Genomic DNA, 63910 nt, shown 5'->3' on the forward strand with positions numbered 1-63910 from the left:
CAGGTGCCACTTCTCTGGTTACGCCAAAGAAGGAATTAGTTTCTTCTTATACTCTAGGTAATTTTGAAATGTTGCGAATGAGCAATAATAGTAAGATTGAGGTATTTGGTATCGACATAGTTTGCTTGAAAAGTAAGAATGGTTGGAGGTTGGTTCTTAACAATGTCAAGCATGCTCCAGATGTTCGTCTGAATTTAATTTTTGTAGGAAAGCTTGATGACGAGAGTTATGATCAAACCGTTGGTGGTGGCCAGTGGAAACTTGTTAGAGGTTCAATGATTGTGGCTCGAGGTAACAAGATATCTGACTTGTGCTTATTTCAGGGCTCCATTTGCCGTGACTCAGTAAATTTGTTGGAGAATGATACTTTATCAGAGTTATGGCATAGAAGGCTGAGTCATATGAGCGAGAAAGGGATTGATAATTTGGCTAAGAAGAATTTTCTTTCTGGAGTGAAACAAGCAAAAGTAAAGAGATGTGTTCATTACTTAGCCAGGAAATAGAAAAAGAGTTTCTTTTCAGAGTCATTCGCCTTCAAGAAAGCTTGATTTGCTGGAGTTGGCACATTATGATTTGTATGGTCCTTTTAAAGTAAGTTCTTGTGGTGCGCTTTACATTGTGACTTTTATTGATGATCATTCTCGCAAACTCTGAGTATTTCCTTTGAAGTCCAAGGATTAAGTACTTGGTGTGTTCAAGACTTTTCAGGCCTTGGTTTAGAGACATACAGGGAAGAAACTAAAATGCATCCGCTCAGACAATAGTGGTGAATACATTGGTCCTTTTGATAATTATTGCAGACAGCAAGGTATTCAACATCAGAAAACTCCTCCAAAGACTCCTCAGTTAAATGGTTTAGTAGAGAGGATGAACAGAACTATAGTTGAGAGGGTTAGATGTTTGCTTTCAGATGCTAAGTTGCTAGATTCATTTTGGGCAGAGCACTTAATATTGCTGCTTATGTTATCAATTTATCTCTTACTGTTGCTTTGGATGGTGATGTCCCTGACAAAGTTTGGTTTGCTAAGGATATCTCTTATGCTCATTTGAGAGTCTTTGGGTAAGGCTTTTGTGCATGTTCCTAAGGATGAGAGGTCAAAGTTGAGAAGATTGATTCTCAGAGCAGTGAGAGCTTAGTTGATGTTGATCAGTTCCTGTGACTATAACACCTAAAGAAAATCTTCAAAATAATGAAGCTAATGGTCATGTTTAGAATGATGAGCATGATGTTGTTGATGCTTCAGTAGAATATGATGTGGTTGGCCAGCAACCAGATGCTATTGATGCTCTAGAGAGTTTGCTCAGAAGATCTACTAGAGAGAAAGTACCTTCATCTCATTATTCTCCCAATGAGTTTGTACTCTTGACTGATAGGGGAGAACCTGATAGTTTTGATGAGGCCACGGACAAGGCGGTTTGATGCTAAGCAAGATAAGATTAAATCCTTGCATGATAACCATACATTTGATCTGGTTAAGCTTCCTGAAGACAGAAAAGCTTTGAAAAATAGGAAGGTATTCAAGGTAAAACATGAATTAACCCAGTTCCACGATACAAGGCTAGATTGGTTGTCAAGGGATTTAATTAGAAGAAGGGAGTTGATTTTGATGAAATATTTTCTCCAGCCGTGAAGATGTCATCCATTCAAATTATTCTAGGCTTGGCTGCAAGTCTAGATTTAGAGGTTGAGCAAATGAATGTTAAAACTACTTTTCTCCATGCATGGTGACTTAGATGAAGAAATTTATATGCAGCCGCCATAAGTTTTGAAGTCAAGGGTAAAGAGAATTATGTTTGCAAATTGAAAAAGAGCTTGTATGGTTTGAAACAAGCTCCCAAGCAGTGGTACAAGAAGCTTGGTTCTTTTATGAGTCAACAGGGCCTTAAGAAGACTTCTTCAGATCATTGTGTTTTTATTAAAAAAATTCTCTGATGGTACTTTATCATTTTATTACTTTATGTTGATGACATGCTCGTTGTTGGGCATAATACTTGCAGAATTTAGAAGTTGAAGCAAGAGTTGAATAAGTCTTTTACTATGAAAGACTTAGGACCAACAAGGCAGATTCTAGGCATGCAGATTGCTCATGACAGAAAGGCAAAAATTTGTGGTTATCACAAGAGAAGTACATTTAGAAAGTACTTCGCAGGTTCACCTTTCAATACGCACTCCAAATTGAGCACGAAGCAGTGTCCTTCTAGTGATGATGAGAAGGAAGGTATGGATAAAGTTCCTTATGCTTTAGCCGTTGGCAGTCTGATGTATGCGATCATTTGTACAAGATCAGATATTGCTCATGCTGTTGGTATTGTTAGCCGTTTTCTTTCTAATCCAGGAAGAGAGTATTGGAATGCTGTGAAGTGGGTTATGAGATATCTTTGTGGCATTTCTAGTCTGAGTTTGTGTTTTAGGACAGGAAATCCTATTCTTTGTAGCTACACTAATTCAGATATGGTTGGTGATGTTGATACTCGCAAGTCTACTTCAAGTTACTTGGTTACCTTCGTAGGGGGAGCTGTGTCTTGGCAATCTATGGTACAAAACTGTATTGCTCTTTTTACTACAGAAGCTGAGCTTATTGTTGTTGTTTAGGCTTGTAAAGAGTTGTTCTGGATGAAGAGATTTATGGAGGAACTTGGCTTTGCTTAAAAGAGGTATGTGCTTTATTGTGACAATCAAAGTGCTATTCATCTTGGCAAGAACTCTACATTTCATGGTAGGTCGAAACATATTGATGTGAGATGTCATTGGATTAGAGATGTGTTGGATTCTAAGTTGCTTGAAATTGAGAAGATTTACATCGATGATAATGGTTCGGATATGTTGACCAACTTAGGTCTTATTTTCAGAACACAAGAGTTATTTTACAGCAGCCATATAGAGAGAAAAAGTGAGAGAGAAAGGTGATTTTCACACTAGTGAAAATCAGCTACAGCAGTCCGCTTTAAATTGCCTTTCCTAATTCATTTTTTTAGTGAATTATGCCTGTCTGGGCTTTTATTAATTAATCAAAAAATTCAAATGGTTTAAAAAGCCCAACCCAAATCGGGTCAGGCCCAGAAAAATAAAACAAAAAGGCAGAAATTAAAAAACATCAAAAGGAAATAAAATTTGCCTAACTTTCCTAATTGAAACCCTAAAAGGTCGAGTTCTTCTCATTGTCTTCCGCTTCTAGTCTGAGTTTGTGTTTTAGGATAGGAAAGCCTATTCTTTGTAGCTACACTAATTCAGATATGGTTGGTGATATTGATACTCGCAAGTCTACTTCAAGTTACTTGGTTACCTTTGTAGGGGGAGCTGTGTCTTAGCGATCTATGTTACAAAACTGTATTGCTCTTTTTACTACAGAAGCTGAGCTTATTGCTGTCGTTTAAGCTTGTAAAGAGTTGCTCTGGATGAAGAGATTTATGGAGGAACTTGGCTTTGCTTAAAAGAGGTATGTGCTTTATTGTGACAATCAAAGTGCTATTCATCTTGGCAAGAGCTCTACATTTCATGGTAGGTCGAAACATATTGATGTGAGATATCATTGGATTAGAGATGTGTTGGATTCTAAGTTGCTTGAAATTGAGAAGATTTACATCGATGATAATGGTTCGGATATGTTGACCAGCTTAGGTCTTATTTTCAGAACACAAGAGTTATTTTACAACAGCCATATAGAGAGAAAAAGTGAGAGAGAAAGGTGATTTTCACACTAGTGAAAATCAGCTACAGCAATCCGCTTTAAATTGCCTTTCCTAATTCATTTTTTTTAGTGAATTATGCCCGTCTGGGCTTTTATTAATTAATCAAAAAATTCAAATGGTTCAAAAAGCCCAACCCAAACCGGGTCAGGCCCAGAAAAATAAAACAAAAAGGCAGAAATTAAAAAACAGCAAAAGGAAATAAAATTTGCCTAACTTTCCTAATTGAAACCCTAAAAAGTCGGGTTCTTCTCATTGTCTTCCGCCATGGTTCTCTTCGACCTTCACCTCTGGTGGTGTGAAAATGATGTTATGAGATTCTAATTCACTCCTCCATGTGTGTATATGTTCTTTCTCATCCCATCAAGTTCAGGTAAAGATTCCATCTTGTTAACTCTGTTCATTTTTTCTTGTTTCTGACTCGATTGAACCTTTTTAACCTTGTTCTTTTTCTGTATGCACCACTTTTGTGTTCGAGCTGTGTTGAACTTTGTAGCTCGATCTGTGCTTAGTGGACCGCTGTTTGATGCAGCTGGTGGTTCCTCTGTAAGTTCTTCTTCTTCCTTGACTTTTGTTCCATTTCTGCTACTAGTGCCTTTGATTTGAATCGCCTTCTCTTTGTAATTTGGACTCGCATAGATTTGATATTTGTCTATTTGAATGAGCATCAAACGATACTAATACCACAAATAAAACATCTATCCACTCTATTTGGTCCAAAGTACTACTGAGAATTTGATTATCCTTGTTCCCTCTGTGATGTTCCTGCTGTTTGTTGCCAATTATTATGTTTGAGAACAAGTAGGATCCTTTTTCATACCCAATGTTGTTTTTGTGCTGTTGTTGCCTCCTGAGAACTCTTTGTAACATTTTGATCCTACAATTGCTAGTTGTTGTATGTTCTGAATTCTGTAGTTTAGGAACCTGCAGAAAAATAAACGAAGTTAGTAAAAAATACCACCCAGCTCTCCTCCATATGGATTTGAACTTGATGATAGTCTTCCTCTCCTTGTCCTTTCTCCAGCTTCCCAACCTTTTCTCCTTTATTTTCCCCATTAATTTGTAGTCCTTATCCTCAAGTAAGGAATCTGAGTCTTATCACTATTGAGGATCTTTCTACACATTGATGTTAACTCCTGAAAATTATGACACTGAAAAGATACACTATCCAAAGCCTGGTTAGCCAATGCATCAGCTAGTTTATTTCCTTCTCTCAAGATATTGTTGAAGGAGACAGTCATATCACTTTTTAACTCCATAATCTCTTCAATCCAGTTAACTATTCCCCATGGTGGTTTCCAACCTTTCTCCAGAATCTTATAAATCATTTCAGAGTCAGTTTGCACTATGATGTGATCCATTCTTGCAGTTTTACAATATCTTCGAGCTTCTAAAATTGCCATTACCTCAGCATCTGTATTTGTAGTAATGCCTATGGCTACAGCTTTGGCATATACTAAATTCCCAGATGTATTCCTCAAACAAAACCCATAAGCACTCTAATTCGTTAATTGTTGGATCATGCTGAAATTTGAACTGAGGGTTTTCAACATCTGTTTCTTGGATTTCAATTGTGGAGATTGGATTTTGTGGTATAGCTCCAGTTTTCGAGCACGAACAGTAGCTCATTTTTAGGGGTGATTTCTTTCCTTTTTGCACTTATTTTGGTGCTATCTTTTATGTTTTGTTGCTTCGTATTTAGCATTGATATTGTATCCATTTGGAGAACATTATTGTAAATCTTGTTGATTATTAGTGGAGCTTTTCTGGGCCGGAGGTCCCGTGGATGTTTCCTCTTCACCTTGAAGGGGTTTTACCACATAAATTTGGTGTCTCTTGGATTTGAATTATTTTTGCTTGCTTTGCTATTTTATTGTTGGTATAGTTGCTGCCCAAATTTCTATTTGTGCTAGTGTTCATTGTCTTCTCTTGATTCAAATAGTGTGGGAAGTTTTGATTTGGGTATTTCTTTCGCTGTTACCTCGTCGTTGCAATTTGGTATTTGCTTGTTTCTTCCCAACAACTCCATCTTCAATCTCAGGGATTTTCTCCAATAACTTGAAAACCATAAACACCGATCATGGATCAATTCCTCATCAATTCACCAGAAAAAGTTGCATAACGTTGATTATACAAGAGAAAAGTACATGTTCAGCAGACAAATGCAACATTCACAATAATGTCAATCCAATTTTGTATCTTTTCTTTCAATGAAACTCTATAATTTGAAGTAACTTATAACACAACCTTGTAGAGGAGAATTACCTGTTCAGAATTGCCACAAATCTTGTCTCAAAGTGAAATGTTAAAAAGCTGATCATTTTAAAAAAAACAATGCTGAGAGTTGAAGTGTCTAACTAGAGTAGAAAAGCTTTGAAGTGTCTAACTAGAGTATAAAAGCTTTTCTTTTCAGTATCCTGTCAAGAGCATCCTTACACTCAGCAAGCATGTCTGCATGTATGTATATATAAGATAAGCATATTATATAAAAGTGAGTTATCTAAAGCTTACCTTCATCATTGCAGCTGTTGTTCCCTGTCTAGCCATGGTTCATGGTGTTCATTACCAGAAGGTAAATACTTTACCTATTCTTAACGCTTGATGAACTTAAGGAGTGGTCTCTCTATTTAATATTGAAAATGTCATATGTCGCTCATATTTCCATTAAGCCAGCAGCAGTATGATTTCTAATTTACTTTTCTAGGTCAGCGGGGTAATAAGAATTGTGATCAATATAACTTAGCTACAAACACTTATCATACATCAATAGCTATATCAAAGTGTAACCACTGTTGTCGGTTTAAAACTGAGCACGAAAGAGTGTGCTACTTCATTCTTTTCTCTCTTGAGTTTCTTCCATATCTGGTCATTGTCAAACACAACTTGAAGCTTCAATAAGTTCGTTCTATTAGATCACAAAGTTGACCAATCATACAACACCTTTTCTGATCTACAGCTTGCAAAAGGTTTATACTCTTGTCTCTATACACTAACAATTTATGGAATTCAATCATTCAATGTGTTTTAAGAATCAAGATTTTTTTTCTATTTATTCCTTCCAGAACTTACTGCTATGAGATTTTTATCAGCGCATCCATCTAGATTTTGCTTCATATAAATTCTTCATAAAGAATCTAGTAAAAGGAACTTTGTACAGAAAATCCTATCTAGTTTGAGTTCTTAACTTCATGATGTCCATTGTCGTGCCAGTTCATCCTAAATTTGGGATCTTCGTCTTTGCGCAATAAACTTCCAACTTACTGAAGGCCCGAGAAGCTTTATTTGTCAATCCATTGCTAGATTCAATAGGCGAGACTCTATCAATTTGTATTCGAGCAGTAAAAATTTGGAGTGTCTTGTAAAAGGCTTTTACAAGAAATGGAGTCGAGCCGCTAGCGAAAAACATTTTTCATAAAAGAAACTGGTAAGCCCTTATAGCGAACAGTAGCACCTGTGAAGCACACTGCATCACCAACCAATAATAGCTCTGAGGATGGTCCTCGAACTGTTTATCATCTTCATCGAATCACCATTGTCAGCCAAAGGAAAAGTTTGTTCTTCATAAAAATCTAGAGGCTTTTGCAAATGGAATCACACCAAGATTTATCTGTTTGTGAATCAGGGCTAAGATCACATGGTTTCAAGGTTTGAACGGTTCTCTGGAAATATGAAGATCAGTTTAGGCTATGGCGAAATATTGAAGACGGCACAGACGTGTAAAGACTAATTAATGGAGGAAACAGTACAAAAATAAAGTATTATTAATATCACTAATTAATTAGAAGTGAAATTCCCTTTTAGCCCTTCGATGATCGATCAACTAATTTAAAGTTACCGGTCAATGGCCGGAAGTTAAGATAAGAGGATGAAAATGTCAATTGTTTAACGTTGGGGGAGGTCTTTGATTTTTAAAGTAAAGTTGGAGGACAAATGATTTTTATCCTTAATTGATAGCTAGGTAGAATTTTAAATGGATTTTCCTAATTATTTTATTTTATTTTATTTTTATCTTGATTATTTTTCCATAGGATAGAGCCCTGGAATATTCCATGTAGAAAGGATTCTCCTTATTAATGGACAGAATTTTAAATGAATTCTCTTACTAATCGCACTTATCTTTTTTATTGTCCATAAAAGCTTCTTTAATCAATACATATAGTTTATATGGATTTTCCTAATAATTGCAATTTTATTTATCTTTTATCTTGATTATTTTTCTATTTTAGATGTTTGGATAGGATAGAGCCCTGGAATAATCCATGTAAGAAGGATTCTCCTTATTAATGGACAGAATTTTAAATGGATTGTCTTAGAGCCTGTTTGGATGGGCTTATGCAGCTTATAAGCTAAAAAAAATAAGTTGGGGTAGTCTAACTCATTTTTTTTGGCTTATAAGCTGTTTTCAGCTTATAAGCTGCTTTAAATAAGCTAAGTCAAATGGGCCCAATTATTTTTTTGGGTTATTTTAAGCACAAAATGACTTTAAGCTGGCCAGCCAAACACTCAAAAAAGCTGAAAACAGCTTATAAGCAACTTATAAGCCAATCCAAACGGGCTCTTACTAATTGCACTTGTATTTTTTATTCTCCTTAAAAGCCTCTTTAATTAATAGGTATAATATTAAATGGATTTTCCTAATGAATGCAATTTTATTTATTTATTTACTTGAATTTTTTTCCATATTAGCTGTTTGGAGAGGATAGAGCCTTGGAATGTTCCATGTAATAAGGAAAATAAATCTTTTCGTATATAAAAGGAAATTATATTTGTGACAAATATGGGAGTCTCTTTTTTTTTTTTTTTTTTGTGTGTGTGTTTATTCAGATTGGTCAAAGTTATTGCTAAGTCAGCAAATAACTTTTAATCTTATAAGAACCAAAAGGGAAAAAATTTGAAGAGACAACCGTAAAATAGTCTTCATATTGAAATTTTAATTATATGATTTTGGAAAATGATGTAAAGATGTACTGATTTTCCTTTTTTGCTGGATGTTCTTCTCTATATAAACACAGAAATAAATACCAACAAACTAGAAAAGAAAAGAGATAAAGATAAACAAAGAAAAGAAAAGTGAACTATGAAGCAAGAAATAGTTGTTCTCATTGTTGGAGCTGGCCCTGCTGGCATAGCTACTTCTGCTTGTTTAAATCTCAAAAATATTTCGAATATAATTTTAGAAAAAGATGACTCTTTTGCTTCTTTATGGAGAAAAAGGTCTTATGATAGGTTGAAACTTCACTTAGCAACTCAATTTTGTGAACTTCCTTACATGTCATTTCCTCCAAATTTACCTACTTTTGTGTCCAAAAATGATTTTCTTGAATACTTAGATACTTATGTTTCCCATTTTAATGTTAATCCCTTATATCAACGTGCAGTTAAGTCTGCCTATTTTGATAATGTTGATGGTAAATGGCATGTTAAGGCGATGAACGTTGAGAAAAATGTCGCTGAGTATTATGTTGCTAGGATTCTTGTTGTTGCAACTGGAGAAAATAGTGAAGGTTTTGTTCCAATAATTGAAGGATTAGATGATTTTGGTGGAATGATTATGCATTCTAGTGACTATGGAAATGGAAAGAGTTTTGAGGAGAAAGAAGTTTTAGTTGTCGGTTGTGGAAATTCAGGCATGGAAATTGCCTATGATTTGTCTAACTGGGGTGCTCGGACCTCCATTATTGTTCATAAACCTGTAAGTTCTTTTTTACTATTAATTTTCTCTTGTCGGTCTTTTTTATTTGTTACTTTAATCTTTCAATTTTAATTATATAAAAAGTTCATTACAATGATTATCATGTTTCGTTTTTTTTTTTTTTTTTTTTTATATATAGGTACACGTTCTCACGAAGAAAATGGTCCACATAGGACTGCTTTTATTGAAATATATTCCTTGTGATACAGTGGATAAAATGATGATAATGTTAAGCAAATTGACATATGGAGATCTCTCTGTCTTTGGGATAAATAGCCCTAATAAGGGTCCTTTTTATCTTAAGAATGCTAGTGGTAGATCTCCTGTTATTGATGTTGGAACAGTGGATAAAATCAAAGAAGGAAAAATCAAGGTACAGGAAATAAAAAAAATTCACTCCAATCATTAATATAATTATCCCCCCCCCCCCCACAAATATAGTTTTTATTTCATGTTTTTTTTTTTTTTGGTTATCAGGTTTTACCTTCGATCAAGAAAATAAAGAAAAGTTATGTTGAATTTACTGATGGTAAGAGGAAAAGATTTGATGCCTTGATTTTTGCGACTGGGTACAAAAGCACAGTTATGAAATGGCTCAAGGTATTTGGTTAATAGGAGACAATTTTTTTATACAAAGTTCAAATTTAAAATGTAACTATCCGACCCTTAATTCGAAGGTATGTTCTTTGCAAATTTAAACGTTTTATGAAATGATTTGTGTAGGATGATGGTGTGCTATTCAATGAAAATGGGATGCCAAAAAAAAGAAGTCCTTATCACTGGAAAGGAGAGAAGGGTATTTATTGTGTAGGATTTGCAAGTGCTGGATTATTTGGAATTTCATCTGATGCCAAGAATATTGCTGAAGATATCGATAGGATTTTGATGCACGTCGGTGGTGAGATGGATCTCAGCCAAGAATACTGCTGAAGATATCGATAGGATTTTGATGCACATTTGATGTGTGTCGTGGGGAGATGAATGAGACCCCTCCATCTTTTAATTAAATATTTTAGGTTCGAGTTTTGAGTATGGAGCACTTTCAATTTTAATGGATCATACGAGGCGCGAATCCAATTAGTCGGGTCGATAGTTTTCGAATATCGGATGTATTTGGGAAAATCTATATTAATATTACTATGTTTTCCGTCTCTCTTTGCATAATATAAATTCTTCTTGCAGTTGTAGCAAATTCATAGAGCACAATTCAGTATTCGCATCTTTCATTTGCGAAACTATACTAGAGCGGTTAACTTGTTATAGCTTTTCGGTCTTTTCTCCATCCCAATTTCTTTACTCTCGAGTTGTTTGGTTAGTGGAATAAGCGATTATAATTTTGGAATTTTATTATATAATACAATAATACATTTGCCTTTTGCTAAAAAAGAATTTTAAAGTTTTTTATGAAAAGATAATGTTAAATTTGGATATAAAATTAGCTTCGATAATGGTGTGAACCTATTCAGTTAACAACTAATTTTTCTATATGAACTTCATAAATTGTGTTGCAGCAGCAGTACAAAGTCGCACTCACCTTCTACTTACTAAATCAGATTTGATCTAGTAATAATTGTGTCTTGTCCAACAATCAACATGAGACAAAATTGAGCGGATGTGCAGTCACAGTCTCAAAAAGGAAACATGGAGACTCATACTGTGCTGGGATTTCGTATCTTATGTTTTTCCGTGAAGAAATACCAATTGAAGTGGCGGGGATGTCGAGAAGAATCAGCTGTGTTCTCTGCCCTAGCTGATAAATAAATCAATTCGTACTGACGTGGTAAATTGGTCATATATAGTGGTCTGAACAACAGCATAGTAGAGAAATTCTTGCAAAAGTAGAGCTAGGAGAAACAATCTAAGTAAACTATAAAAACATAAAACATTACGTATATCATATAACATACTATTAATTCTTGCTTCCATTATCTAATAACTATTCATGTGCTGCCTCTAAGTTCTTCCTTTATCATGATATAGACCTGTATATGTATACGATTTTACAATGTCAAAGCTGGAGATTTACAATGCCATTCAGATATAAAGCACCTAAACTCATAAGATTGTCAATGCTCCTATGTGGAAGCCTCAATGTTGGTTTTCCATGTTTCCTTTTGTTTGCAAAGTAATCATTTTATCGCAAAAAATAGGCAATCCAGCGAGTATTACAAATTCTTGCTTGCAAAATGCCAGTTTCTCTTTCATTTTGTGGTAAGTGCTAGTATTTGTTTCTTCTCCTTTCCTGTTTGTTGTCAAACTGTTGTCGACGTCTTCTCTAACTCATTTGTAAGAGCATGTTTATTGGTGTGTAATAGCATCTTGATGAATTACATATTGAAGAAGAAGAATACAAGAAGAGAAGATTGTATGAGAAAGATAGAGAACTTGTATATTCAAGCTTGTATTGAAATGATGTACAATGCTCATTATATAGAAGGTAGTCAGTTGTTAACCTTCATGATTGACTAATCACTAATATAGCAATACGTGTGATTAACTTAACCTGATCAGTTATGATTACTAACTTATGGACTCAGCTAACTAACTTGTACAGCTGGAAGGGATTAACTGCCCTTCATATACATTTGCTGGTCAGGTGTATATCACCTGTATATCTGTATCATGTAACTCATCTTTGGCTGTTACCTTTCCTAGCCTTTTCGGCTTATACATAATGCTCCTTAATCAACAATTATGAATTTTAACAACATACCAATTTACATTAACATAACAGCAAAAGAGCTCTTTTGAAATTAAAGTAATATAGAACTTGGATTGAGCATACGTGAGGTACATAGTTTTACGATTGAAATTCACATTAAATCAGAGAAACCAAAAAGGAAGATCATAGAGAAGAAAGCTTTTGTTTTAAACTACGAATTGGTAATATATATACAAACGTTATTTTCAAAAGAACTTAAGTGTTGCGAAAATTGAATAGACGAGGAATCACACTCTTGAATTAGTGTTAGAGACATATGCAAGGATGGTGAAGAATTGAAGAATATAGTTGTTGAAGGAGAATAACAACTTTTTGTATTTCCAATAGCTGAAACTAGGAAATATAGAAACTGATCTAAACAGTTAGATGTCAAGTCCAATGGCGGAGCCAAGATTCTCACTAAGAGAGTTCAATATATAAAAAACTAAAAACACCAAGAAGTCAAAGGGGGTTCAACATCTACTATATTGTAACACCCCGTACCGTTAGAGTTCTAGTGAAAAAACTGAAGGATTGAACGTTTTGCGAAAATAGTTGATAAGCCTACTTCGGGCAGCCATAACTCCTTGATTAGTTGGGAATTTGGGAAAGTACCCTTAATGAAAGTTGTAGTACTTAGAAATACCTTTCTAACGATACAAGGACCAGGCCAATCAGAGATCGGATCAAAGAGATATGATCGTCTCAATATGGTTAATAGTAAGACACTTAAAATTCTATAGAATCGGCTAAGTTTTCGATACGTCTGCCTTCCAGTCAAATTTAGTGAAGATCTGTTGGGAATTTGAGAACACTTAAAACATGAAAGTTGTGGCCCTTTGAAATAGATTTCCAACGGTATATTGTGGAGCCCAAACAGAGCTGTGTACAAGAAGTTATGTCCATTTTACCGAACACTGTGCAGAACCGACACAGGTCCGTTGAGAGGGCGCGTGCGCTGGCCCCGTGTCGCGCAGTGATCGCACAAAAACCCCCTTTCTGAATATTGACCTGCAGATGGTCGTGCACTGCATGTGCGTCGTGGGCCCATCGCATAACAGGCCGGGTTTCGGGTCAAAAGTTGGGATTTCGCGTTTTAAGTTATATTTAAGCTTGGGGTTTATTTTCCTAACACCCCTAGTCACGAAAAATTACCCTAAAGTCAGAGAGAACAAGTCTCAAGCCTCAAGAACCCTACAAGGTAAGTTTTATCATGATTCTAGATTGAATTCAAGTCCCTAATCTCTTTCTAACTTAAGTAAACCCTTCTAATCGATAGAGTTGTGAGTGGAACATTATTGTTGGGCGTGGAAACCCTAGAACTCGAATTCAAGAGGATTGAACGTCAAAAAGGTAATGCTTCTACACTCTAATCATTCATAATAGTGAATTGATGAGTTCTTGGGAGAATAGTAAATGGATTTAGTAAAGAGAATTACACGAACTATAGTAGGGTTTTGGATTGTTGTCTTGAGATTGTTATAATGATATGGGTGATGGAGAATGATGTTAATTACACCTAATTGAGATTGGACAATCACCTAGAAGTAATAGAATGGGAATTGGGTGAAGAAACACCATTAATGGAGATTGTGGAGCTTTATGCCCACTAAGTATTTGATAAAATGCTTAGATGACTAAAAGCATGGATATTATTGCTAATATAGAATCCCTTTGACTTGTATTGATATAGATCAAAGTTGAAAGGGTTGACGAACATTGTATTACGCTCAAAGGCTGGAATTAAGGTATGTGAGGCTAACTATCTACGTTAGGGAATGTTCATGATTCTCCCTACGCCTCATTCTTCATACTTGTCAGTAATTTGACTCAGAATACAGTTTAGCCCTAGTTTCATGATATGTTGTAGAACTGTTATCTTCTAGGGTTGCAGTTACAGAATTCGTTCATGGTTGTCACTTTGAATATCATGAACTCAGCACGTAATCTTTATAGACTTATGTATTGTTACCACATGAGTCTCAGTCTAGAAATTCAGTATGCTCAGAAACAGTCAGTGTTTTCAATTCAGTCCAGCATGTCTATTTCAGTTCAACATTGTTCATTGTTGTTATGGTCTCAGTCCTTATTAATTAACCATAATTATACATATGTGATTTTTCCCGAGGGCACAGCACAGTCTTGTGTATATGTATACATGGCCGAGGCCATTGACTGACGCACTACTAGGCCGAGGCCATAGCGTGCATTTATTATTGGGCCGAGGCCCACATATACAAACACAGATAATACAGATGATTCAGATACAAATCAGGGAATATTCATATCTCTACTTCTTTGCTATTACAGTTACAGTTATCAGTTTCAGTTTCAGTATTTTATTGCTTCAGTTGCTTTACATACCAGTACAATTCAAATGTGTTGATGTCCCTTTTTATTGCTTGGGGGCCTGTATCTCGCGATGCAGGCAACGATATACAGGTTGACGACCCAGCTCTTTAGGAGTGCACGTATCAGGTACTGGTGAGCCCCAAATTCCTTCGGGGCTTTGTCAGCTATCCTGTTATTTCAGTTTATAGACAGCTCTATTATTCAGTACTCTTAGAGGCTTCATAGACACGGTTCAGACAGTTAGATATTTATTATGTTAGCCTTGTTGGCAGTTGTTCAGTCGTTTTGGTTTAGCCATGTTGGCTACGTTCAGATATTTCAGATTGTCTAAGTACTTCCGCATTATGATATTTCAGTCAGACCTTTAGTATATCAGCATGTGTTTAGTTGTTTCCACATTCAGTTATGCTTTTGATATCACATGTTGATTCAGCCAGCCAGTTGGTTCACTCGGTCACATGCAGTCAGGCACCGGGTGCCGTGTTACGTCCAGGCCCAGGTTCGGGGCGTGACATATATATACATAGAAATAATTTTAACCATGTATAAACAATATAATTTTCCGTTGAAGGGGGATCGGATGAACTCCTGAGCTCTTCTTGGCTCCGCCCCTGAACTTAAGCCTATCCATTCATATGCAAGCTTTGGAAAGGCCTGTAGGAAAAATTAAATTCATGAAAAATCAAACAAAATTTTTGTGCTTGGTAGGCACTGCCTATTGTTACACACGCCTTCCTGAAATGTCTTGGAAGGGATGCAAGGCAAAGCAAGTACATAAATACAACAACAACATACCCAATGTAGTCCATAAATATAGAGTTAAAAAAGATAATTCAATGAAAACTTATTAAAGAGCAATGATAATAATAAAAAAGCCAACGTGACATCAAGGATATAGTAGTCGAAGTTTCTAGGAAACATTTAAATCTCAAGCGTTTCTTGCTAGCTCAAAGTATTTGTTAATTAACTCTTGCTCAAGTATGCGTTAATTAACTCTCCTTGAAGCGAAGACTTCATCATCATTAGAAACTTAAATGTAAAACAAACAGGGCCAAAGAAAACTACTACCATATATGTGAAAATGAAAGATATATATGACTCACTATTAGAACACTTAAAAGCAAATTAATTTTCTTTGGTAAAACATTTTTTCATTAGAAGCAAAGCTATCCAGAAGTATTCTTTATTTAAAGATGCATTAATTCCCTTCTGTTCTGAGCCATTTGAAGAGATGCAGAACTTGTTGCATATTCAGCTGAAAAGAGACCAAAATTTTTCTATTTCTTATCCTAAAGTTCATCTATTCCTTGAGAAATCTTTCTCTTTTAGATTAAACATAACCTTATTCTTCACCACCTTTCTCAAAAAACCTATTAATTTACGAGTTCAACTAATATCCATTGACAATATAAAATATTCTTATACTATCAGGTCTTTTTTTTTTCCTATTTAGTAGTTAACCTTTTTATTTCCAAGATTATAAGTTTCACTTCTCCGGGAGAGTTTGGTGAACTAATATAGTTTTAAAAAAATCATATTGTCGGTGTATATAACTTAAACTCTTAATTTGTTCCACTTTCTTGAATTAACTCAATTCAATTTCAATTCATTTGAGAAAGTCAACATTGTCAAAATCAGCCTCTTTTCTTTCTTAATTTGTATATATGGCCAAAGGGCCTTCTCCATTGATCCCTCTTCTCCTTGTACTCACTTTAGTGTTACTCCTTTATGGCCAGTGCCTTATAATGAACACTGTTTCATTAGCAGAAGACATAAACTTCACTTTTTTCCTTGTAATCCCTCTTCTAGCTATCTTTTTAGTTTACAATACAACTCAATCAGTCATATTACCTCTTTCTTTCATATTATTGTCTTATACATTTTCCAAAATCCTTATTGTCCCTCTTGTATTGGTCATTATAATATATTTAGCAAGTTTGTGTTTACCTTTGTTCCAAGAAAATAGATGCCCGCAGAGTCGTCTTTATGGATATGAAGATGAATTTGGAGGATGGGGATGGTTGCTTCTTGTTTTGATCTTTTTGGTTTGCCAAGTGATGTCTTTCAAGGCAGAAGGAAATGCATGGGGGCTTGCAATGGTAGCTGTGCTGTTTTTCTTCTCATACAACTGTTTTGGTGACTAATTAAGGTCATTGAATTTGAGATAGAACTCGGAATTTTTGTATGATGAGTATATTTTACCTTGCTGTATAGGTAATTTATTTTATATTTACTGGCAAAGATGGTTTCAAAAGTTTAAGTTTAAGAATTTTGGACTGTAATTATTTTTGTGTGCAGGGTTCTAGATAGATTATTTGTATATATTAAATTTATTTTAAAGATAAATACGAGGTTTGAGTCAAAGCTACTCAAGTTACAATTAATATTTAGTTTCCCGTCATGAGCTTTTGTTTACTAATATAAAATTTAGATACCAGTGTAATCATTTAAATTTATTGAATTTAAATTCATAAAATAATTTGGACTAAATTAAATTCAAGATATATTAGTCTGAATAAATAAGTGGGCTAGTGCAATTGAATTGATTATTTAAGTCCAATCCAATTTTATTGGGCTAATCCATTAATTTGGGTTACAAATGTCGAGCCCACTTTGTCGAGCCCAAGACGTCATGTTCCTAGAGGCCAAAATTGATGTCACGTGTCAAATGCCGTGGCATGCCAAATCAAACATAGGAGTCTATAAGATCATGCCACGTGTCAAAAATGACACAACAAGCCTAGTCAAATCGAAGGCCAATGAAAGTGTGCCACATGTACAAGTGACATGTTCCGACCAATCAAATGTCACCATGTCAACTGAAATCTGATTGGCCGAAAGGAGTTCGTCCTTATCACAACTCCTCCATTCTACAACTATAAATAGGGCCCTCATAATTCGAAAAAGGGAATCGAAATTCAAACAAGAAGCTAGAGAGAGCTCGTGAATCAAACACTACAAGTTTTCTACAAGCTGCAAGCATTTCTCAACAAGTTTCAAATTCCCGAAGATCAGGAACGAGGGAATCAAATATCAAGGCGTTCAAGATCAAATTCACTTGTTCGTGGCGGCTATCAAAGGAACGAGGGAATCAAATATCAAGGCGTTCAAGATCAAATTCACTTGTTCGTGGTGGCTATCAAAGTATTCGTGACAAATCAATTCAAATCAAATCAAATCCAACATAAATTCAAGATCAAGCTCAAAAGCCCTTGAATTCAAGTACAAGTCAAGATCGGATCCATCAAGTTCAAGATCAAGCTCAAAAGCCCTTGATTTTATTATCGAGAAGACGAATTAGAGGATTTCTAGAAATTGTAACACTCAGATTCTGAAATCAAACACAACGATTGTTGCGATATTTTCTTGTCTTAATTATTATTTTCTCGACGCAAATTTTATTGTCGACAACCAGTTGTGTTAAAAGGTTATGATTACGTCTAAAAAGTTTCATTATTTTCTTGTGTTTATTATATTATTGACCTTTTTTAAAATTCTTTATTATTTTTTTGTATGGTGATTTTAGGAGTGCAATAATTTCCTTTCAAAGTTTTCAAGTTCTGAAAATGGCGGAAAAGCAGTAAATTTTATAGGCACATTAAGAAAGTTTTAAATACGATTTCACAAGTCTTTTTAATTAATGCATTAAATCTTATTTTCAAGTTTTTAAGTTTTTTTTATTACAATTCTTCAAATTGCAATTAATTTTTTTATTCTCCGTGTGATGCCTTTTAAACACTAGAAATTAACTACCGAATTTGTCAAAAATACGATCACTATTTATAAACTTGTTATTTTCTTTTATTCATTATTTGGCCTTTTTAATTTAACAAAAAACTTATGTATGGTAACATTAAGAGCATAGTAAATCTCCTTTCCAAAATTTAGATTTTTTTTATTTCAATTTCTCAAGTTTTAAGAATAGAAATATTTTACAACTTTGAATTAATTTAGTCAAATCTTCATATTAGTAAACAAATTTTTCATAACAATATCCAAGATATGTATTGCAAACACATGGCTAAACATCTTCTTAACTTGAATTTACCATTTTCTAATATAAACAAATGTTACTATCAAATGTTTGTTGTGAAGTTAAAGGCTTACTCACCTAATTAAAATATGGACGCCCAAATTAGCTTATAAAGCAATTTTTTTTTTCCAATAACCTGAAAAAAATGATGGCTTGATGCCTTTAGTAACAGATTTTATTGTTCCAATTTGACAAGATGTTGTTTTGACATTAGATACTGGAGAACTCTGTCCCGTCATTCTTGCATATCATCTAGCAAATGAAATCAATCACAAGATAAAGACGCTTCAAAGAAACTGCTAAAACCACAAGCCAGGTTTGGTAATAAGAAAACTGTTCTGTGTCGTACTTTGTATCGTATCATTGCAGGATAACTGAAGTGGCTTGATGGAAATAAAGTTGGGTGTTTTGTGATGCTTTGTGCAAAAATATTTGGAACCAATTAAGAATGATTGCTTAGCATGAAGTTTGGCTAATAAGATTCTAATGTCGAGCATTTCTTTATGTGCATGTTGACTTAGGATCATTAATGTGCATTTTGATTTGATGTTATGGAGAGAAATTCTTCATATGCCCTTTAATTTTGAGTTGCCCAAGAATAGGATACTTAAAATATTTGAAATGTGGGGGCTTCCTGGCTTATGATAAAGTCAATATTAGACTGAGTGTTTAATTTGGAATAACAAGAGATATGAAAAATGATGACATTCTTGTATATTAAGCCAACCCAACAAAATCTTTAATGGATTTCTGATATGGTGGTCGTTGAGATTAACTAGCGCCAAATTGATAAGTGGTTATATACTTTTTCAGAAGAGTTATGTTCTTTCATGAAAGGGTGTCACTAGAAATGTCGTGACTTTTCACAAAAATACATGTCTATTAAAATACAATTATCTGTATTTACATGGATGTTGGTGAAAGACTACCCGGTGTTTATTGTTTGATAAATATGACATTTAATTAATCATTGATAATAATGAATGCCTTGTTAATAAGTTCTTGTTTTCCGTAGAACTCGTGGGGGAAAGCTATCCTTATGACTACCAGAATACTCAATCGAGTGCCTATAGAAAAACACAATTTATTCCATACCAAAAATGAAAAGGAAGAAAGCCCAAGTTGAATTATTTCAAAATGTGGGGGTGTTTGGCTAAAGTGCAAGTTCCTAAACCTAATAGGGTAAAAATAGGACCGAAAAATGTTGATTGTGTTTTCGTAGGATATGCCACCAATAGTAAAGGATATTCGTTTCTGGTTCACAAATCAAAAAATTTCGATAGAATCAGAAAATGTTGACTTATTGAAATTATTCTATTATGTCAATCCCACGATGTATATCCTTGGTGGTATTGACATGGTATGCCCTTGGTGTTATTGATATGGTAGTTAGTGAAATATTCACATAACTCGTTCCGTCTTGGTAAGGACTAGTTGATAGAACTACTAATTTGATGAGGTTGATCATATGTCTTTCATTATAGGTCATGTTCATTAATTTCCTGAAGAGATGTCACTTGAAAGGTTGTGACTTTTCGTGATAAAATGTGTCTGTTGAAAGACAACTCTTTGAAACGACAAGATGGTTCATTGAATGTATAAATTCATTGGTTTACAAATCGAAGAACCAATTGATGATAATGATAAAAATCGACAATAGCTTGAATTTTCACATTGGTGAATGTGCTATTAGTTGGATATTTGAAGAAGTAGACTTACAGGAGTGGAATGGTTGATATATATATATATATATATATATATATATATATTTAAAAGGTTGTGGCCACAACTGATGTCAACCATCCACAAGTATCATGATGTCACTTTAAGTGTAGTCAGCAGTCTGCAATATATCCTATTTTATAAGTTTTGTTTTGCATTATAATAAAATCCCACAGTTATTGAGGGGTATAATGATGCAAATTGGATCACTGGGTCAACCGGAATAAAACCCACAAGCGAATATGTTGTTACCATTAGTGGAAAAGCAGTGTCTTGGAAATCGTTCAAACAAACTTGTATCGCCTGCTCCACAATGGAGTCTTTCATAGCTTTACACATGATCAATGAAAAATTTGAATGGTTCCGGAATTTCTTGGAAGATATTCTATTTTGACCAAACTGTTGGCACCAATATGCATCCATTGCGATAGCCAAGCGACAATAGAAAGGGTAGGGAGCGTTATGTATAACGGGAAATCTCGTCACATACGACGGAGACACAATACCATTCGATAACTACTCTCTAGTAGAGTTATCATAACATGTTGGATCCACTTACAAAAGGTTTAACTAGAGAGGCGGTTGAAAGATCATTGAGGAGAATGGGTTTAAGGCTTAGGACATGTCATCATGGTAGTAACTCTACCTAGTGGACTGGAGATCCTAAGAGCTAGGCTCAAAGAGATCAAACAAAGTTATGAATGACAATTCAACATTGTCAAATAACACAACCTATTCTCATGATGAAGAAAATGTTCAGAAATAATGATAAAGCATTAAGGCTTTCTAACGAGTTAATAAAGCTTAAGGTTTTTAATGGTTTCTAAGTTTGGCAGGTATGACCAAATAGTGTATCTACGAGATGACGCGTTTAGAAATCACCTATATGAGTCTGAAGTGTTAAATCCACTTCAAGGAGTATGTTAGGTAAAGGCCTATGCTCTACGCACTTATGAAATCAGGCAATGTTCATGGTTAAAACGAACACAACAGTGATAACAAAAGACGGTTAACGGTTAATTGTGTGATGTATGATTTTCTAGGTATGCACCAAAGTTCGACAGTTCAAAGATATCAAATTAACCAATTGACCGATGGATCGAGTATATCCGACATATGTTCACTATGGAAAGTTCAAAGGGAAACCTACTTATCCAGATAAATTAATCTTTACTTGCAAATCACACACTTGTTTGTGCATTTATTTGTCATAGAGCCATTCCCCATTTATGCGGGGGATTGTTAGGATTTTACGAATAGGTGTGAATGGGAAATGGTCCTTTGCACCTTTTCATGGAAAAGGCTTCACACCTCTTCAGTCCTTTACTTTGTTGGCTATAAATACTTAGTCATTTCATCAGATTTTACAAAAACAAGATAATTTTGATCTTCATCTTCCTTCTTTTCTGCACTTCTAATAATTTATGTGTGTGATTTCTGTCATCTTTTGCATTTGTCGTTCACCGGGGATTGAGGTACCGCTATGCTGGTGAGTTAACTCGTTATATCCTGGGAGGATATATTCCATAACTTTAGGTACTTGAAGGGAATTATTTCCTTAAGGAAACGCTGTGAATTAAGTGGGCTCGAATTTATTTTCCTTTCTTTTCAAATTCTGATTTAGATTGTTTTCTCTCTTTCCAGATTCTGTTTTAGATTATTTTCCGAATACAGATTATTAATAACATATGGTACATAGAAGCTCTGGTAGTTTAATCAATATATCAACTTATGGTGAAGAATATAGAAAGGAGGGGAGAGTCCGATTAATGTCCTGTTTCACGGTTATGGTCACTACGACATATTGGAAAACAATCAGAGAAGTTAAAGGCTTACTTATGACCAATTTTTTAATTTATTTATGAAAACAATTTTTAACAATAGAACTTCCCTCTATAACCCGTTTCGTTGAACACAACAATATTAATGGAATGACGGAAATGACAGCCTTTCTACTCTCGGTTACAAATCTTTTTCCTTCAATTTTTTTTTCTTTCATTACCCTTCATTTTCTCTCCTTTTATATTCCTTTATCTCCATAGCTCTCAATTCTTCATTCCTAAATTAGCTCATATTAAAAAAAAAAAATACGTTACTTTCCTTTTATCTTATAAATGCCCCTAAATAGGACGATCAAATGTTGCTTATGTTTTAAGGTACAAAATATATGATTACCAGAGAATAAAGAATTCGTCGATTAAATATTAAATTAAAAATGGATAATTTTGGGCAAAAGAATCTTAAAAATGAATATCAAAATTCTCTAGATTATGCAAAAATAGTGGTCCAATTTGACTTTGTCAAAAAAAATTAAAAACTAGAAAAGAAGAAAAACATGATTTTTTATGTAAAAAGAAGGAAAACGATTTTGGATAATAAACAAAGGTTTCTCATATAATGTTTCTCAGACACATGATATGTTAGAATATGTCCCAAAAGGGTTTATCGAAATTGTCCCATTCCAATTGGGATTCGATAATTGTCCCATTCCAACTGGGATTCGACTGGCTTGTCCCATTCCAACTGGAATTTCAAACGTCTTCAACCCCTATTTAAAGGAGATTTTTTGCCAGAACATCAAGAAAAAGAGAACAACTATCAAGACTATCAAGACTACACATAAGACTATATTCCACACTTACGTTAGAGAGAGTTGTCATTAAGAGATTGTAATCTTTCGTTTCCTTTGATCTCATTGTGCTTCAACACCCTGTTAAAATCGTTTTGTACTCCTCACCTTATAGTTGATTTCTCTGCGCTTTGCGCCCCGTGGTTTTTCCTGTCTTGGGTTTCCACATAAATCTTGTGTTCATTACGTTTATTGCTTTCTTGCATTATTGTTCTTGTGTTGGTGCATCCTAATCGGTTCCGCTGCATCGCTCGTTTAATTGTTAACAAGTTGCATCAGAGCGTTCAAGACCCAGGATGTCTACCGTAACCAATTTTGATATCGAGAAGTTCAACAACAAGATAAGCTTCAGTATCTGGAAAGTTCACATGCAAGCCGTTCTCACCCAAAACAGATTAAAGAAGGCTCTCCTTGGGAAATCTAGGAAACCCGAGTCTATGACAGATGATCAATAGGAGAAATTGGATGAAAAAGTGCTTTCAAATATCCAACTATGCCTATCTAAGATGGTTCTTCGCGAGGTTATTCATGAGACTACTGCTGCAGGCCTCTGGTTGAAGTTAGAGTCACTCTACATGACGAAAAGTCTTGCAAATAAAATTCGTCTGAAGGAACGGTTATACACATTATCTATGGATGAAGGTACCCCCATTAAAAATCATCTTGATGAGTTCAACTCTGTTATTCTTGAACTAGAAAATTTAGACGTTAAGGTTGAAGATGAGGATAAATCAATATTGTTGGTGGTCTCCCTACCCTCTACGTATAAGTACTTTAAAGAAATCATGCTATATGGTGGTAATGAAATACTAAGTTATGAGGATGTCAAATCTAATTTGTTGTTCAAACAAAATTTTGATTTTGAAGTGCATTCTGAAGACAAAGGACAAGGTTTGTCTGTTAGAGGAAGATCCCATGATAGAGGAAGTAATAGAAAGAATTTTAGGTCCAAGTCTAGAGGCCGTAAATTCAACAATGATAAATTCTGCAAACACCGTAAGAAGACAAACCACGTAGTTGGTGATTGTCACAAATTGAAGAATAAACTAGAGAGAGAAGAAAATAACAAAATGCTGCAGAAAACTGCTGAAGCAGGAGTTGTTGAAAGTGATTCCGAAGGTGATGTTTTGATGGCTGTCTCTGTTGATAAGAAAAATTCTTCTGAATGGGTTTTTGATTTTGGATGTACATATCACGTGTGTCCTCATAAGGACTGGTTTTCAACATATGAGAAAGCTTGTGGTGTTGTCCTAATAGGGAATGATGCCCCATGCAACGTTTTTGGGATTGGTACTGTAAAAATTAGGACCCATGATGGTGTTATCAGGACCTCGACCAACGTTCGTCATGTTCCTGACTTGAAATGAAATCTTATTTCTCTAGGTACTCTTGAATCTCTTGGATGTAAATATTCAGCTGAAGGTGGAGTTCTCAAGGTTTCAAAAGGTGCTCTGGTCTTGATGAAAGGAACAAGACGTGGGACTCTCTATTACATGCAGGGTTCAATTGTGACGAGGTCTGTAGCAGTTTCTATTTCATTATCCGACGATGATCTCACCCGTTTATGGCATATGCGTCTGGGCCATATGAGTGAGAAAGGTATGACCATTCTGAGCAAAAGAGGTCTTCTTGGTAAAACTGGTACGGGTAAACTTGACTTTTGTGATCCTTGCTTTTTTAGGAAACAGAAGAGTGTTAGTTTCTCTATAGCAAACCACCATAAACAGGGTATTCTTGATTATATTCATTCGGATTTATGAGGTCCCTTCAAAGTTCCTTACCTTGGAGGAAAACGCTACATGTTGACTTTCATTGATGATTTTTCTCGCAAAGTCTGAGTTTATTTCCTAAGACAGAAAAGTGAAGTGTTTCTCTATTTCAAGAAATTCAACGCCCTTGTTGAGAACCAGACTGGCCGAAAAAATTAAGAAGCTTAGGACTGATAATGGTTTGTAGTTCTGTAGTAATGAGTTCTGCGCTATTTATGGTATTGCTAGACATAAGAATTTCATTCATAATCCTCAGTAGAACGGAGTTGCAGAACATATAAACAAAACATTACTTGAGAGAGCCCGTTGTATACTCTCACCGCCGTGATTTTTGGGCCGAAGTCATTTTACAACTTGTTACCTCGTCAATTTGTCTCCACATTCATCTATTTGACTTTAAAATTCCCGAAGAAGTTTAGTTTGGTAATCCCGTTGACTACTCTATTCTTAGAGTTTTTAGATGCACTGTTTTTGCTCATGTTAATGATGGGAAGCTAGCCCCCAGGGATATTAAGTGCATGTTTCTTGGTTATGCTTCTGAGTCTAAAGGATATCGTTTGTGGTGTCCTAGCTCTAAGAAAATTATTCAGAGTCGGGATGTAACTTTTAATGAGGCCGTTATGTTATTTTCTGGGAAAGAGTCTGTTGTTTCCTCTACGGGTAATGATGATATGAAAGATGCCAGTGAGAAAGTGGAGGTAGAAGTGAGCCATCAAGCTCATGAAGTTAGCCCTATTTCCTTCTACAGTTACTCAGGCTAGCGAGGAGGCTCCTGTTGATGAGCCAAGTACTAGTACCACACGTCCCATCGAGCCACAGGTGGGGATGATCATGTTATTTCTCGAAGACCGAGACAAGTTATAAAGAAGCCCGTTCGATATGCTGACACTGATGATGATGGGCTTATTGCTTATGCTCTTACAGTTGCACAAGAAATTCCTGAAGAAGTTGATTCTTCTACTTACTCTAAGGCAATTTATTGTCCTAATTCCTCAAATTGGTTAGTGGCTATGTAAGAAGAGATGGAAAGCTTGCACAAAAATAATACATGGGATTATGTGAGCTGCCCAAAGGCCGTCATGCATTGACTGCAAAATAGATCTACAAACTAAAAGATGGTGTTCCCGGCGTTGAAGAAGCAAGATGGAATGCTCGCATAGGGGTTCGCGGTTGCCACCAAAAGGAAGGTATTGACTTTAATGAAGTTTTCTCTCCTGTTATTCGTCATACCTCCATTAGATTGTTACTTGCTATTGTTACTCTTTTTGACTTGGAGTTGGAGCAACTTAATGTTAAAACTGTGTTTCTTCATGGAGAGTTAGAAGAAGAAATTTATATGAAGCAACCCGAGGGTTTTGTTGTTCCTGGCAAGGAGCAATTTGTTTGTCGGTTGAAAAGATCCCTTTATGGCCTTAAACAAGCTCCAAGACAATGGTACAAAATGTTTGATTCCTTTATGATTGGGCAAGACTACACACGTAGTAAGTATGATAATTGTGTGTATTTTTGACAATTTTCTGGTGGTTCCTTCGTTTACTTGCTAATATATGTTGTTGAGATGTTAACTGCTTCTAAAGACAAGTATTTGATCAACAAGTTAAAATCTCAACTTAATTCTGAGTTATAGATGAAGGACCTTGGTGCAGCTAAAAAGATTCTAGGTATGGAGATTCACAGAGATCAAAAAGCTGGGAAGCTTTACTTGTCTCAGAGGAAGTATTTTGAGAAAGTCCTCGATAGGTTTAATATGTTTGATTATAAAACTGTTTCTACTCCGTTTGCTGCTCAATTCAAATTGTCTGCTGACTTTTGTCCTAAGTCCGCGGAGGACATTGAGAGAATGTTTACTATCCCGTATGCTAGTGCTGTTGCTAGCCTTATGTATGCTATGCTTTACACTAGACCTGATTTAGCTTTTGAGGTAAACGGTGAGCCGATACATGCATAATCCTAGAAAGGATCATTGGAATGCCGTGAAGTGGATTCTTCGTTATGTGAAAGGGTCCGTTGATATTGGTTTGGTATTTGATAGAGCCAAGGCATCGTCTTATGATGTTGTTGGGTTCGTTGATTCTGATTATGGTGGTGATCTCGATCGTAGGAGGTCTATTTATGGCTATATTTTTTCACTGTGCTCTGGTGCTATCTCTTGGAAAGCACAATTACAGTCTATTGCAGCCCTTTCGTCTACCGAAGCTGAGTATATCGCTGCAACTGAAGGTGTTAAAGAAGCTACATGGTTTCGAGGTCTTCTTATTGATCTTGGTGTTCAACAGGGTACTACTGTTGTATTTTCTGATAGCCAGAGTGCTATTCATCTTACCAAGGCCGATTCTCATCGCTCAAAGACCAAGCATATTAGCGTTAAATACCATTTTATCACAGATACTATTGTTGCAGGGGAGATTGTGGTAAAGAAAGTTCACACATCAGAGAATCCCGCAGATATGTTAACCAAGCCGCTTGCTATTACTAAGTTTAAGCATTTGTTAGACTTAGTTGGTGTTCTTCATGCTTAAAATGCCCTTCGGGGCTTTTATAGGGTGATGAGTGTTAATGTTGATGTATTTTGGTCCAAGGTGGAGATTGTTAGAATATGTCCCAAAAGGGTTTATCGAAATTGTCCCATTCCAATTGGGATTCGATAATTGTCCTATTCCAACTGAGATTCGACTGGCTTGTCCCATTCCAACTTGGATTTTGAACGTCTTCAACCCCTATTCAAAGGAGATTTTTTGGCCAGAACATCAAGAAAAAGAGAACAACTATCAAGACTACACACAAGACTATTCCACACTTAGGTTAGAGAGAGTTTTCATTGAGAGATTGAAATCTTTCGTTTCCTTTGATCTCATTGTGCTTCGACACCCTGTTGAGATCATTTTGTACTCTCACCTTATATTTGATTTCTCTGCGCTTTGCGCCCCGTGGTTTTTCCCCTCTTGGATTTCCACGTAAATCTTGCGTTCATTACATTTATTACTTTCTTGCATTATTGTTCTTGTGTTGGTGCATCCTAATCGATTCCGCTACATCGCTCGTTTAATTCTTATTATATTGATATTTTCCTATTTGATGGAATATATTCTTAATGATGGTAGAATATCTAAGAAATACACATAATATTCTTTAGCCTTTCAAACTTTCCTAATCTGGAAGTTCATTTAGACTAGCATTAGATAAAGAGAAAATTGTCAATTTTGTGAACTTCTTTACATGTCATTTTCTCCAAATTCACCTGCTTTTGTTTTCCAAGAATAATTTTTTTGAGTACTTACTCTTGTATCCACGTGTCGTTGAGTCTGCATTCTTCAATAATGTTGATTGTAAATGACATGGTGAGGCGATGAACGTCGAAAAAATATTGCTGAGTATTATGTTGCTAGGATTCTTGTTGCAACTAGAGAAAATAGTGAATGTTTTGTTCTAATAATAGTAAAGGTTATGTCCAGTAAATTTCATAGACTAGAAAAAATAGTGAAGGTTATGTCCAATACCCAGGCAGAGCAAGAAATTCTATTTCTTCATCTACCTCATAGCAACATTATTGTAAGTTTATTTCTGAATACAGATTGCTGATGGACCAACTGGAAACCCAGAGGTAAAATACTGCTACCGGGAACAAAATCAAGTCGCTGATCTGCTAGCAAGGGAGGGAGCCATGAAGAAGCTTTTTGAAAATGTAATAGTTGTAGTAGTTCCTCCAATGTTTGTTAGGAATTGTTTTTGGGCAGACATGCTAGGAATTACTTATAATCATTTTGTGCCAAGGGCTATTTCAGACAATATTAATGGGGCGAGCTCCGAACATGAATGGGATCTACCCCCTCGGTAGTTGCAATAGTTTTAGTTTTTTTACTTTAATTTAAGTATCTTGATCAACCCAAAAAAAAAAAAAAAAAAAAACATTATTGTAAGATCCTTGACTACTTGGTGTACGAATTGTGAAAATTGACTTCTTTGTAGATAAAGGTGCTTGGTCCCTAACTCTCTCTGTTTAATTCTTATCAATATTATATAGTCTTTTGATCTCAATTTATGTGAAGAGGGTCAAAATACTTGATGTTGATTATGAATTTTGGTATAGATATTTTAATTTCTTGAAAAAAAATTATATTTTGAAATACACAAAAATTACTACAAGTCAACATAACTAATGATTCATAATATTTTAAAAAATTATAATCAAAGAAAAAATTATTTGGTGAGCCAAATAAAAACACCTTCACATAGTCGAAGGAAAGGAGTATGTGGTTTGCATTGAAGTCACATATGCCACCTGGATTGAGAGAAATCCGAGAATATTTGAGTAGCACAATAGAACCTGGGAAACTATAGCAAAGGAGATTGTGTATGTTGCCTGTATTAGAGCTAATTGTAGAATATACAATGTAATTCATAGTTTTAATTTCTAGTTAGCCCCTATGATGTGTATTGAGATGTTAGCATGCTGTGTATAGTTGCTATTGATTTGTAATTCTGCACTTTGGTGATTAATAAGAAACTTTTAATTACGAGAAAAGAAAAAGGGAATATAAAAAATAAAAATAAAAAGGGGGAATATGTGGTGTAGGTCATATATAGATGATGGGCCTTGTCCCACTATCATCTTCTATTACTAGATATCGGAGTCCGTGCATATGCTAATTTTTTTTTATTTTTTTTTGAAGAAATGTGCTAATAATCATTTTAAACCGCTAATCAAACATTAACCATCATTTCAAGACTGATTGAATTTTAATTACTTCTTAAAATCCGTAAACATCATTTGAATGATCATATCCCTAGATGATAATCTTCAAAACTTCACATATATGTACTTGGAATGTAGGAACTCCAGGAAATGTTCCTGGAGTAGTATAATATTTAAAACTTCACATAAATGTATGATAATTATATGTCTTTATTGTATGATATAACACGGGCATATGATTATATGTGTGGTATAAGATACTCTTTCTATCTTTATTTTTACACGAACTATTATAATTATGTATTTACTAAATAAATTATATTGGCTATTTTGATGCTTTATAATTAGAAACTTAATACATTGAAAAATGCCTACTTATCTTATTGCAATAAGACTAGAGTAATTTATTTCGTAAACATATTTAATTAGTCTTATTACAATATTATAGTTAGTCCTGTTACCTAATTATACTTGTTTCTTCAGATATTATTCCCTATTCAACCCAACTTTTAACCAGTTGTAACTTTTAAAAATTAAGTCTATTAATAAAATATTTATTTCAAACTAAAAATTAATTTTATAAAATAATTCTAACCGGTGTTTCTCTCCCTATTTAACATATTAACTATCGAATAACTAAAAGCTATATAGGATATATACTTTACTGAAAAAGAGCTATGGAGAAAGAAATAAGTAAAAGATGCAAACCAGATTGTCACTTAAAAGTTTAAATGGGGCCTGTTATACCCCATTTTAAACGGGTCAAATCGGAGTACAACATATTGATGATTCCAAATTTTTTAATTTAAGGAGTCGTCACCTAATTATTTTAATGGTGAATTAGGACACCTAAATATTAACTAAGGCAAAGCTAAATTAAACCTCCGTTAATGGTCTGCTTAATTAATGTGATTCTAGGTAAGAGTTCTTGGTTATCCTAAAGGGAAGGGGTTAGGCATCCTTTAAGATTCGCTAACTACGATTAACCGATCAAACTTAGGTTGCTATAAGGAGTTTTGACAAAAGTAATATTTTTATATTTTGGGGTAATATAAGAAAAAGTATTTCATCTCAAGTAATTAAGTGATTAAGTAAAAATTTGCATTTGATAACACAATGGGTTTAATACTTAGTACTAGCCGAATTTAATGAATATAAAGGCATAAGTGGACATCATAATTAAACAAAGCAATTAACTAATTAAGTCTCAAATGAAATGAATGAGGCATTATAGGCAATCTTGTCTTATGCGTTTAGAAAATTGTTTTTATTTTTTTAAACAAAACAAAGAATAAGTACGTTATTTTTAAGGATTCTAAATTTAAATATCATAAATTGTTTTAAATACGTTAAGTACGTTATTGTTTTAAATTGTGTCATAGAATAAGTACGTTATCTAAATTTAACTACCTTAAATGCGTTATTTAAATAAATACGTTATTTTTAAGTATTCTAAATTCAAATATCATAAATTCTAAATTGTTTTAAATACATTATTTCTAAGGCAAACTCGAACTCTAACTACCCATTATCATAAACTATTCCCCATATGATTAATTACTTGAAACATTCTAAATTTAGAACGGGTCTATGCAAGGAAACAAAATATATCAACGAGCCAAGAGAAATAGGAAAAAATCTCGATCATCACGATATGAGGGAATATCCATTGCTTATTTCCCCTCCTTCGTATTCGGTTTGGACGAGTTTGGGAAGAAGTCGAGAGTGACACGGATAAAATTGGGCTGCGGGTTGAGTCTCAAAACGAGACTTCTTGTAGCCACGGAAGTCTTTTACGAAGACCCCAATTTGCTCCCAAAATGTACATGCGAAAAACAAAGAAAAAGAATTAGAAACGTATGCAACCATTAAATAAGGCAAAATATATATGATGTAAATTCAAAAAAAACAGATCAGTGGATTATGTATATATTATGTATATTTGAGTATACTTCATGTATTCACATTCATAAGGATGCTTAGAGGGTTAATATTGGAAAGCTTTTGCCCCCGTCTTCCCGATGTTGCACAAGTTCCAAGGGATTTCATGAATCTCAAGCATGGCTAACACCGGGGAGGGTTCTAATCCATAATGACCAACTAATCTCCCCATAAATGTACTAATCAAAGCATACTCTAGATATATACATATATACATAATCACACAGTATACTTGCAATGGTCAATCATATAAGAATTTATGCAACATGGACTGATTCACAAACTCAAGTATGTAGAACACGTGGACACAATCAAAGTAAAGACAACCATGAAAGATCATACAGAAGACAGGTTTGTTGAATTTTAATAGGTTCATATCTTTAACTAATAGGCATGTTGGTGAACAATACTGGAAGCATCACTTGATCTTAAATACATTCATGGCCTATAGCTAAATACAATCAACTATGAGTTACCAATAAGAGACCAACATTCAGAGGTTCAGGTCATGTTTAAAACTTTAAACAGGTTCGTAGTCATGCTAATGAACTGATTAGGCATCATTGATCCAAGCAGCAATCAATACTAAACTGCAAACATGCTGACATTTCAAGGAACAGCAGGTACTAAACAGAAATAGGATTTCATTATCATTTAGCTAACGAGGAATCATAAAAGAAAACTTATCATAAATAATCATTAACCTGAGTCTGTCCAGATCTGTTGAATTTAGTTTATGCTAGTTACACTTTAACAAGAAGGTTTCTGAACTCCACTAGGGTGTTACTTGCATCAATAAAGTTTTTGAAACTTATTAAGTTACGATAAGATACACTAATCCACACATAATGGCTATTTACTCAACTAGACAGGCTAATTACTATTTATAACTTTGAATTAACCCAGTTAAGTACAAGGGATCCGCCTTACTAATTCTAAATCATGAACTAATCAGCATATCACTAATACTACTACCACTATTATTAATATCTACCCTATCTAAGAATAATATAACTAGCTACATTAACGCTACTCAAACAAAATCAAGCAATTTACTACTTGAACAAAACTAAATAGAGATTAAAAAGAACAAATAAGTAAATAGGCATGTGAGAACTACGTTACGATCTACTTAACTAACAGATATGCTAATAACTAGTTAACATTAAACTAAAACAAGCACATAAACACAGAAAAATAAAGAAAGAAAGAGCATTTAAAGATGATTCCAGCCCTATTCTAATAATGTGGAAACAAGTCACATGTAATTGAGATTACAGAACTAGCAAAAGGACTATCATGATTCAAGGACATACATTTTGGACACATCAAACAGCATTTGGAGCTCACACCAACTGCAAACACACACTTATAACTCACTCTACACTTTAGTCACGGCATAACATGAGGGACCAGCAATCATAGACAGTGGTGTATACATGGTATAATCAACATGCTCAATCTTCTCAGATTTCATACATAAGCATAGTCAAGTTCAAAGGGAAATAAATAAATAAAAATAACTCCAAATCATTTTTTTGCACAGAGAACATATACTCAAGTCTAACTCCTTCCAATATGCAAACAACACAGAGATAATTATAGACTAACCTAAAATGATCTAAGCATGGTTAACTACTAAACAAAATTAAGACACAGGCATTTTTGTCTAATCACTACAAGAAAGTAGAGATACGACGACATTTATTTGGTGACATTTCAAATAAATGTCGGGAAATAAGAAATTTCTTGACATTTATGAACAAATGTCGTAAAAAGAACGACATTTGATGCCAAATATCATAAGAAGAACAACATCTGGGGCAAAATGTCATTAAAACAACGACATTTAGTCCCGAGTGTCGCTAAAATAACGACATTTGTTAAAAAATGTCATTATTTTTAACGACATTTAGCTGAAATGTCATTAAAACAATGACATTTGATACAAATGTCGAATAATATTATGACATTTGTTGCAAAATGTCGTTGTTTTTAACGACATTTGGCGAAAATGTCGCTAAATAATGACATTTGATATAAATGTCGAATACATTATGACAATTGTTTTAAATATCATATTATTAGTCACTAATTATCGACATTTACACCTAATGTTGGAAAACTAATTTTTTAAAAATTATCCATCATTCTTTATAGGACAAAGGTCAAAAATTCCCCCCGGACAATACAATTTAGAGAAAAATTTATCTGATGTTATATTTTGGCCATTCCATAAAGTTCAAGGACCTATACGGATCATTTGCAAAGTTCAACGACAAATTCATTTAAAATCTACACCCTAAACAATTTATTTAAATCTCAAGAATGATAATTAAGAAGTCACTATATAATATTGTGAATAATCTTTCAAAGAGGACAAATACATGTTAGAGTACATCAATTTTAATTAATGAAATGTGTGAATTATTTTTTTCTTTAATATATCATCACTTAATTATGATTTTTAATTATTTTCTACATACATTATTTGATTTATCCAAACCAAATTTGAATTTAATTGTTTTGTCAATCTGTAGGAAATCTTATATATAGTTAGGAGAGAAACAAAATGATTTACCTTTAAACTCCATGAATGATCTAAGTTTATTCTATATACCATCTTCGTATGGTGGCGTGATGTAGCTACGTGAATCCACGTTCGAAGGACATTGTACCAAAGTCATATAATTAGGACCACAATATGCATGTTTTATTCTATTTATGGCATCGAAGGCTGTGTTCTTTTTTGGGCTTCTAATATAATTCTCATTCCTTTTTGACACCTACGTTAGAGATTGAAGGTATTTGCCCCCCTTGAATTACAAATAATCTAAATTTCTGGCAAAAGATAAAAGTTTAAGTCATCTGTAGAAATATGAAGATTGATAGTAACTCAAAAAACGAGCCTAATTGAGAATATTGCGAGGATGTATATCATTATATTGCGAGGATGTATATCATTGGAACATCCTTTTTAAAACTAGCTATAGACAATCGAAATTTACAACTAGGGATGGGCATGATACGGTATTTAAATCTTCAGTACGGTAATTTTGATTCTCGATTTCTAAAAATACTATACCATTACCATATATATCAAATTAATTCGGTATGATTCGGTTTAAATATGATTTTGGTATTTTGCGTTACTACGGTAAATCAGTAATCATTATTTGATGCACTTCAACTTACATATTCATATCGTAGAGAATTATGACGTTCTGCTATTTAAGAAACGTCTCAACTATATCGTACTATAACAATTCACACATGTAAACTAGTACTATTTGAACAATTTTAGTTTTGTAATAGTACTAGTTTATATATTTGTTAGTACAATAATACTAATTTTTATGAACTGTATATGTAACTATACTTCGGTATGATATTCGTTATTTTAGTATTTTCTTTATAAATACCAAATACCATACCGAATGCCAAAAAAATTTAATTGCATACCAAATACCGTATCAAATACCATAATATCAAAACCGCGATATAATTTTTTCGATTTTGGTATGGAAATAGGTATCTGCGCACCCCCATTTACAACTAATATTGGAAATTTCTATACATTTCTTTAATTGTTAAACCATTCTTATTTAATTACCACGAGAACTCAAAATTGGTGAATACATATAATATTAGTTGTATATTCAACCAAAGAGTTGGAACTAAAATATGTGATAAAAATAATATATTTAAGATAAATATATATGTAAGTCATCTAATAAGTCTTGTAAAAGTAATTAAAAAAAAGGAATTAAACTTAGGATGTGAAGGTGTCACATCATACTACTTAAAAAAACAAAAAGAACTATTCAGCAAACATACAAATTGAAGACCCATTTCAACAAAAAGAACTATTCAGCAAACATGCGAATTGAAGACCCATTTCAAAGAGACGGGTCTATACATTTTGGCTCAGTCTTTTCTCAAAAATCAGTCCCATTTTGGTTAAAATTGGTTGAGTCCGCCCACTAATACATTGTGCTACCGAAAAATATGGAGAATTTCAGATATGGAGCGACATATATGGAAGAAAAAATAAATTGGCGGTAAGATTTTGTTGGGTTTCCCTCCTTTTACTTCTTTTTTGCTTAAGATTTTAGGGCTTCCTCCTGTCAATTCGTTTTTCGCTGCCCTTGAGGCAAAGAAAATTGGCGGTAAAATTTTAGGGTTCCCTCATTTCAATTCCAAATATTGGCAATTTTAATACTTGGTATTTTTTCAAAGCTTGGAAAAAACTTTTGGCCGTGTTTGAGGCGAATCTATTCCTCTAATTTAGATCTTTACTAATTTTAAAATAATCTGAACTAATTATACAGAGATTACTGCTGATTGTTACAGAGATTTGTGCGTTGGAACGAAATTTAGAGTTGTTGAAGTACTTATATTGCGTTCACACATTGTGTAATTTCATATGAATCTCCTTCGCACATTCTATTCATAGTATCAGTTAACAGTTTTTCATCGATTTGCAGTTTGAAGAAGACGGGAAAGGAAGCGAGCGCTATTGGAAGAACATTCACATAGTGTTCAAGACTTTTTTGAGGTGTTTGCAGGTTCTTATCTATCCTCTGTTTTGTTTAATCATATTGAGATCTAATTCTTTGTTATTGTAGTATTTAAAATAATAGTATTTTTGTGTTCTGAAAGTATCTTAAAAGTTTTTTCTTTCATATCATCTCTTCATATTTGTTTGTAGTCTAACTAGATGGTATATGTGCTCAATTATCCAGCTTTTAGGGAACAGGGGTATTTGGGATATATGAAGCTCATGTACTAGTAGCAGTTAGGGGTAGCTTCAAGCCATATAGAGCTTTTTACTTTTTTTTAATGAATTTGTTACCATGCACCTCACCTCGGCGGTGAGGTAATTTTTGTGGCATGTGACCGCACGTTTATGTGGATGTCGGTTTATATAAGAAATTGTTGCTCTTCAGAACTGAATCAGTTGTTGTTGTCGTTGTTGAAATTGCTGTGAGGATGAAAATGAAAGACAAAATGAAATTTTATGTTAGAGTGAATTATGAAAGCTAATAGGAGTATAAGAAAAGGAAAAGGAAAATATAATATGGACTAACATGGTGCTTGTAGTTTTCATGTTATGGTGTTTGATGATAATGGTTGTGGTATTTCTTTTTCTTTTTTTTTAAAAAATTGAGAAGGAGTTTAGTGTGTACACATTAAAGGTTTGATTTTTGGCATATTACTGTACACCTAGAGGTGGAGCTATAAGAACTTAAACATATATTCAAGCATATTTACCTTTAATGACATTGTTGGTGCAGTTATGAATTCTTAAAAGGTTACTTACTTTGTTACCAATGTTCTTCAGAATTTGGAGGTCATAGAAACTTTAGGTAGATCTTGCAGGATGAATCCTGATTACATTGCAAGTGAGTATGACTTCGGGTGTTATAAACCTTGGATCCCATTTCAAAATAGTTAAGAGATATCCTCTAATGAACCGAAGACCTTCATAAAGAATTTTATAATAACTTTCAGTTATTTGGTGATCTGAATAAGTAGTAGTCAAGGCTTAAATGAATTAGGTTAATAGAGTTTCCACAAGAATTGTACTCTTTTTTTAAAATAGCTACAACCAATCCTTTTCCCAAAATAACTTTTGTTTTTCATAATTTGTATAGTTCTGCTCTGTTTTCAGCTGATTATGTCTGAATTTGTATGTTGTTGGCCATCAGTTTTGAAAAAAGCTAGTTTTGTTGGTTGCTGCTAGTTGGCAGATTCAAGAGTTTGCCAAATTACTTCTATATCCATTGCAAGGTTTGTCTGCATAATATTTGTTGAAGAAGTATCTCTAAGATCATAATGGATGGGATCATTTCCTATGTGTTTAGCTTCTATATCTATTTTTTTTTTTTTGAAGAGAAACTCCAATATTGTATTTTAACAAAAAAACGAGCAACATACAAATCTTAAGACCAAAATTCAAAATACATGATTCCTAGTAGCTTGCAGTATCAGAAATTCTTCTCATGACTTCATTAGGATAACAAACTTAGGCCTTGGATGAAAGCTTTTCCTTGGCTTTCTGGATCTTCAAAACCTTCTTCACAATCTTCTGTTCTTCCACCAAAAAGGCTCTTATGATCCTTTCACGTACAGCACTGCCTGACAAGACACCACCATAAGCACGGTTCACAGTTCTTCTGTTTCCAGGTAATCTGGACCTCTTGTATTCAGCAGGTCTCAAGTGAGGAATCCCTTGAATTCTTTTTCCAGTAACAGGACACTTAGGTCCACTAGCCCTCTTCTTTGTAGTCTGGTAAATCAGCTTCCCACTTGGGGTTTTGACAACCCTATGTTGGTTGGATTTGGTGGCATAACTGTGCCTTTTACGGTATGTTAGCCGTTGCACCATTTTTGCTGTTACTCTCTCGGTATCTTCCTTTTTTCTTTGGTTCTGGGGGCTGAAGAAGTTAAGGCTAGCTTCTATATAAATATAGCTTCTATATCTATAGCGGATGTGTATATATATATTTTTCTTTTTCTTTTTCTTTTTCTTTTTTCTCAATATTTTAGTTGATGCTGAATGATTATTTTTAGTTAATTCCTTTTGTTATATGTGAAGGTTGTATTCTTAATGGATAAGAGTTGGCTAAACATATCGCATAGGAACAATCCTCTATATGAGAATGGAGCTAAGGAGTTTCTTCATTTTGCCTCATTAGATAGGCCTGATTCATCTGAAATCTTGTGTCCATGTCGAAAGTGTCGTAATATGATATTTGTCCCAAAAGATTTGATCGTTGAACACATTTGGTTGATGGATTTTTAACTACTTATACTACTTGGATTTATCATGGTGAGAGATCATCTTCATCAGTATCTGTTGATAAGTTAGATAGAGGTGATGAAATGCAAGACATGTTACATGAAGCATTTGGGATTCCTCCTACATCTGGTTTTGTTGATATAGACATTGATGGTGATGGATTTGGTGGATCGAATCTCCACAATAAAGGGTTTGATAAAAAGACTGAAGAATTTTTTAATTTATTGAAAGAAGCTGAACGTGAGTTATACCCTGGAAGCAAGTATTCACTACTTTAATTCCTTGTTCGTCTATTACGTTTAAAGTGTCTCAATGGGTGGAGTAACAATTCATTTTCCATGCTGCTAGAGTTGTTAAAAGATGTGCTTCCTGAAAAGTAATGGCATGAAGCAAAAAGTAATGGCTATGACCCGTATAATACTGATATTGAGCGCTTAGCTCATCGTCCAAAGAGGGTTGCAGAAGATCAGTGGCGTTCATTAGTTCATTATTGGAGTTCAAAAGAAGCAAAGGTATTCCATTAATATCAATAATCATTTTCTGCTGCTCCTTGACTATTATCTCATATATTATTGTGTTTATCTTTTCTAGGAAAAGAGCGAGAGAAACAAAGAAAGTCGAAAAAAGTTGACTATGCCACACACATCAGGAAGAAAAAGTCTTGCTCAAATTATAGATGATGTATGACATAATCACTATCTATTTTCTGCAATTTATGTATTAATTCTTGATTCCTTGCATATTTTACGATAATCTCTTATTATTCAACAGATGACAAAAGAGAATACTGGTGTAAAGCCAACTCGTATTGAGGTGTGGAAAAAAACTCACACTAGAGAGAATAAACAACCAGTAAATGACATAGCCGGTGAAGTTATGGTAAATTCTTGTTCTTTATAAATATTAAGGTACTTTAACTCCATTATAAGATTCTATTAACTTTCCGTCAATTTACCTTTCTTTCAAAAAGAAACAAATGGATGATCTTGCTGAGGTGTATCCCGAGTTAAATGTCCCTGGAAGTGCTCGCAATGATATATATTCACAAGTAATGGGACCAGACACTCATGGGATTGTTAGAACTCTAGGAAAAGGAGCAGCTCCAAGTTTAGTTTATGGCCCAGTATATAAATGATCGCAGTTGGAGCAACGAGATTTTGATGCAAGGGTTGAGATAGAAGTTCAAAAAGCTACCGTAGCAATCCAAATTGATATGGATAAAAAGTTGGCTGAAGCAAAACAAAATATGGAAGCAAAAATGGATGAAAGAATGGATGAAAAGGTGAAGGAAAAAGTGAAGGCTGAGATGCAAGCATACGTACAGAGTATCGGTTTTATGAATGGCTCAAACAGTAAATCAATCAGTTATGAAGAGGTAAACAATTTTGTGCTCGGTACACATTTTTGTTTTCCTCTTTAAATTAACTTTGCCATTTATTTTTCCTTTTAATTATACTAATCTTCCTCTTTGAGATAGCTTTCCCATAACTCAGTTGAAGACCGCCAACAATCATTATCTCCTGTATCAGTTGTTCCAACAAAAAAGGTGCGTTCGCACATATTGTAATTAGTAAACATTGAAGTTTCGAATGTGATTTTCTCGGTGTTGTCATCTCGTGTTTAAAGCAGAGTATGTGTTGTGCTCTTCTAATTCTCTGTTGACTCTTTGAGTTGGGGTGTTCTATGTAAGATCTTTGTTTTCTGTTTTTCATGATGTTCTGCCTTTTTTAGTTGGGTTATGTGTTATTTTTACCCTTTTTGTTGTCATGTTCTCTTCTACCAATATGTTCGTGTTGTACGAATGAGGCTTTGAGGTTAGCAACTGGTTATGAGTTTCTGATAGATATGATCTTGAACAACCGCTTTTAGATCTTTGCTTTAGATTTCTCTACTCTCTGTTTATGATTTTCAACTTCATGCTTGAATATATAGATTTTGCCTGATAAATTGAAGAAACAAAGTGTCAGTTACAGCAAGCTAATTACCTGCTAATTCTCAGTGTATTTCCTTTTTCCTTTTACTCCTTTTAAAAATTTATTTTAATCTCCTTACTATGTGTGTGCTCAAGAGAAAAATGAACTATGGGTACTCTGCAAGAGTTAGAATTTGACAAGTTTGACTAGCTGTGGATAATTATGTTGACAATCAGCCCACTGCTGTCTCTGATGTTGAACACTCTATTTTTATTCCTTCTTACTTTTAGCATATTATGGTAAAACGCTGTATTTAGATCCCCTTTTGTCAGCCAGTAGAGCTTACTTTTCTGTTTAAGGAATTGAATCCTTGCTTGATGTAATTTGTGGTATGTTGCCGCTAGTTGTATCTTTGTTCGAATTAAGTCTGCATTTGTAGGATTATGCTGCAGTGCAGTTTGGCATTCCTCCAGCTCCGTTTTTGCTTTGTCTGCCTTGATTTCCACCTCATTGAAGTGTCTCTTGTTTATGCTTCGGAGGGTACCTTTCAATCTATTTAGTTTCCTCCTCCCCTCCCTGCACCTGCTGTACCTAAACCCATTCCTGTTTTGTCCCCGTCTGTTATCTGCTTGTGTACGTCCTGCTGCTTGGCCTGCTGTGGCTCCCTGATTTGGTGCTCTTTACTTTTGTCCGCTGCTACTATTACTTGCTGCTGTTTTTCTGTGTCCCTTTTCCCCCTCATTTTGGTCTTCTATTGGATCAAAGGAGTTCCCTGTTGGTTTGAATTCATTTTGTGGCTGTTTGTTCTTTCTATGTGCAATCAGTGGTGCTTCACCCCTGTCCCTTCCTTGCATTTCGGCTACTGCTTTCCCAACTTTATGTGGCTGTATTGGGGGCTCTTGCCTTTCTCGTTCCCATTTTTGCAATCTCCTACATTGCTCTTTGTTATGGCCAAAACTCTTACAATGCTCGCATAGGATTGGTTGTCATTCATAGTCTATTCGTTGCTCTATAATTTCACCCATCTCATTCTCAAACATCACGAACTCTGGAATGAACTGTAAATTTTCCATCAATTTGTCAGTTAAGATTTGGTTTGGTTTGATTTGAGGAAAGTTTAAATGATGAATAATTTTTTATGCTAATCTTCTCAAACTAATTTTTTACTAACACGAAGCTTAATGGGTTTATAGTCAATGTTAATTTCCTGTAAGCAACCAGCAGAGGAACTAACAACTAAGAAGATACATTAGTCGTTATTCTGAAACTTCGGAGTACGAAGTGCAAAATTTTGGCAATTCCTTTGGCTCTGCAGTTTAGTTTGTGCAGCATTCTTTATTATTTATTTCTGTAGTGAAACTTCAAAGTGCATGTAGCATTTGTTTCCAGTAGTTGTTTCTGCAATTTCTATGTATTTTTATGACTGAAGAAACCAAATGGCCAATTCTGTACACAATAACTTAGGCGAACCAATTATTGGTTAACAAAAACTTATGGGAAATAGTGAGGTGTATCACGGACAAGTATTCCAATGGTACTTTGCTACCTTTAGAACATAGTTTTTGCATATTTGCTTCTGAAACTTTTCTTTTAATTTAGTCCCTTATGAACCACAGAGTTCCAATAATGATTACTCTATATGATTAATTCCCATTAGTTTTTAATAAAAGATGAAGTGCACTTGTTTGTTAGCTATTTAAAAATTGATGGGTCTATTTTTGGATGGTGTTTTCTGATTTGCTAGAGAATATTTCTTCGCAGGTTAACTTAATCAAGAACACCACAAATAATGGAGTTGACACACAAAAAAAGAAGTGGGTAAGTTTGGAAAAACATGGAAAACACTTTTAAATTTTTTCCATTTATTACATGCTTTTAATTCTATTTTTCTGTCTGATTCTTTTGCAGCACTTTTGAAGAGTGTGATACCAATTATTGGCAAGTGATGCTCGAATTGTGGAAAGATGAATTCCATTTGTCTTGTTGCAGAATTTATTCTAGAAGTTTAGGGAATTAAACAGAAAGTTTGGCGTAGTTTCATGTTGAAATCACTTTAGCTTTTATGTTTTAGTTAGAATTTGTTTTATTTGAGATAGAACAACATGTCCTTTGATTTGACAACGTCTAACTTGCAATGAGACCTTTCTCTGCTATGTCCTTTGAAATACAATTGATTGACTTTTACTATTTCATAATATTTTGTTACATTGTGTATAAAGGTTGATCTTTATGATTGTTTGATATAAATATTTTCTTTATGATGAAAGCTGAACAGGTGAATTATTATTAATACTTTTGAATATTTGATACCGACATTAGTCTAAATGTCGGAAATTTTACAAAATAGCAAAGCGACATTTAACAAAGATTGAAAATAAATGTCGTAAATTTTTTGTTGACAATTTCACAAAAATGTCAAAAATAGCAAAGCGACATTTAATAAAGGTTATAAATAAATGTCGTAAATTTTTTATTGACATTTAACAAAAATGTCAAAAATACCAACGCGACATTTAATAAAGGTTATAAATAAATGTCGCAAAAGTTTTACCAACATTAGTTTAAATGTCGGCAATTTTAAGTGACGTTTCCAAAATGTCGTAAATAAATGTCGTAAATTTCTTACCGACATTTGCTTAAATGTCGAAAAATTTCCGACACTGAAATATACGACATTTGACACAAATGTAAATTAAATGTCGGGAAATGAATTTGCGACATTTAAGAAGCGTAATACGACATTTATATAATGTCGTCGTATTTCTACTTTCTTGTAGTGAATTATATTAGCACATAAACATGCTTCACAAAACCACAAACTGAACTAACACAGCAATATGCTAAATCATACAGGCAATAAACTAAGCTAACGCATAATAACTAAGAAACTGAAAAATGCAAAAATAAAAGAGAAAAGGGGAATTAATGGACCTTCTTCGGGTGCAGCGAAGTGGGTGTGGGGTCTCCGATATACACTCGAAAACTCAACCACAGTGAAAAAGAAAAACAAAACTAAAATTTAGACTCGATCGAAATGCTATTGAAAATTGGAATTCTAATCAAATAAGACTAAGTTTTAAAGTTGTTAATCGAAAAATTTCAGTATGTTCAACCCCTGATTCAAAAACCTCTTCTTTTTTTTCGACACTGGGGTGGGGTTCTTTATATAGAACCCGAAAACCCTTAATTTCCCCCTAGTTTCAATGAGAGGCGAGTAGAAATGGAGGGAAAAATCCCTCCAACCAATCACGAACGATTATTCAAATTAATAAGTGGACAAAACCCATTAATGGGTTTCAGATGAAAAACAGAAGAGAGGGAAAAGTTTCACCTCTTAAACGTTCAACTCTGATGTAGGAGGTACGAGCATTAATTATCTTTCCCTCAAATGGCCATGCATGGCCTGTATTCGTGAAAGGTTCTGCGATTTTTTCTGTTTGCGTCGAGAGAGAGAGAAAGGAGAAGGGAAAAGAAAAAAGAGGCGCGGCGGATGAAAAGAAAAATGGAACCCTAATTGTTTGCTTTAAACGACGGGTCGGGTTATTTCAAAATGGGTAGTGGGCTGGTAAATTTTGGGTGACAATGGGGCCGGTCCGAAAAAAATTGTGGGTTGATTGGGACGGATGGGCCCAAAACTTGGATGATGGATTTAAAATATGGGCTGGGTCATTGTACGAATGGGCTTCTAAATTTAAATGAAGGACCCAAGTTGATTAACTATTATTAATGCGTGCTAAAATATTACCTAGTATAAAAGTATATATTCATTAGTACTCAGATAAAATTACATGATAACGTAATAGTCGTGCGATAATATTTTTTAAAGTTCAACAGTAAGTAAATGCTATTGTTTAATTGCACAAAATAAATGCGATGCGTGTGTGCATAAGACGGTAAGTAGAAAATGTTAAAAGTGATCATAATGCAGATCATAATAATAATGGTAATAATGATAATAATAATAATAATAATAATAATAATAATAATGATAATAGTGGTAGTAGTAACGGTAATAAAAATAAAAATAAAATAATAACAGCTAATGACTATAATAGGATAATGAAACGATGATATTAATAAAAAGCTAATAATTGTAATAAAGTATTAAATAATTATTTCTTAAATTGCCAAAAATATTAGAACCGTAAATAAATATTTTGGAGGAAGGGCAGGGCAAAATTGGGTGTCAACAGGACCCACCTTTGCAGAGGAGTCATTTAAGAAGTGTGCAAATGAAACGCGTGGCTTCGAAATCCAAGAAGGACCCACACTTTCACTAAAGTCACCTAGGCACTTAATTGTCCAAGATAGAAAAAGTACATACATAAAACAATTGAGTACAATATCTCTTAAACACATAAAAAATGAAATACCAAAACTACCCCTCCATGCAAGCAGGCATGTCGACGATCCTGATTCTCAAACCCATGCTTCTATAATAGTAAAAATAGTTAGTATTACTTGTCTAGTATTCCAAAAATAGATTTTCACTTTTACTTGTCACATTTAGCATATCAAGATAAGACAATTTTTTTTTTCTGTTTTACCCATATTATTAATTACTCACTTCAAATCATTTTTCAAATCCAATAAAAATATGCATCAATTAATATGGGTACATTGGTAAATTATGTACTCCATTTACTATTTCTTGAACAACGTGAAAGATTCAAAGTAGACAAGTAAAAGTAAACGGAGGGAGTAGTAATTTATTTTTGCACGTACAATTTAATGTATTTATCCGCAACATGACCTTTCTTCTTCACATGTGTCAGATGTTGCATGGGAGAATGGACCTAGCTGTGGGTCCTTCCATTGAGAAACAAAGTACATCAAGGACATTTGTTTCATAATTAAATGAGATGGATTTTTTGGTCAAAACAGTAGAAGGTACTCTTTCCCATAGCATTATTGTACAACAAACATAGCAATACCTTTTGGTAAATGACAAGATTGCCCTTGGTCGACGATTCTGCATCCAAACCCGCTTTTCTATATAGTAGAAATATGTATTGCACCAAAATCCCACTATACACTGCTGTATAAACAAAATTTAGACGGTGTTTGATAAGTTTATTAGCACTTTTGATGTATCTACGCAAATGGTGAAATTTAAAAATATTTGTAAATTAAGAGCCCGTTTGGCTTGGCTTATAAGCTGTTTTCAGTTTTTTTGAGTGTTTGGCTAGCCAGCTTAAAGTCATTTTGTGCTTAAAATAAGCTCAAAAAAATAATTGAGCCCATTTGACTTAGCTTATCTAAAGCAGCTTATAAGCTGAAAACAGCTTATAAGCCAAAAAAAATAAGTTAGACTACCCCAACTTTTTTTTTTTTTTAGCTTATAAGCTGTTTTCAGCTTTTTTGAGTGTTTGGCTGGCTAGCTTAAAGTTATTTTGTGCTTAAAATAAGCTCAAACAAAAATAATTAGGCCTATTTGACTTAGCTTATCTAAAGCAGTTTATAAGCTGAAAATAACTTATAAGCCAAAAAAAAATAAGTTAGACTACCCCCAACTTATTTTTTTTTTAGCTTATAAGCTGTTTGCAGTTTATAGGCATAAGCCCATCCAAACAGGCTCTAAGTCAAGTGCTTATAAGTTAACAAGTCAAAAAGAAAAGATATAAATTCACTCTTAAACTTACTCCGAAAATTTACTTTAGCAATTAAATTTTACGGGCATTTCTTTACCCCCTAAACAACTTTCTAGTGAATTATATTGAACCTGCTCAAACCAAGTCAAAGCTAAGTGTTGCCCACCATGACATGAAACGTATTTCTTTATTTTTTAATCTTTTTTTTTCACTTCTTTCATCACAAATTCTATACCTTCTTTCTCACAAATTCCAACCCCGCTACCATCACTACCACCGCCGCCATCGGAGCAGCGGTCAAACGCCCGGAAAAAGCTCCACCAAATCCCTTTCTCTCAAACTTATTTCTATTCTTCACAGCTTGTCCGAAGCAAAGAACAAAAGGTGGAAAAAAATAAGCACTCTATTGACTCTTATTTGCCAACAAATATCCAGCGCAGGTGCCCAAAAAAAATTTCCGCCGAGGTGGGTGAAGTTGATGAGAAATTCAAGATGGTGTTAGTGAAGATTTAGTTTTGGAAGGAAGAAAGCCTCCATGGTTTTTTTTTTTTTTTGGATTTAAAGTTGTAATTTACAATATAATTAGTGAGAGTTAATACTAAATCAATGATAATAAGGTGCTCATCACTTCAGTAGGCACATACACTACCGCCTCCGATTTGCACTTTTGGGGAAAAGAACGAAAGAAAGAGAATGAGGATAAAAGAAAAGAAACAAATAAGAAAAGGCCCCATTAAAATTAAGTGTGGTTAATCAAAAATTAAAAGATGCCACGTGTATATCATAATCTTTTTTTAGAGTTCTTCATTTGTCACGCTCGTGTAGGGGTGTAAACCCACTTTTTTTGGCCACATCACCTCTTACAGGGATATTAATTTCATTTCATATTAGAATTTGGGAGGGGGTAAAGAATTACCAATTAAATTTAATTGCTAAAATAAATTTTTGATGCAAGTTTAGGGGTAAATTTAAGTCTTTTCTCTAAGTTAAAAAATTATAAGTTGATCATCCTCAACGTCTGATTATTTAGCTTATAAGCACTTCTAATTTACTATGATATCCTAAATATTATTTCGTACCAAAATACCATTGCTAAAATAAAAGGGACAATTAAGTATATATATATCTCAAGGAGAAATATTTACAAAACGTGACGATAGTTTTATATTTACAAAACATAATATTACAAACCCTATACAAAACATGTTTTTTTTTCATTTAAAAAAAAAATATTTTTATATTTTTATATTTTTTTCTCTCAAAATTTTATGTATGAAAGTTGTATGAAATATGTATATCTCACTCAAGGCTTAAAAAGTTCGCTCAAAATTTAGTGTATGAAAATGGTATGAAATGTGTATATCTCATTCAAGGCTTTAAAAATCCGCTCAAATTGTGTGTATGAAAACAGTATGAAATTTGTATCTCGCTCAAGCCTTAAAATTTCGCTCACATTTTTGTGTATAAAGTTCATGTTAGATTTCTATAAAATTAATACAACTACAACAACATTGTATACAACTTTGATACAACATTCAAGACTTAAAATAATCGCTCAAATTTTTATGTATGAAATGTGTATGTCTTACTCAAGGCTTAAAAAGTTCGCTCAAATTTTATGTATGAAGAATGTATGAAGTGTGCATATCTCGATCAAGGCTTAAACATTACACTCAAAATTTTATGCATGAGAATGATATGAAATGTGCACATCTCGCTCAAGACTTAGAATTTCATTCACATTTTTCGTATATAATGTTCATATTAAGTTTCTGGAAAATTAATACAACTACAACAACATTGTAACAACTTTCATACAATATTCAAGGCTTAAAGTTTTCGCTCACAATTTTGTGTATGAAAATTATATTAAAAATTTTGCTCATACATATACATTTCATACATTTTTCATACAACTTTCATACATAAAAATTTGAGGTAATTTTTTAAGCCTTTGAGCAAAATAAAATAAAATAAAAAAAAAATATATATATATATATATATATATATATAATTAATTTTTTTAAAAAAATATTTTAAAAATATATATATATATTTTCTCGAAAAAAATAAAAAAACAAAAAATATATGATAATCCATCATGTTTCGTAATATATCGTTATGTTTTGTAAATAGAGAAAACTATCGTCACGTTTTCCCAAAATAAAACCCGAAGAGTTATTCGTTCCGTAACCCTTTCACTTCTTTTAAAAGGTCAATCTGGGTAGTATAGTCAGTCACGTCTGCAATATTTATTTGCCTCTTGGAAAAATATAGTAATCAGAAAAGATATAACTAATTAATCATCTTGTCTAATTCGTCGAAAACAAGCAAGAAGTTATTCCCCATCCTCTTTCTATGAAAAAAAATAAAAAAGCTTAACTTACCCAAAAAAAAAAAAAAAAAAAAAAGGCTTCAAATAATTGATCTTCTTCTGTAATGGACTGAATATTTTATTAGTGTTTTAGTAATTACACAGAACAGTACTTACTACTTACTAGTAACGCTAGACACAGACTTTACCGGTCTATATTTTAGAGTATAAAAGACAAAAATAAGAAAAAGAAACCAAAAACCCCACAAGATAATGCACATCAATACTCAAGATATTAGTACCACACTGATCTATACTAGTCCGCAAAGAAAATAATGACCATTTTCACCATTCCGTATTCTTTAATTAATATGTTTCAGGTAAGATCAACTGTTGTCTCAGTGATAGCCAAGTGGGGCTGGACACTCTTTAAGCTGTTGCCCTTGGTAGTGAATATCCTGCAATCAATTGCCACAAGAATTTAACTTAGTTCAAGCCTAGAACAACATATACACTATTACTAGTGTAAGGATTTTTTACCCTGTATTAATATAATTTGACAAGTTAGCAGGTTGTCTGTTTTGTTTTTCACATTAGCTTTCACTTTTTTTTGCTTGTTAAGGCACAATTACAAAGGCGAGGAGGGGTTGAATCATGTTGGGCAGCTGCTTTATGACTCGTCATTTCGATCGTCTTATTCCAATTCATTTTTTTTCTGAGCAAACTTTGGACTTATCCTATCATGACTTATTTATTGATTTGATCCATTTTACTAGCCGAAGTTTAACCCAACTTGTTCACCTGACATTTTTACCTATTGTTATTTTCTATGTAATTTCATGTAATTTTGTTTTAATGCCGTCAGGATATAAAAGTTAAATATCCTTACCGATGCAAAATGGTTGACATCGCGGTGATGAGCCTCATCCGCCCTAACGACCATGACAACGTCTTTGAGAGTCGAGTCTTGCGGCAAACGCCAATAATCAATAGCAATAGCCGGTGCAGGCACATTCTCTATATTTCCCTCATCCAATTCTTTAAGAAATTCAGTGTAAGAATGAATAGCTTCTTCTTCCAAGTAGCCAACAATTCGATGTGCCAATTTTGGTGACAAAAGGTAAGTTATAAAATAGGCTTTGAAAAATATGCCTTGTACTGCAAATACAAGTGCACGTTCATACCATTTTGGTTTTGCTATTTCCATGAATGTCATTAGGTGCATTCTTTCGTTTTCTGCTTCTTCTAATAGTGCTTTGATCCAGCCACCACTGTGTTCGAATCGTCTTAGTGATTTGCAGTGTAATAACATTCCTCCTACCATGCCGGGAACTGCTGCCACAGTTTCTAACATCATTGCGCGACAACCGTATCTCCTCTGCAACACATTAGAATTATAGATCGATAGAATAGTGAACATATAGCTGATCTTATTGTCAGACCACAAATCTACGTATGCTGAAGTGAACCAGAGACGAAATGTACAGTATACGTTATATATGAGTAATTTTGACTCAGACAATATATAAGTGTGAAGAAATCTTCTAAACATGTACAAATTAATATTAAATTTCGAACATAGTAAATCAGATGGTCAGTGGGCTTAGTAGCTTACCGAACCGATAAAACTCAAATCCTAAATCTACCTCTGAATTGAAGATCCTCGAAGGGATTAACCCTGCCCCACCCCACCCCCCCCACCCCCCAAAAAAAACACGCACTAACAATGGCAAATGCAGATATTATGCAACGAGATCATCTGAATCACGTATTTTATATACAAAGCACATATATATATATATGTGTGTGTTAATGCAGTAAAATTTCAACAGAAATTCGATCTGTGTCCATAATTTAAAAGTACAATAAATTCAAAAATAAAAACCTTAAAGGTTAGACCCATCAAATTTTAATCAATGTCTCATTAAGTCTCATGAAGATCTAGCTAATAATGACGTGGTAACAATTTGATCCAGATATTTTAGTTCTCTTATCTGGTTCTTAATTTTCATTCATGGAAGTGACGCATCAAAACTCTTACATCATCAAGTTGTCCATGTTTAATTTGTCTATTTCTAATTAATTCCGCCTACTCCATTGCTATTATCTTTTGTTGTTTTGAGAGTTAGCTAGAATATTCCAGATTACCTAACTAGTCGTTTAACCATCAATAGTTGACATTTAACTTCTTCTTTTTTTTCACTAAATTATATTGAAGACTATTTATTTACAAGCTGTTCCAAACATAAAAGCAACAAATAAATTACCTGGAAAAATAAGTCGGTGGGTACCCTAAGGGCCTTGACTGTCCAATAAGCCACTTTATCCAACAACGTTACTGGTGCATGGTGTTTCTTCAGATCTATCGACAAATCTGCCTTGTACGTCTCCCATGGCTACATTCAAAAAACAAAAAATCAATATATTACGTACTGGCTTAAATTTTTCACATAATAAAATAACTAAACAATGCTAAAAATATGCATTAGAAATCAGCTATAGGTAAATATGTGCAAAACAAAGATATGCGACTAAAAACGACAATATGCAACTTGAACTGCTGCACGTATCAGTTGCCTTCATGGCCCAATGGATAAGGCGCTGGTCTAATAATCTAGAGATTCTGGGCTGGATCCCAGTGAAGTGATTTTCTAGTCTTGAAGGAAAGTCTTGTTAGAAAAATAAAAAAATTTAATCAAAGAAAATAATGACTTTGAGGCGTGAATAAATCGATTACAATCCATTTCCTTTAGTGTGACTTATAGGTCACGGATTTACCGTGGAAGCATCCACGATGCTTGTATTAGGATAGATTTTCTATATCACGCTCCTAACATGGGATGTATTATGCACCCCTTTATTGAACCGTTGAACGTGTCAAGCTACACTGATTGTGCCTAAAATAATGTTATAAATAAATCAACCAAATAGATATAACAAAATAAAAAATGAAAATATAAAATAAAAACCATGAATTTGCAAAATCAAACATACCATAAAGCAGTTCCACCTCCATGGTGTACCATCTTCTTTTGTAACCTTAGGAGGTTGAATACCCCAATAGCTCACTACACCTTTATTATTATTCCCACCACTAGGAGTGGTTATGCTACAACTTCGAACCTTTTTCTGATCATCTTGATCATTTTGCTCCTTCTCACTCAATGTCATGGTACTTGCGTTACGCGAAATCATAACTGAAAAGTACCTAATCCACGTCACCACCGCCTTTTCGGAACCCCTCATAGAATTTCCATGCAAGAAACCGACTTTATTTCCGGTCACCGGATGCATAGTTGAAAAATAACGTGGACCAATGTGAGACATCATAGAAAGAGCCATCCTTGTTCCACCACGGCTCATCATATTTGTTAATTAAACTAATCAAATTCAAGAAGAAATGGTACGTGAAATTAAGTTAATCGAAGACTTGCAAGAAGTTTGGAAAGTAACTTGGGAAATAAGGCAAGTGTTTTTAGTTTGATTTTTGTGTGTTTTCTTGTATTGTGTTTAACACACTTGCTGCTTTTTATATAGGGCTATAATTAATGTTGTAGTTACGAATGAAGGTGGTGGAATGTGATTTGGTTTACTTTCAGCTGGTTTCTAGACATAACTAGAGAAATCTTCAATTGACTAAATATCTCCTCATATAAATAAAAGTCAAAAGTCAAAAAATTTTGTTTGGTAATTATATGACTAATCGTCACAAATAATGCGATACTGATTGATCTAATATGCTGAATTTATCTCCAAAATAAATCATGATAAAATAATTAAAATTAGAGTAGCACCATCTTATGCGAAATTTTGAAACGCAATATTTATATATTACATACAACTTCAGAATTTAGAGCTAGCGTACATACAATCTATTTTAGCGTGTGTTAACATATGTGTTCTTCATTCAGCGAATTTAAAATCTCCCCCTACCAAAGTTCTATCAATTTATTTCTAGAAAGTTCTTTTTACATTAAATAGGTGATCTCTCGTGGATATTATTAGTTATTACAATAGAAACCATGATGATTAACGTTATATTTGTTCTATATAATTTTATGCAAGTTTCACTCATCCAAAATTATTAATTCAAGATACAAATCTTTAGTTTTCATAGGATAAGTCTTCTATATGTGGGTCAATTAATTTGGAATTAACAATACTTAATATACAGGGTGTTTACAAGAGAATTCTATTTTAAAAAAGGACGTGTTCTTAATAAGTGGCAATCATTTAGCCACGAAGTCATGACCGTATAGTCCACTAAGAAATAACGAAAAACTAATCTCGATATAAAAGTATTTGCAACTTAAAACTCTACGTTAATTAGTGATGCATTATCTGCATAATTAATATGATATTTTATTTTTGATATAAACAGATTTTCTTCGTCTTTAGATACTTTTTTTTTTTCAGTTACTCGGTATCCTAGTTCTGTTTCAATACATTGAGTCTTGTATAATTTAAGGAGTTTTTTGGTACGTGGGATAAGAAAATAATTCGGGACAAATTTTGGAATTAACTTTATCTATGCTTGGTTTGGGTTTTAGCTAATTCCGAAATTATTTTATCTCACTATTTATACTAAAATTATGACGATTACTATGATACTATCCATAGAGAAGGTGGAATAAAATAATTGTATGGTATTCCAACTGCTTATGTCATCCCGCAAACAATCCTTGCATATCAATCGTTGCCTTTATATTCATTATTCATCGTTAAAATTACGACATCTTTAATTATTGAATAACAAATTAAAATCCCTCTTTCTCCGCATACGTGTGTTAAAATAATCTACTAAATTAAAGATTCGAACAGGTGACTCTTGGTGATTGGATTGAGACGGTTTATCTTCAACCAGTTGTTTGGATAAATTCTCCATTGAAGATCTTGGTGAATACAGAAAAAATATTTTTTTGTGTATAATAAATGAATTCTTTGTTTCTACCGGCAAATGTGATCTTTGATAGTAACTACGGCATTTGACTCGAATTATGCGCGTTATTATATATATTCTTCAAAAAAGTGATATTTGTGTAAATTAGCATTAAATATGAATTAAATTAAAGCCCAGTTCGATTTGGGTCTTGCTATATAGTTGGGCTTCATTTGATCTAGTAGCAGACCAAGTTGAAGAAATTGCACAGTTTGTCCTTCAAATGGGTTGGTCTTTAATTTTTGGTAATTCACAGGAATGTCCTTATTTCGGGGTGGTCTTTAATTTTTGTCCCTCAAATTGCTGGTCTTTAATTTTTACCCTTCGGCTAAAAAAGTGGTAAAAATATCTTGGCATTATGGTTAGAAGCCCAGCAAAGTCAAAAAAAAATCGCAAGACAAGATTTCATAGCAAACTATGCCTATTGGGGGTAAAGTTATGCACTATAGTATCCCAGCACAGTAAAAAAAAAATCACAAGGCAAGGTTTCATAGCAAACTATGTCTATTTTGGGTAAAGTTATGCCTTAAGGCATAATTATGTAGAAATTAAGTTATCCTATAGAACTATGCATTAACGCATAGTTACTCGCTGGGATTCGAACCCGAATCTCTGGTTTCGTAAACACGTGAATAAGAGTACTTTGGCCCACTCATTTTCATTAAATAAGAAGTAGGGCCAAAAATTAAAGACCAGTCCATACGAAGGACAATCCGCATAATTTTTTTAAATCGAACTTATGACTAGCGGGACATACGTTATTTAATAGCGTGCGGTATAACTTGTGAATATTATAGCGAAGATATAAACTTATGTCCCGCGAAAAAATTGTTTGCATTAAGGGACAAAAATTAAAGACCAGCACAAAATAGGAATAAAAGTGCAAATGAACCAGCTAAGTTCTGTACTTGATAACCCGCACTGAGTTTGTTTTGTACACAACGTTGTTCGCATCTTAAACTGAGCAGAAGCGAGTTTAACTAATAAACATTAATAGTGCCAGATCACTTAAAAGGTAATTACGTGTAGTAACTTTTATAGCCAGCATGAACATCTAATTTGCACTGCAGTATGGTAAAATTAATCTGATAATGTAAAATTGCTTCACATGCACCTTGTGTATATATAAGTTAAACTCAAAGTAACTGGGTTATTCTCTTCAAACCCATTGATTTGTTCAATGTATAATTATATTTTCCTTTATCAATAACTACTTTTTACTATTAGCTGCAAAAGAATAAGTCCGGTCCCTACAAAATCTTTTACTAAAGTTTTTATCCTCCTTAGATTTACAATTAGATTGACTGAATAAAATTCATTATGAAATTTGATGTTTGCATGTCAAATTCAATGTAGCTTCATTTAATTGCCAAAATGAGTGCATGCATGTCAAAATCAATGGCTTAATGTAATTAATTGTCAAAATCCAAGTTGCACTTAACGACTAATTAAAATGCTTGAAGGTGAATTATTTTGAGAATCTTTTCTATATTTTAAAAGTTGAAAGCGACATTGTGGAAAGTGGAAACACTTTGAGTACCCACTGTCGAACAAAGTGAAATGGTAAATTTTAAAAACAAATTGTCAATTACGATATATTAAAAAATATTTACATTTTATATGATAATTTCATCAATTAAATATACTCTCATCTTTTACCTTTTCCTTCTCTTTCACGAATTTTGTTCCCAATCCAATGAAACTTTAAAAAAAAAAAAAAAAAAAAAAAAAAACACTACACCAAAATAGAGGACTATTCGGCAAATAGGGCAACTTTCTCATTTGATCATTTCAGTGGTGAGTTTCTAAGGTCAAAAAATTGACATTATCTTAAAATTAAAAGGATGTCAGGGTAAAAGATTAAAATGTACAATAACTTCTCATAAAGAGGCATCGGTCGATGTTAATTATTTGCTTTGATCCATTTTAAGTGTCTTTTTAACTTTTAAATTTGGTTCATAACAAGTGTCACCTTAAGAAATAAAGATAACATTACTTATTATTTTTCCCAATGTATCATTGCTCTAACAAAATAATCTATACAATTTTCTGGAAAAATTCATGGTTGAGGAGAGATAAAGGGGAATTTAGTCAAATAATGTTCTAATAAAATATGTTACTATAATTGATTATTTTAATGGGTGTGTCAAAAACTTAAAAGACACTCGCTCCACTATCAGTTTAACAAACCATCTTGGATGTTACTTTAGAAACTAAGAAGACATTCACTTTTTCCTAATCGTCTCCAATTTCAATAAATGATGTAAAAAAACTGAGAAAATAGATAATGGGTACTTTTAGGAGAGATGAAGGATATTTTAATCAACTAACGCTTTTAAGTTGTGAAATAAATATTCTGAATGAATGTGTCAAAATCTTAAAGACAAATTAAAAAGACCAGATGGAGTATGAAATTTTAGCTCAAAAACAAGTGCTAAACCTAGAAGTAATGATAATGCATGACCTACAATGGGGGCTCTTAGTACTCAACAGTTGAATTCCTTTTTACATCAAGATTTTCTTTAATTTCTTCTTATTCTTCTTATGTTGTTGTCTAACTTTTTGACAAAATTATGAAAGCTTTTTCTAATCATTTTTGGCTTTATGGACTGTCAATGAAGTGCTTGGAATCTTCAAAAATTTTAAAATAAGGTCACGCGTGGGATGAATGAATTAACACTAAAATAAAGTAGTTGCCCTACCACCACCACCTCTCCCAAAAAGAAAATTGAAACTTTGAAAAATGTTAATCACGTTAACCTCCTTTTTTTGTTTCTTAATGTTATAAGTAATATTTCTCTAAAAAAAATGTTTATAAAATAATACTAGTTATCTTGGAATATAAAATATAATGTTTAGGTCAGGTTCAAGGTCGATCCGTGATTTGAAGCTTAAGGATTCTTATAGCAATTTCAAGTTAACATACAATGAAAATTCTTTTCTAATAAAATAAGAGTTTTTCATTAACCAAAATTTTTTATATACACAAGAGGAGCCTAATAAGGTCTTTCATTGGAAAGAAAAGCGTCAAAAAATAAGGAAATAAGTTAAGCCGAGTTTTGGAGACCCACGTTCTACCGAACTACTAGGCACAGTCACATATTTTTTTGGTAATTAGGAAGTATTATTACCAAGTGTGCTAGTTACAGCTCAAAGAAACAGAAAAGAAAAACCAGGTTGCTGGACATTGTCCCAGCACCTTAATCAGCTCCACTACACAGCAATCTCAAGTTCTAACTAGCTAGGATAGTAATCAATGGAAGGAAGGACTCTAGCTAACTTTGGCCTAGTGCATGCTCTAAGATATACATCCAGAACCACATTCCTAACTATAGCAGCAACAGATCTTCTTTTGCCTTGAAATACAACTTGATTCCTACAGTCAAATATTTATAGATATTTAGTGAATTTTTTAATACATATATATGGTTTAGCCAAAAGCTACTGAATTCACATGAACTTTTTAGGGGGGGGGGGGGGGAAACGTTAATGAAGTATTAGCACCATGTATATTAGGTGCACTAAACATATAGGAATTGATAATTAGTCTCGATAGCAAAGCAGGAATTTCCCTTATAAGGGTATTCGATATTTAATATGTATTTATAAGAAGTAAGTCTTACCTACAAACGCCATTATTGTTTTCTATATGCAAGTATAACTCTCCGATGAAGAATTTGTTGGGAAGAAACAAGCAATAAATAAATTGCACGACGAGGTAACAGCGGAAGAAATACCCAAGTCAAACTTCCCACACTAGTTGAACTAAGAGAAGACAATAAACACTAGCACAAATGGAAATCCGGGCAGCAGCTATACCAACAATAAAATAGCAAAGCAAGCAAAACTAAATCGAATGCAAGAGATACCAAATTTACGTGGTAAAACCCCTTCGTGGTGAAGAGGAAACATCCATGGGACCTCCGGCCCAAAAAAGCTCCACTAAAATAAAAAAGAGTTACAACAATGTTCTCCAAATGGATACAACAATAAAGCCAAGCACGGCGCAACAATACATAAAAGATAGCATCAAAACTAGTGAAGAAAAGAGAGAAATCATCCCCCAAAATGAGGTATTGTTTGTACTCAAAAACTAGAGTTACAGACCACAAAATCCGATCTTCACCATTGAAATCGAAGAACTAGATGTTACAAACCCCCAATTCAAATTTCAGCACGATCCAACGGTTAACGAATTGCAAAACACAATTTAAAGCGGACTGCCGTAGTAGAAAATTTCTGGACGAAAATTTACTTTCTCTCTCACGTTTTTCTCTCTATATGGCTGCTATGAATTCACTCTTGTGTTCTGAAAATAAGACCTAAATTGATCCTATATATAGAGGAATGTTTGAGCGAAAGTGGCCTGGTCCAAATTGGATTGGGTTTTATTAATCCAATTCCATATAGGAAGGGAAACCCCAAAAACCTAACAATTCTCCCCCCCCCCCCCCCCTTCCCCCCCATCTCCCGATTATGTGGAGGAAACCGTCATCGTGGCGATCAAGAAATACTTTAAATATAGACTTGCAGCCAAGCCCAGAACAACCTGAATGGATAACATCTTCACAACTGGAGAAAAGATTTCATCAAAATCAACTCCCTTTTTCTGATTAAAGCCCTTGACAACCAATCTAGCCTTGTACCGTGGAACTGGGTTACCATCTTCATGTTTCACCTTAAAAACCCACCTGCTTTTTAAAGCTTTTCTATCTCTAGGAATCTTAACCAGATCAAATGTATGATTATCATGCAACGATTTAATCTTATCTTGCATAGCATCAAACCACATTTCTTTTTCTTCACCATCCATGGCCTCATCAAAACTTTCAGATTCTCCCCCGTCAGACAAGAGTACAAACTCATTTGGAGAATAACGAGATGAAGATACTTTCTCTCTAATAGATCTTCTCAGAGAACTCTCTGGAGCATCAATAACAGTTGGTTGCTGGCCAACCGCATCATCTTCCACTAGAGCATCAACAACATCATGCTGGTCATTCTGAACATGATCACTATCTTCATTATCAACTTGATCTTCATTATTTTGAAGATTTTCTTCAGGTGCAATAGTCACAGGAACTGGATCAACATCAACTAAGCTCTCATTGCTCTGAGAATCAACCTTCTCAGCTTTTTCAAAATCTTCAATTGTCTGGTCTTCAAAGAACACAACATCACGGCTTCTAACAAGTTTCTTCTTAATTGGATTATAGAAACGATAGCCAAATTCATCATGACCATAACCAATGAAGATCCAATGCTTAGTTTTAGCTTCCAGCTTTGACCTCTTATCCTTAGGAACATGCACAAAAGCCTTACACCCGAAGACTCTCAGATGAGCATAAGAGACATCCTTACCAAACCAAACTCTGTCAGGGACATCACCATCCAAAGTAACAGTAGGAGATAAATTGATAACATAAGTAGCAGTATTAAGTTCTTCTACCCAAAATGAATCTGGCAGCTTAGCATTTGAAAGCAAACATCTAACCCTTTCAACTAGAGTTCTGTTCATCCTCTCTGCTAAATATGAGGAGTCTTTAGAGGAGTTTTCTGATGCCAAATACCCTGCTTTATACAATAATTATCAAAGGGACCAATGTATTCACCACCATTGTCTGAGCGGATGCATTTTAGTTTCTTCCCTGTCTGTCTCTCAACCAAGGCCTGAAAAGTCTTAAACACATCAAGTACTTGATCTTTGGTCTTCAAAGGAAATACCCAGAGTTTGCGAGAATAATCATCAATAAAAGTCACAAAGTAAAGTGCACCACTACGAGAGCTTATTTAAAAGGACCACACAAATCAGAATGTACCAACTCCAGCAAATCAAGCTTTCTTGAAGGCGAATGACTCTGAAAGGAAACTCTTTTCTGTTTCCCGACTAAGCAATGAACACATCTCTTTAACTTTGCTTGTTTCACTCCAGAAAACAAATTATTCTTAGCCAAGTTATCAATCCCCTTCTCGCTCATATGACTCAGCCTTCTATGCCATAATTCTGATAAAGTATCATTCTCCACCAAATTTACTGAGTCACCAAAAAAGGAGCCTTGAAATAAGTACAAGTCAGATATCTTGTTACCTCGAGCCACAATCATTGAACCTCTAAGAAGTTTCCATTGGCCACCACCAACGGTTTGATCATAACCCTCATCGTCAAGCTTTCCTAAAAAAATTAAATTCAGGCGAATATCTAGAGCATGCTTGACATTATTAAGAACCAACCTCGAACTCTTCTTACTTTTCAAGCAAACTGTGCCAATGCCAAGTACCTCAACCTCACTATTATTGCCCATTCGTAACATTTCAAAATTACCAGGAATGTAAGAAGAAAATAATTCCTTCTTTGGCATGACATGAGAAATGGCACCTGAATCCACTAATCAGGTAGATTCATCACAAACAAGATTGATATCATTTTCACTATAAGCAATAAGAAGATCATTTTTAGCAACAATAGCAACACGATTTTCATTTTTTCCTTCTTTCTTTTGCCTTTTCTAGTTTCTCTTAAACTTGTAGCAATGTTTCTTGATATGTCCCTTCAAGTGACAATAGTCACATGTAAGATTCTTGTACCTGGAGGATCTTGACTTGCTTCTACTTTTGCCTTTGTCATTCTGACCTTTGAGGTTACTTCTCCCCCTGTCTTTAGTAACCAAAACATCGGAGTGTGAAGTTGAAGAAGACGAAGCTTGAGATCTTCTTCTCATCTCTTCGTTCAAAACACCACTCGTATCATGTTCCATAGTTACACCATCACTGGGAGCAAATTAGTCAAAGAAACTCGAAGAGTTTTCCAAGAGTTTGGCAGAGTATTAAGAAGCCAAAGTCCCTGTATTTCTTCATCAAACTTGACACCCATTCCAGACAGCTGATCAAGGACACCCTAGAAATCATTGATATGATCAGAAATAGGGTTGATCTCTTTGTATCTAATATTCATCAATTGTTTCAGTAAGAACAACTTATTATTGTTAGTCTTTAAAGCATAAAGTGTCTCGAGCTTTTCCTAAAAGCTTTTAGCATTTGTCTCATTCACAATATGATTTCGAACATTATCTTTAACCCATTGCCTAATATAGCCACAAACCTGTAAGTGCTCAATTTCCCAATCCTCATCTTCAATAGACTCGGGTTTCTTAGAAGCAAACATAGGTGAATGTAATTTCTTGACAAATAGAAGATCTTTATTTTGCTTTTCCAAATGTGGTAATTACTGCCATTTAAGCAAACCATCTTGCTCATATTTGTCTCCATCATTCAAATGGACGATCAACACAACCAAATACAACAACAAGTTTTGATACTACTTTGTTGGGAAGAAACAAGCAATAACCAAATTGCACGACGAGGTAACAGCGGACGAAATACCCAAGTCAAAACTTTCCACACTATTTGAACCAAGAGAAGACAATAAACACTAGCACAAATGGAAATCCGGGCAGCAGCTATACCAACAATAAAATAGCAAAGCAAACAAAAATAAATCAAATGCAAGAGACACCAAATTTATGTGGTAAAACCCCTTCAAGGTGAAAAGGAAACATCCACAGGACCTCCGGCCCACAAAAGCTCCACTAAAATTAACAAGAGTTATAACAATGTTCTCCAAATGGCTACAGCAACAAAGCCAAGCACGGAACAACAATAAATAAAAGATAGCACCAAAACTAGTGAAGAAAGGAGAGAAATCACCCCAAAAAACGAGCTACTGTTCATACTCGAAAATTGGAGCTACAGACCACAAAATCCGATATCCACGGTTGAAATCGAGGAACCAGATGTTACGAACCCCCAGTTCAAATTTCAGCACGATCCAACGTTTAACGAATCGGAAACGCAATTTAAAGTGGACTACTGTAGCAGAAAATTTCTAGACGAAAATCTGCTTTCTCTCTCACGTTTTTTTTCTCTATATGGCTGCTATGAATTCACTCTTGTGTTCTGAAAATAAGACCTAAATTGATCCTATGTATAGAGGAATTTTTGGACAAAACTGGCCTGGTCCAAATTGGATTGAGTTTTATTAATCCAATTCCACATAGGAAGGAAAAACCCAAAAATCCAACAAAATTAATGTTCAACGTTAGTGACTATCCTTCAATCTATGTAGCTGCAATACCAAAGGTTTATCATGCGGGGCCAGTATACAGTACAATTGTTATGATTTGTTTCAATGTTTGTGTTTATCTTTAATTTGTGAAATAAAAATTTCTTTAACGATTTCACCATCCAATATTTATTTATTTTAAAAAAATGATAATGGCAAATGTCGGATATATAAGGACCTTGGAAAAAATGTGTTCAATAGCATGCCATTTTTAGTGCATATGCAAAAGCAAAAGTAGGTCAATATTATGCATTTGGTTTGACTACACACACAAATATAGAACAAAGTGCAGCTGTGCCGGCGCTTAGATTGCATATTGGGTCATCTCCTTCGTGTTCTTTCAACATGTGCACAAATAGTTTAATCACTAGCAATAGTTCTTATTTTACAAGGGGAAAACATGTAATATAGGTATGGCGCTAGCCTTTTTGTGGTATGCACTTTGTAGGGGGTTTAAAATTCCAAGAACATCTAACAGACTTAAATTATTATTTAAAGGCAGAAAGTAGTAATCCTTCTTTAATTAACACATGTTTGCATGTTATGTTTGAAGTACACTATGAGATCCGATAGTCTTGAATTGATTAATGGAATGAGCTGTGTTTTTTTTTTTTTTTTTTTTTTTTTGTATATGACTTTTAGACAATTTTTACCTCATAAATTAATTTTTGAATTTTGGATTAGGCATATCGTTCATTTATTTAACGTTTTATGCTTATTCTTGATTTATTCAATACTAGTTAGCTAGAGTTCCTTATTAATTGATAAATAGGTTGCCATCTCCTCTAGGCAATTAATTCTCATTTTGTATGAGCTCTAACTTTTGAAGTTGTGTTAAGTTCAAAGTCAATTTTCTTTACATGTAGAAAAAAGAGTTTTTTAAATACCAGAAAAAATCATATTCCCAACTTTCCTTCCCCCCCCCCCCCCACCACCTCCGAATAAAGTAAAATAAAAGAAGTAAAATCCGTGTTTAAATTTCCATTTCGTGATAAAAAGCTTCCACAAAAGAAATGTATGTTTTCCCTTACGAGGAATTTGTTTAACATAATCCTTTACAATTTGAATAAAAGAAAATGACCTTATAAAGATTTTGCATTTTATCTATAAATATCTTATGTATAAAAATAAAAATATCTTGATGATACATTTGATATGAAACTAAAAAAAATTAAATTTGTAATAGGCATCAAAACAATTGACCCTTTCTTTACTTTTTGTTAAGGCAATATTTGGATTGGTGAGAAGGCGCGGGCTAGCTGGGCAAAGCTAGCATTTTTTTGCACGGATTGCCCTTCTTTTGGGGTGGTCTTTAAATTTTTCCCCTTATATTTGTGGTCTTTAAATTTTTTCCTTCGCTTGGAAATCTGAGGTTCTGGGTTCGAACCCCCACTCAGGCATAAAATAAAAAAATAATTTCGCAAGGCAGGGCTGGGGGGAGTGTATGCCGGATCCGGCATAAAGTCCTTAAGGAAAAACTAAAGTTATGCCGGAGGGGGCATAACTTTTCCTCAAGGCATAGTTTAGTTATGCCTTATGGGGCAAAACTTTTCCTTATGGAACTATGCCTTATAGGGCAAACTTTTAATTAAGGCATAACCAAAAGTATGCCCCATAAGACAGAACTTTTTCTTAAGGTACTTTGCCTTATAAGGCAAACTTTTAGTTATGTCTTAAGGAAAAATTCCGCCTTATGTGGCATACTATAAAAGTTTGTCCATTAAAAGTATGCACCCACCGGCATAAACTTGTGAAGAAATTACCAAAGTTATGCCGGACCCGGCATACTTATGCCAAGTCTGCCCATAAGGCATAAGTATGTCGGGTCTGGCATAAGTTTGGTAATTCCTTAACAAGTTTATGCCGGTTGGGGCATACTTTGAAGGGGCAAGCTTTTATGCCGGACCCGGCATAAACTTGTAAAGGAATTACCAAAGTTATGCTGGACCCAGCATACTTATGCCAAGTCTGCCCATAAGGCATAAGTATGCCGGGTCCGGTATAACTTTGGTAATTCCTTTACAAGTGTATGCCGATGGGGGCATAGCGAAATTTAAACTCTGCCTTGCGATTTTTTTTTAAAAAATTTTGACTGTGTGGGGGTTCGAACCTGGAACCCATGGGATTTAGCCGAAGGGAAAAATTTAAAGATTTCAAATATGAGGGGCAAAATTTAAAGACCACCTCAAAAGAAGCTAGAGGGTGAACGGGTTAGGATTCATCCAAATCCGTTGCTTCAAAAAACTACATTATATATAGACGTTGAATCCCTTAATAAAAACCTGATATCGACAGGTGAGATTTCAGGTTTGGTTGGTGAGAGTAAGTAGAAGGCATTTTCTCAATCATCAAAAAGGGAAAAAAAATGAAAAGGAAAGCACACAAAATGTGGACGGGGGACTCTAAAGAAGTAAACAATTGCCAACTTTGACGATCCTTACAAAAACCAATACATGATGTTTTCTCATACGTTTCATAGTCATATTGTCTCTTTATTTTGAGAGTTCACGAAACTCTTTTGACTATAGTTAGTGGATATTCTTCAATCATAATTCTAATTATATATACTATGATTCCATACCAGAAAATTTTTCAAATTCCTTTTCGGTTTTGGAGTTCTCAACAACAAACACCTACCTCTCTATTAGAACAAAAAAAAAATAGATTTGATTGTTTAGTCTATACTCGTTTGCTGGATCTCATTTTCATTCATTGTTATTTTGAGAGTTCAAAACATAAACTTAATTTTGAATTAGGTTTAAATCAAATGTACCATTTGACTCCATAAGTCAAACGGAGCGAAATAATGGTGGTCAACAACCTCATTTTCACATTCTCATCGAAACAGAATGAGGTCTCGGAATTTTGCTTTAACAATAAACTATGAAATATTACCATATCAACAAACCATTACACCTAAGAGAGCATCTATAGCCTTGACCACCTTCTAGGAAGAGTGCCAAGTACTAATAGACCCCTGAAAATCAACTAGTTACAAAGAGCCTAAATA

General features: G+C 34.0%; 3 protein-coding genes and 1 long non-coding RNA gene across 9 annotated transcripts; 2 read left to right on the top strand and 2 right to left on the bottom strand.

Moving 5' to 3' along the window:
• The first annotated feature begins 3888 nt into the window (after positions 1-3888).
• LOC132609634 (probable indole-3-pyruvate monooxygenase YUCCA11) lies at positions 3889-10571 on the top strand. Of its 4 annotated transcripts, none has more exons than XM_060323705.1 (7): positions 3889-4060; positions 4184-4233; positions 6213-6259; positions 9066-9379; positions 9519-9752; positions 9857-9979; positions 10103-10571. In XM_060323705.1, the coding sequence occupies exons 2-7, from the start codon at positions 4214-4216 to the stop codon at positions 10307-10309; spliced, it is 945 nt and encodes a 314-aa protein (XP_060179688.1). In that variant the 5' UTR covers positions 3889-4060; positions 4184-4213; the 3' UTR covers positions 10310-10571. The 4 variants fall into 4 exon arrangements, with proteins under 4 accessions (XP_060179688.1, XP_060179687.1, XP_060179686.1 ...); XM_060323704.1 differs by having other exon boundaries at positions 3890-4060; positions 4166-4233; XM_060323703.1 differs by having other exon boundaries at positions 3890-4233.
• A 24499-nt stretch (positions 10572-35070) lies between these two features.
• Positions 35071-42132, top strand: LOC132609639 (uncharacterized). Of its 3 annotated transcripts, XR_009570907.1 has the most exons (10): positions 35071-35280; positions 35707-35787; positions 37821-38264; positions 38373-38536; positions 38616-38705; positions 38796-38903; positions 38995-39399; positions 39502-39570; positions 41699-41755; positions 41846-42132. It is a non-coding gene; the product is annotated as an uncharacterized LOC132609639 (long non-coding RNA). The 3 variants fall into 3 exon arrangements; XR_009570906.1 differs by having other exon boundaries at positions 37821-38536; XR_009570908.1 differs by having other exon boundaries at positions 35707-35777; positions 37821-38536.
• Positions 37237-37748, bottom strand: LOC132609638 (large ribosomal subunit protein eL34-like). The gene has a single exon (XM_060323709.1). It carries the CDS (start codon positions 37608-37610, stop codon positions 37248-37250), a length of 363 nt encoding a protein of 120 aa, XP_060179692.1. The 5' UTR covers positions 37611-37748; the 3' UTR covers positions 37237-37247.
• A 5607-nt stretch (positions 42133-47739) lies between the features above and the next one.
• Positions 47740-51351, bottom strand: LOC132612360 (ubiquinol oxidase 2, mitochondrial-like). The gene is made up of 4 exons (XM_060326638.1): positions 50837-51351; positions 50110-50238; positions 48732-49220; positions 47740-48300 (listed from the first exon to the last, which is right to left on the bottom strand). Exons 1-4 carry the CDS (start codon positions 51206-51208, stop codon positions 48241-48243), a joined length of 1050 nt encoding a protein of 349 aa, XP_060182621.1. The 5' UTR covers positions 51209-51351; the 3' UTR covers positions 47740-48240.
• Positions 51352-63910: the final 12559 nt, after the last annotated feature.

This window comes from Lycium barbarum, chromosome 9 (assembly GCF_019175385.1).
Source record: "Lycium barbarum isolate Lr01 chromosome 9, ASM1917538v2, whole genome shotgun sequence".
NCBI lineage: Eukaryota > Viridiplantae > Streptophyta > Magnoliopsida > Solanales > Solanaceae > Lycium > Lycium barbarum.

Bases quoted from the DNA above. Each gene is read 5' to 3' on its own strand.
- LOC132609634 (XM_060323702.1), top strand. From the start codon at position 8,765: ATGAAGCAAGAAATAGTTGTTCTCATTGTTGGAGCTGGCCCTGCTGGC. The intron at 9,753-9,856 runs GTACAGGAAATA...TTTGGTTATCAG, and splicing joins TCAAAGAAGGAAAAATCAAG to GTTTTACCTTCGATCAAGAA. The intron at 9,980-10,102 runs GTATTTGGTTAA...TGATTTGTGTAG, and splicing joins CAGTTATGAAATGGCTCAAG to GATGATGGTGTGCTATTCAA.
- LOC132609638 (XM_060323709.1), bottom strand. From the start codon at position 37,610: ATGGTGCAACGGCTAACATACCGTAAAAGGCACAGTTATGCCACCAAA.
- LOC132612360 (XM_060326638.1), bottom strand. From the start codon at position 51,208: ATGATGAGCCGTGGTGGAACAAGGATGGCTCTTTCTATGATGTCTCAC. The intron at 49,221-50,109 runs GTAATTTATTTG...AATGTGTTGCAG, and splicing joins CCACCGACTTATTTTTCCAG to AGGAGATACGGTTGTCGCGC. The intron at 48,301-48,731 runs GTAAGGATATTT...AATTGATTGCAG, and splicing joins ATGTCAACCATTTTGCATCG to GATATTCACTACCAAGGGCA.